General features: G+C 42.7%; 2 protein-coding genes across 3 annotated transcripts; one reads left to right on the top strand and one right to left on the bottom strand.

Annotated features, from left to right (window-relative positions):
* The first annotated feature begins 20,004 nt into the window (after positions 1–20,004).
* On the top strand, positions 20,005–31,308 carry LRRN4 (leucine rich repeat neuronal 4). Its single transcript, XM_068524754.1, has 4 exons — positions 20,005–20,887; positions 22,751–22,955; positions 28,372–28,509; positions 30,063–31,308. The coding sequence occupies exons 1-4, from the start codon at positions 20,005–20,007 to the stop codon at positions 31,306–31,308; spliced, it is 2,472 nt and encodes an 823-aa protein (XP_068380855.1).
* Positions 31,309–34,995: 3,687 nt separating this feature from the next.
* CRLS1 (cardiolipin synthase 1) lies at positions 34,996–62,186 on the bottom strand. 2 transcript variants are annotated; one of them, XM_068524517.1, is made up of 7 exons: positions 61,659–62,186; positions 58,351–58,488; positions 53,666–53,795; positions 40,735–40,820; positions 39,761–39,829; positions 38,059–38,150; positions 34,996–35,982 (listed from the first exon to the last, which is right to left on the bottom strand). In XM_068524517.1, the coding sequence occupies exons 1-7, from the start codon at positions 61,971–61,973 to the stop codon at positions 35,895–35,897; spliced, it is 918 nt and encodes a 305-aa protein (XP_068380618.1). In that variant the 5' UTR covers positions 61,974–62,186; the 3' UTR covers positions 34,996–35,894. The 2 variants fall into 2 exon arrangements, with proteins under 2 accessions (XP_068380618.1, XP_068380619.1); XM_068524518.1 differs by lacking the exon at positions 61,659–62,186 and adding an exon at positions 61,487–61,639.
* Positions 62,187–72,089: the final 9,903 nt, after the last annotated feature.

Here is a 72,089-nt window from a genome sequence, read left to right as displayed (position 1 = left end):
GAGGCTGAGTGAAATGTGTTTATTCTGCCTTTTCCGCCCTTTATAAATGGTCCTTTGAAACCGGTAAACATCAGGAGAACAAATGGGCAGTCAAACACTTTGCAAGCTGTTGAATAATCCATTGCTTAAAACCTAACAGAGTCCACTCTAGGCTAAAGCACTGTAAATGCAAATGCATTCGGGGGTAGGCAATGTGCATGGGCACAGTAAGTCAGCTATGAGACCACAGGGATTCGTGAGGCATGCCCAGCCTAGTATTCACGTATCTTTAAAATATGTGAATATATATCCAATATATCTGAGAACGTAATGCAGCCTATGGGCCAAGAGTTTTCAAGCCATGCTAGGGTTCAGCCAATTATAATTCAATCAATTTAGTTAAATACACACACACACAATTTTTACACATTTCAGTTAGAATTGTTTAGCTACAAGTGACAGAAAACCCAAAATAATAGTGGCTCAAAAACAAGAAAATGTTTTTCTCTTCCACCTAAAACTAAGGCAAGCCTAGGCCAAAAAGACATTATATACCATGTCAGGGACCCACATCCTTTTAGCTTTTTACTCTGCCATCTCGTGGTGTGAATTTGATGTCATCTTTAATGTGGCTGCTTTAGCTCCAGGCATTATGTCACATGGCTTCATTTAGCTACAAGGGAGATTGAAATATTTGGTCTTTATTCAAAGTAACATGAACTCAATTAAAAACCAGCGTTCTTTTTCTGATAAAGGTGAGAATAGTTGTTGGGAGATGAGGAGCTCCCTCTGCCATAAGCTCCTGTTACATGCTACACACTATGTCAGCTGCTAAGGAGAATCTATTGAACAGAGTTTATAATCTAGCAAGAGAGAGGCCTCTGAGCAAATAACTTTGTACTGCTGTATAACAGGTACTATTCTTGATATATAAAAAAGACATATGAGAAAAAGAGGAGAGAATAGTTTTGTTAGATCAGGAGCAAAGTAGGAAGGATTTCCCAGAGGAGGGGACATTTAGACTTGGCTTCGAAGGAAGAGTAAGAGTTTGCCAAGTGAGGAGACGGACGGGAATTAGGCCAAGCTTGCCAGAGTAGCCACTAGTAGAGAGAGCCACTGAATGTTCTTATACTTGCGGGGCCATAATCAGATTTGCATTTTAGAAACATAAGTCTGGCAGCTGATGGAGGATGGTGGTAGGAGGGCTACGTTGGAAGTTGGAGGGTCAGTTCAGAGGCTGCTGTGATAGACAAGTCAAAAGACACTGAGGACTGGAGCTAAGAGAGTGGAGAGAGAGATAGGAAACCTGAGAGCTATCTCAGAACTAAAATCAGCAGACTTTGCAACTGTGACCAACACTATTATTTACCCACCAACACAGTTTTACCTACCAACACAATTTTCCCTTCTTCCTTGCTAACAGAACTGGAATTTGGCTGAGGGAATGTGTCTAGCCCCAGGCATGGATCTTTATTGGTCTGGACCAATCTGCCCATCCTGTTCCACACTTCCCAGTTCCCTTTGCAGGTAGGGGTGTCCATGTGACCGGTTCTGACCAATGAAGCCTAAGGGAAAGTACACTGTGGAGATTTCTGGGAAAGCTTTTTCTATCCTGATAAAAGGGATATGCAGCTGGCTTCACCTTTCCCATTTTTCCTGCCTTGAATGTGGATATGTTGCCTGGAGGTACAGCAGCCCTCTTACAACCCAAAGGCAACAAGCCTGAGGATGAAAGGATCCCCTTTGATGGTGGAGCCTGAAAACAGAAGGAGTCCATGTCATCATGGGACAGCTGAAGGGACACCAACAGCTGCCTAATTCTGGACTTTTTGTTATGTGAGAAAAATAAACAAATGTGTTTAAGCCACTATTATGTAGGTTTTCTATAAATTTCAGCTGAATGTATCCCCAGCTGATTGTGGTGAACAGTAAACAAGTGAATTTGTAGAGTAATGGAGCAGAGGGTCGAGCTTTACCTACAGTTTCTAACTTGGCTAGTTGGGTGGATGGAAACCCAGTTGATAAATTAAATATAAAGGATACTGGAGACCAGAGCCTCCCATCAAGTCTCTTAGATAGCCTCAACCACCAGAGGGCAGACAGCAGAAGAAAAACTATAATCCTGCAGCCTGTGGAAGAAAAACCACATTCACAGAAAGATAGACAAGATGAAAAGGCAGAGGGCTATATACCAGACAAAGGAATAAGATAAAACCCCAGAAAAACAACTAAATGAAGTGAAGATAGGCAACCTTCCAGAAAAAGAATTCAGAATAATGATAGTAAAGATGATCCAGGACCTCGGAATAAGAATGGAGGCAAAGATCAAGAAGATGCAAGAAATATTTAACAAAGACCTAGAAGAATTAAAGAACAAACAAACAGAGATGAGCAATACAATAACTGAAATGAAAACTAAACTAGAAGGAATCAATAGCAGAATAACTGAGGCAGAAGAACGGGTAAGTGACCTGGAAGACAGAATGGTGGAATTCACTGCTGCGGAACAGACTAAAGAAAAAAGAATGAAAAGAAATGAAAACACCCTAAGAGACCTCTGGGACAACATTAAATGCAGCAACATTCGCATTATAGGGGTCCCAGAAGGAGAAGAGAGAGAGAAAGGACCAGAGAAAATATTTGAAGAGATTAGAGTCAAAAACTTCCCTAACATGGGAAAGGAAATAGCCACCCAAGTCCAGGAAGCACAGAGAGTCCCATACAGGATAAAACAAAGGAGAAACACACCGAGACACATAGTAATCAAGTTGGCAAAAATTAAAGACAAAGAAAAATTATTGAAAGCAGCAAGGGAAAAACAACAAATAACATACAAGGGAACTCCCATAAGGTTAACAGCAGATTTCTCAGCAGAAACTCTACAAGCCAGAAGGGAGTGGCATGATATACTTAAAGTGAAGAAAGGGAAGAACCTACAACCAAGATTACTCTACCTGGCAAGGATCTCATTTAGATTTGATGGAGAAATCAAAAGCTTTACAGACAAGCAAAAGCTAAGAGAATTCAGCACCACTGAACCAGCTCTACAACAAATGCTAAAGGAACTTCTCTAAGTGGGAAACACAAGAGAAGAAAAGGACCTACAAAAACAAACCCAAAACAATTAAGAAAATGGTCATAGGAACGTACATATCAATAATTACCTTAAACGTGAGTGGATTAAATGCTCCAACCAAAAGACAGGCTTGCTGAATGGATACAAAAACAAGACCCATATATATGCTGTCTACAAGAGACCCACTTCAGACCTAGGGACACATACAGACTGAAAGGGAGGGGATGGAAAAAGATATTCCATGCAAATGGAAATCAAAAGAAAGCTGGAGTAGCTATACTCATATCAGATAAAATAGACTTTAAGATAAAGAATGTTACAAGAGACAAGGAAGGACACTACATAATGATCAAGGGATCAATCCAAGAAGAAGATATAACAATTATAAATATATATGTACCCAACATAGGAGCACCTCAATACATAAGGCAACTGCTAACAGCTATAAAAGAGGAAATCAACAGTAACACAATAATAGTGTGGGACTTTAACACCTCACTTACACCAATGGACAGATCATCCAAAATGAAAATAAATAAGGAAACAGAAGCTTTAAATGACACAATAGACCAGAGAGATTTAATTGATATTTATAGGACATTCCATCCAAAAACAGCAGATTACACTGTCTTCTCAAGTGCACACAGAACATTCTCCAGGCTAGATCACATCTTGGGTCACAAATCGAGCCTCTGTAAATTTAAGAAAATTAAAATCATATCAAGCATCTTTTCTGACCACAACGCTATGGAATTAGAAATGAATAACAGGGAAAAAAACGTGAAAAGCACAAACACATGGAGGCTAAACAATACGTTACTAAATAACCAAGAGATCACTGAAGAAATCAAAAAGGAAATCAAAAAATACCTAGAGACAAATGACAATGAAAACACGATGATCCAAAACCTATGGGATGCAGCAAAAGCAGTTCTAAGAGGGACGTTTATAGCTGTACAAGCCTACCTAAAGAAACAAGAAAAATCTCAAAAAAACAATCTAACCTTACACCTAAAGGAGCTAGAGAAAGAAGAACAAACAAAACCCAAAGTTAGCAGAAGGAAAGAAATCATAAAGATCAGAGCAGAAATAAATGAAATAGAAACAAAGAAAACAATAGCAAAGATCAATAAAACTAAAAGCTGGTTCTTTGAGAAGATAAACAAAATTGATAAGCCATTAGCCAGACTCATGAAGAAAAAGAGGGAGAGGACTCAAATCAATAAAATTAGAAATGAAAAAGGAGAAGTTACAACAGACACCGAAGGAATAGAAAGCATCCTAAGAGACTACTACAAGCAACTCTATGCCAATAAAATGGACAACCTGGAAGAAATGGACAAATTCTTAGAAAGGTATAACCTTCCAAGACTGAACCGGGAAGAAACAGAAAATATGAACAGACCAATCACAAGTAATGAAATTGAAACTGTGATTAAAAATCTTCCAACAAACAAAAGTCCAGGACCAGATGGCTTCACAGGTGAATTCTATCAAACATTTAGAGAAGAGATAACACCCATCCTTCTCAAACTCTTCCAAAAAATTGCAGAGGAGAGAACACTCCCAAACTCATTCTATGAGGCCACCATCACCCTGATACCAAAACCAGACAAAGGTACTACAAAAAAAGAAAATTACAGTCCAATATCACTGATGAATATAGATGCGGAAATCCTCAACAAAATACTAGCAAACAGAATCCAACAACACATTAAAAGGATCATACACCACGATCAAGTGGGATTTATCCCAGGGATGCAAGGATTCTTCAATATAAGCAAATCAATCAATGTGATACACTATATTAACAAATTGAAGAAGAAAAACCATATGATCATCTCAATAGATGCAGAAAAAGCTTTTGACAAAATTCAACACCAATTTATGATAAAAACTCTCCAAAAAGTGGGCATAGAGGGAACCTACCTCAATATAATAAAGGCCATATATGACAAACCCACAGCAAACATCATTCTCAATAGTGAAAAACTGAAAGCATTTCCTCTAAGATCAGGAACGAGACAAGGATGTCCACTGTCACCACTATTATTCAACATAGTTTTGGAAGTCTTAGCCACAGCAATCAGAGAAGAAAAAGAAATAAAAGGAATACAAATTGGAAAAGAAGAAGTAAAACTGTCACTGTTTGCAGATGACATGATACTATACATAGAGAATCCTAAAAATGCCACCAGAAAACTACTAGAGCTAATCAATGAATTTGGTAAAGTTGAAGGATACCAAATTAATGCACAGAAATCTCTTGCAAAATTAATGTACAGAAATCTCTTGCATTCCTATACACTAATGATGAAAAATCTGAAAGAGAAATTATGGAAACACTCCCATTTATCACTGCAACAAAAAGAATAAAATACCTAGGAATAAACCTACCTAGGGAGACAAAAGACCTGTATGCAGAAAACTATAAGACACTGATGAAAGAAATTAAAGATGATGCCAACAGATGGAGAGATATACCATGTTCTTGGATTGGAAGAATCAATATTGTGAAAATGACTATACTACCCAAAGCAATCTACAGATTCCATGCGATCCCTATCAAATTACCAATGGCATTTTTTACAGAACTAGAACAAATCATCTTAAAATTTGTATGGAGACACAGAAGACCCTGAATAGCCAAAGCAGTCTTGAGGGAAAAAAACGGAGCTGGAGGAATCAGGCTCCCTGACTTCAGACTCTACTACAAAGCTACAGTAATCAAGACAATATGGTACTGGCACAAAAACAGAAACATAGATCAATGGAACAAGATAGAAAGCCCAGAGATAAACCCATGCACTTATGGTCAACTAATCTATGGCAAAGGAGGCAAGGATATACAGTGGAGAAAAGACAGTCTCTTCAATAAGTGGTGCTGGGAAAACTGGACAGCTACATGTAAAAGAATGAAATTAGAATACTCCCTAACACCATACACAAAAATAAACTCAGAATGGATTCGAGACCTAAATGTAAGACCAGACACTATAAAACTCTTAGAGGAAAACATAGGAAGAACACTCTCTGACATAAATCACAGCAAGATCTTTTTTGACCCACCTCCTAGAGTAATGAAATAAAAACAAAAATAAACAAATGGGACCTAATGAAACTTCAAAGCTTTTGCACAGCAAAGGAAACCATAAACAAGACGAAAAGACAACCCTCAGAATGGGAGAAAATATTTGCAAACGAATCAACGGACAAAGGATTAATCTCCAAAATATATAAACAGCTCATTCAGCTCAATATTAAAGAAACAAACACCCCAATCCAAAAATGGGCAGAAGACCTAAATAGACATTTCTCCAAAGAAGACATACAGGCGGCCACGAAGCACATGAAAAGATGCTCAACATCACTAATTATTAGAGAAATGCAAATTAAAACTACAATGAGGTATCACCTCACACCAATTAGAATGGGCATCATCAGAAAATCTACAAACAACAAATGCTGGAGAGGGTGTGAAGAAAAGGGAACCCTCTTGCACTGTTGGTGGGAATGTAAATTGATACAGCCACTATGGAGAACAATATGGAGGTTCCTTAAAAAACTAAAAATAGAATTACCATATGATCCAGCAATCCCCCTACTGGGCATATACCCAGAGAAAACTGTAATTCAAAAAGACACATGCACCCTAATGTTCATTGCAGCACTATTTACAATAGCCAGGTCATGGAAGCAACCTAAATGCCCATCGACAGACGAATGGATAAAGAAGTTGTGGTACATATATACAATGGGATATTACTCAGCCATAAGAAGGAACGAAATTGAGTCATTTGTTGAGACGTGGATGGATCTAGAGACTGTCATACGGAGTGAAGTAAGTCAGAAAGAGAAAAACAAATATCGTATATTCACGCATGTATGTGGAACCTAGAAAAATGGTACAGATGAGCCGGTTTGTAGGGCAGAAGTTGAGACACAGATGTAGAGAAGAAACGTATGGACACCAAGGGCGGAAAACCATGGTGGGGTGGGGATGGTGGTGTGCTGAATTGGGCGATTGGGATTGACATGTATACACTGATGTGTATAAAATGGATGACTGATTAAAAAAAAAAAAAAGAAGAAGTAGTAAGAGAGTTCATTTTTATTTTCTTCCCAACTTCAGGGAAAATTGTTTAATATTATTTAATATAAACCAAAAATAATGATGCTCACTGCAGGCTTTTGGTAGATATATATACTTTATCAGATGGAGGGGGTTCCCTTTTTTTTAACATCTTTATTGGTGTATAATTGCTTTACAATGGTGTGTTAGTTTCTGCTGTATAACAAAGTGAATCAGCTATACATAAACATATATCCCCATATCCCCTCCCTCTTGAGTCTCCCTCCCCCCTCCCTATCCCACCCCTCTAGGTGGACACAAAGCACTGAGCTGATCTCAGGGTTTGCCTTCTATTCCTAGTTTGCTAAGACTTTTTATTTTAGTGTCTTGGATTGAAATAAATGTTTATTCTGCATTTACTAAGATGATCATATAGATTTTCTTCCTTATTCTGTAATTGTGCTAAAGTACATTGATTTTCAAAAGTTCATACCAACTTGAATTACTGGAATACACTTTGTGATGTCATATCCTTATTGTATTTGAGTGCTGGTGTTTTGTTGAGAATTTTTGTGTCAGTGTTCATGAGATAGCTTGATCTGTAATTTTTCTTGTATTAGCTTTGTCAGGTTTTGCTATAAAGGTTACACTGGTATCATTAATGAATTCAGAAGTGTTCTTTTTCTATTTTCTAGAAAAGCTTGTGTGATATTGGCATTATTTCTTCCATACGTGTCTGGAAGAATTGAAGCCACTTGGAACTGTGATTTTCTGTGTGAAGATATTCAGATTTTTCTGTTTCCTGTTGTGTCAATTTTGGTAAATTGTGTTTTTTAGTATATTTTTCCATTTTATCTAAATTGAATAAAGTTTCTCATAAGATGAAAAAAAAAGGATACCGGAGGGAAAGGAGGCATAGATAATAATCAGTGGACATAGACAATGAGTTTGTTTTGGGTGAGTCTGATATCTCTATCATTCCTGACATGATGTAATTCTATGAAGTATGTGTGGACTTTGGCAAAGGTGCATCCTCAGAACTCCCCTTTGGAAATTCTCAGCAAACCCTCATTCACCTTACTTGGGATATCCTGGCTGTAGATGAATCTTCATTACTTTCATGGGGGATTCAGTTTTTGGAAATATTTAAAACTAAATAAGGTGAGTTATGAGATTGTGATAATTTTTTTTTATAAATTTATTTTATTTATTTATTTTTGGCTGTGTTGGGTCTTTGTTGCTGCGCACAGGCTTTTTCTAGTTGCATTGAGCGGGGGCTGCTTTTTGTTCTGGTGTGCGGGTTTCTCACTGCGGTGGCTTCTCTTGTTGCAGAGCACGGGCTCTATGCCCGCGGGCTTCAGTAGTTGTGGCTCGCAAGCGTAGTTGCTCTGCAGCATGTGGGATCTTCCTGGACCAGGGCTCGAACCCGTGTCTCCTGCATTGGCAGGCAGATTCTTAACCACTGCGCCACCAGGGAAGCCCCTAGAACGAGATTGTGATAAAATATTTTGGTGAATGCTCTAATAAATAAAAGTAATCCTGTTGATTGTTTTGTGCACGAATCATAAACTCCTTCTAAAAGCAATTCCAGAACAAGAATTACAAATGTATTTTCAACACTAAAAGCATCATTTGCAAAAGGATACCACCTACCAAGTAACTCTGCTCAAGACCAACTCTTGCCAGAGAGTTTTTTTAATTACTCTCAGGAGTTGATGATCCAAATATCCTCTCAAGTAAAACAGGCAGGTATTTTCCATGTCCTCAGTACTCCTAAAAAAAAGAAATGATCTCAGAGTTCTAATCCTGGGTTCTTTCTCAGACTTACTTTATGAAGTTACTCTAGTTCCTCCAAGCAATAAAGCTGAAATAACAGCACATACCCCCCATCTAAAGGAGTGTGGTGAGCAAGAATTGGTCGTCAACTTCCTAGAATTTGGAGCATCTCTCATATGTTCCACAAATACTTGGCATAATTAACAATCACCAATAAACTGATTTTGTTGTTAATATACACTTGAGGATTAATAATCATGTACTTATGATCTATATTCTTTTCAACAATAACAGAAAGCCATCACTGTTAAACTCTGCTTTTCAAACAAATACCTAATGTTCCTACTCTCTAAAATTACTATGACGTACACCTTCTTTTCTTCTTAACCCTCCTCAACATCTACCCTCAGCAGATGATGTGTAACGTAATTGCCTGCACATTATTGGGCACAGTGAAATCATCAGAGGGGAACAGCCTCATCTTTTCACTCTGCATCCGTCCTCACAATGTCCTTCCCTCCTGCCCCAGGGAGAATAGTGCTCAGTCTCCAGCCTTTGAGTATTGTCCCCTTGTGACCTCCGAAGGACTTGTTGATTCCTGAGGTTTTCTCTTCTCTCTTCCACATCATTCACCTCTTCCCATCCCATGGTGCATTCCCATCCAGCCTGCAAACATGTTCTGTATCTGTAGGAGTTTAAAACATAGCTGCAAATTCTCTGACTGTCCTCCCATCAAGAGGTGGGGGCTATGTCCCCTCCCTTAAATCTGGGTGGGCTTCTGGCTGGATTGACCAATAGAGTACAGCAGAAGTGATATTCTGTGATGCCTAAACATCAGTCATAAAAGGCCATGTAGCTTCTTTTTTGTCACAGGACACTTGGAGCCCTGAAACCACCATGCTAGAGACGCCACAAGAAGGCACTCCAGTTGACAGTCCCAGTGGAGCCCAGCCTTCCAGCCATGCTCACCAAGGTGCCAGACCTACGAGTGAAGCCATCTTGAACCCTTAAAACCAGCCCGTTCAACAGCTGAATACTATCAGTGACTCCAGTTGATGCAACGTGGAGCAAAAGAATCATCCAGCCAAGCTATCACCAAATTCCTGGCCAACAGAAATCATGGAAAAGAATATAATGACTATTGCTTTAAGCCACTAAGTTTTAGGGTACTTGTTAGGCAGCCATAGATAACTACAACAATATTTCCAACCTTAAAAAGTTTTGAACTCCACCTTATCCCATTTTTCTGCTCCTTCTCACAGCAAAATTTCTTCAAAGAGTTAAGAAGGCTAATACTACCCCGTTTCTCACGTCCTTAACTCCTCCTTCTCTGGCATCTGTCCCTTCGCCCTACCCCAAACTCTGCTCTCATCCAGGTCATAAGTGTCCTCCCCTTATTCGCTCTCTCAAAGCCTGGTTGGCTGTGCCCTCCTCACCGAAACTCTCATGATACAGAACTTTCCTGAGTTTTCTTCCCCCTCCCTTGCTGCTCCTTCTCAGCCAGATAGGCTGACTCCTCCTCCTCGGCTCTACCTGCAAATGTTGGCCCAGCCCCCTCCTTTTCTCTCTCCACACTTTCCCTGGGAAGCCTCAACCAAGCTATTGGCTTTAAGCACCATCTATGTGGTGACGCCTCCCAAGTGTAGCTCTCCAGCTCTGACCTCCCCCCAGAATTCCACAGTCTAGTTATTTACTCAACATCTCCTCTGGAAGTCCAGCAAACATCTCAAATTTATTATGGCCTGAACAGAGCCTGTGATTTTCCTACCCTGAATCTGTTGCTCTCTGAGACTTCTCTTTCCCAGTAAATGGCATCTCAATCCATCCAGTCCACAGGCCCAAAAGCCTAGGGATCATCCTTCATACCTTCTTTTCTCTCCTCCCTCATGTATTAGTTTCCTGTGGCTGCTATAACAATTGCCACAACCTCAGTGACTTAAAACAACACATAATATTATTCAGCCATAAAAAGAAATGAAAACTTGATAGATGTTACAACTCAATGGACCTTGAAAACATTATGCTTAGTGAAATAAGCCAGACATAGAAGGGTAAACATTATATGACTCCACTTATAGGAAGTATCTAGAATAGACAAATATAGAGACAGAAAGTAGAACAGAGGTTACCAGGAGTTGGGGATAGGGGAGAAGGAGGGGTTAGTATTTAATGGGTTCAGCGTTTTTATTGCAGATGATGAAAGTCTTTAAAGCAAAGATAATGGTAATAGTTACACAACATTGTGAATGAGTTCCATACCACTGGCTTGAACACTTAATGAATGGTTAAAATGTTAAATATTATGTTATGTATATTTTACCACAATAAAAACAACAACAGTAGCATAGACATGTATTCTGTTAAGAGATCTTGAGGTGAGAATTCTGAAATCAGGTTCACTGGGCTAGAATCAAAGTGTCAGCTGGACCACGCTCCCTCCAGAGGGTTTAGGGGAGACTCCACTTCCTTGTCTTTTCCAGCCTCTAAAGCTGCATTCCTCACTCCAGCAGTGGAGCATCCTCCTTCAGTCTCCACTTTGCCTTCTTTTTCTCTGCTGTAAAATCTCCCTCTGCCTCCCTCTTCTAAAGATACTTGTGATTACATCCAGATAATCCACGATAATCTCCCCATCTCAAGATCATCACCTTAATCACACATGCAAAGTTCCTTTTGCTATATAAAGTAGCATCTACAGGTCCCAGGGATTAAGACATGGATATCTTTGGGGGCCATTATTTAGCCTACCATACCTCACTTTCAATCCATTGACAAATTCTGTGGATTCTACTTTCAAAACATATTTCAAATGTGTATACTTGTCTCATCTTTTATTGTCATCACTCTCAAGCCAATATCATCACCTCCCCCTTGGACACATTCAACAGCCTCCTAATGTAACTCCCTAGCTTTGCTCTTGCCTACAATAGACATAGAAAAATAATGACCTTTTAACACACCAAGCAGGCCATGCACAACTTACTTGCAAGATAGCGTCCCAAAAAAAAAAAAGATAGCATCCCTGCCTCCGCCTCCCCTCCCCCACATTCCTCTAGACACAGAGATCTGCTTTCTGTGGCTCAAACACAGCAGGCCCTTCCTTGCAGGCTCTTCCCTGCTGTTCCCTGGGACATTATTCCCATGGCTCTTGGCATGACAGCTCCATCCCACCCTTGGGTCTCAGTTCAAATGAAGCAACCCCTCTTGATGACCATCTCCACTCTCTTCCCCAATTCCTTTACATCATATCAGCCTGCTTATTTCCTTTATAACTCTTACTGCAATCTGTAAGTCAGATTGTGAATTATTCATGTGTTTGCACGTTGTCTGTATTCCCCGACAGAATGAAAGCTCCTGAAAGAAGAAACTAAATCTGCTCCAGCATTTAGAACACTGGTTAGTGCAGAGCAGAAGCTCAGCGTGTTGAATTAATTAATTAATTAATTAATTAATTAATTAATTAGTGAGTGAATGAATAAATGAACAAACGAACTTGACACCATAATCAAGGCCTGTATCAACCCAAATAGACAAGGATATGCTGCAGTAACAAGCAACCTAAAACTACAAGGTTTATTTCTCACACTATATATGCCTGTGTTCAGCCTCAGGGGAGTTCTGGTCTTCCTAGGGACCAGGCTGATGGAGCAGCCACCATCCCAAATAGTGCCAATTGCAAGAGGGGAAGAGAGATCCCTGAAGGGTCTCATACAGCAATTAAATGCATTGCCTGGAAGTGGCACACACCGTTTCCTGTTACAACTCATTGGCTGGAACAAAACATGGAAACATGGTCCCACTCAACCACAAAGGGCCAGGAGCACAGTCTCACCAAGTGGCCAGAGGGAAAGAATCTGAAATATGCAGCAAATAGCACAAATGACGACCACAGGGCCTTTTACAAAATGGCCCAAGAAACCTTCCCATTCTCTCTCCCTCCACTCCTCCTCCATGGCTCCTGCAATCCTCCTGCCATATTGAGCTGACCCTTCCCTCAACACACCATCACTTGTCAAAACTCCATTTCTTTGTGCATAACTGGAACCTCTGCCTGGGATGCTCTTCAGAGGTTACCACTATTCTAACCTTTGATTAGTTTTTCCAATTCTTGAACTTCATATAAATGGAACCATATGGTATGTACCCTCGTGCCTGGTTTCTGTTGCTAAACACAGCATCAGTGAGCGTAATCTGTGGTGTCCAGCATGTCATACTTCATTCTTTTTTGTGGCTGTGTCATGACTATACCACTGTATGACTATACCATGATTTATGTATCTATTTTCCTATTTATAGCATTTGGGTTGTTTTCAATTTGGGGCTTTTGAATAAAGCTGTTATAAACATTCTTTTGGTGGATATATGCACTCATTTCTCTTGAGAAGAAACCCAAGAGTGCAATTGCTGGGTCACTAGGTAGATGTATGCTTGGCATTCATGGATCGATACTACAAGTTTTCCAAAGTAGTTGTACCACCTGACACTCTCATCTGCAGAGTATAAGAGTTCTAGCTGCTCCACATCTTCCCCAAAACATGGCACTGTCAATCTTTTTCATTTTGACCATTCTGGTGGATGCATATTAGTATCTTGCTGTGGTTTAAATTTGCATTTCCATGGTGAGTATTGACATTGAGCACATGCTTGTATGCCTATTGGATGGCATGCATTCCTTCATCCCACAAAATGTTATCAAACGTCCACATTGCATGTGCATGTGGCTATAGCAATGGGAATAAATAACATCCAAGCTCCATGAAATTCCAAATCATTGCCTTTTTTGTGCAAATCAAACACTGTTGATTTTGGAAGAATTTTATTCAACATATTAAAAATCTAAATAAATATACAGGCAAACCCTGACTGTTCTTCTATGTAAAATCCCAAATTAGGAAATATAACTGATCAGAAACAGAAGGGGAGGACACAGTTAATAGACACTTATTCATTCAGCAAATATTTCTTAAGCACATACTGTATGCAGGTACGGCCAGACCCTGGAAACAGCAGTTCATGGGCTAGACACGCCCTGGGGCTAACAGAGCTCACAGTTCAGCCCTTTGTAACGCGACAGTGAACTCACACTGTGCGGGATTGTTTTCTGTCTTCTGCCCCTTCTAGACTGGGAACTGCTTGAGGACGGGGTCCCTCTTTTATATACTGAGAACCTGGGGCAGGTGCTGGCATGTTCTGAGGATACATGTGCTCAATTGCTAAGCCTGAACCAATTCATTTACTTAAAAATATGAGACAGATAGAAGTTTAAGGATACATTGTACCCAATAAAATATTAGCACTGTTAGGATGCGAACCCAGTATCCTGTCCCAGTTTAAGGAAATTTTCACTTGTACGCTGCCTCTGGGCTGTGGTAAATTCGAGAATGTAGTTTATAAGAACTGCCTATATGCTATCTTATCCCACTTCCTACAGCCACATGCAGAATAAAGTGGCAGAGTCTGACTTTTCAGTTTTAATCTTTTCCACTACAGATTTTAACAAGACCCCATATGGTATGTATTTTTTTTTTATTTCTAAGCATCCTACAGATCCTCATGCTAAAATTTTACTGCCACTGAGTGACACCTCAATAGAAAAATAAATGAGTCTCAACCCGTTACTATTTCATTCCCTCAAGGTCACTTCCTCACAGGCAGATCGGCCACATCAGTGGAGCCCACTCAGATGTCTTGGGCCCCACCTCTGCCCGGAGACTTGACAGCCTGGTACCATCTCCTCCCACAATCACCCTCCCATTCCTCCAGCTTATCTCTGGTGTCAGAGAAGAATGAGCCTTCAAGTTTGTACATTCCAACTCCAGCACTTGGGGGAAGAACCCTCAGCACAGTCATCTGGCATCTGGACGGCAGGGCAGGGGAGCTGGCTGCCCAGGCACCTGTCATCTAGGCCAGGCCCCCTCACCCAACCCAGGCTGCCAGAACTGTGAACAGAGCCAGACAGGACCCCCTTGGAAAGCACAAATTCTGGGTCTCTGGGGCAGCCTGTATTAGGGGTATTTATTTCTGGGGTTCTGGGGGTGGCCTCAGGACAGCAGGTGTCAGAACCCCTAGAAACTCTGCCCAGTCACCTGATGAGTCAGGTGTGTTTAGTCATGGGAAACCATGGGGAAAGGCCCACAGTGCCAATGCCAGGGCAGGTGAGACCTGGCTGACTGTGCAAATGAGCCCAGAGCCCAGAACAGAGCAGTGAGAATTAGGTCACCTTTCCTTCTCACTGGACTATTCGGACACAACTACGTGACCCCAGACAAGCCAATTTCCCTCAGTGGCGCTCAGTTCTCTCCCTCTAAAATGGACAAGGAGGGGTGGAATCAGACAAGTTCTAAAGTCACATCTAAGGCCAAGGACCCATGACTCTGATTTTGATCTAAATCCAGAAAAGAACTGTGGCCAGGTGTCTAATTACTGGCTCATTGTTTTTCTCCTGCAGGCTATCGGTTTACTAACACTCTAACCTTGTGATCTTCTTCCAAGAGACCTTCCCCCCAAAGATCCATGGGAGTACTGGGAAAATGGATTGGAGACTTCTTTGTGACTCAGTTCTCTCCTTCCATTCCTACCCCCACCCGCACCCACCATGCCCATCTCAACCCTTACCTGAGCCCTTCTCAAGGCTGGGATGCTGGCAGACCTCGGATGCAAATCTCAGGCACTTGCATTTAATGTTTGCTGTTTTGCGTCCTGCCCTATCCACTCCTGGGCACCTCGGAGGACATTCTAACTCACCATGTACTCTTTTCCCATCCATTTGTTGAGTGTTTCTCCCAAGTGCCAGACTCTACTCTGAGCACCTGGGCTGCCGAAAAGAACAATGTGGCCCGTTCTCAGGAAGTTGTCTTAAATTAGGGAGGAGCGCATCAGTCCGAGTGACAGCAGTTAACCCCAGGTCAGCTGGGAGAGAACACCAAGTGAGGACCTGCCTGGGAGAAACCTTGAAGGTGCTACAGCAGGTGCCGCCAGTGCCCACCCATCCCCCTAGCCCTCCTTAGAGTTCTCAGGGCAAACCAGACGTGCCAGGCAGTTAGAGCCACAGGAAGAACCCTTGAGCCAGCAAGCAGCAGAGACTAGGGGGTAAATACCCCACCACCTGGCCACATGATGAAATAATCCCAAGGCGGCTGGCCACAGCCTCCCAGAGGATCCCAGGGGGACTGAGTGACCTGCTCATTAACACACCTGCAGTGCCTGCCCTTCCCGGTCTCACTTCCTTACTCCCTCTCCATGCTTCTTAGGATGGTCTCTGGAATAAACTACATGGAGTCATGTCTTTACATCAGGGCTGACTTTTGAGGGAAGCCACAGTAAGTCTGGAAGAGTGAGCTGGATTGGAGAGTAAGGTGGTCGGGGGGAGGGCACCCAGACAGAGGAGCCGCTTGGGAACAGTGCTGGAGGGCGGGACGAGGCATGGCATTCGGCGTGGGGCAGCATGTGGAGGACACACTTGACCCCAGGACTCTGTTGTGGGACCTTAGCACCCTTGTCCAAAGGGGACAAACACTTCAGTCATCTTTTCCAGATGTGTCTGGAAGAGGAGAAGCGGCTGGAGAAGACAGCCAGGGCTTTCCTGAGAGGTGCCTGGTGGCCCTGCCCAGCCATCTGCCTCAGTCAGTCCTGGGTCCACAGGGAACCAGGAAGTCAGCTCTGTTTCTTTGGAGAATGAGCTGCTCAGCTATGAAAGGAAATATCCCAACTGTCCTGGCTTCTTGAGTGATTTGGATCTCTCTAAATATTTGGGAGAGTTTCTTTTGTGCTTACAGGGATATTACAGTGTCAAATGCTGAGGCCTGTGGAAGGCACTAGAAAGCAGTGGGTAAGCCAGACAGACTAACTGGTAGTGTGCTCCAGAGCCTAGTCAGCCGCTGGGGGCCTCAGTTTCCTTACCTGTAGCATGGGAAAAATCGTACCTGGTGAGCATTCAGTAAGATAATGCATATGGCATTAGGCTCTGAGTATAGTAAGTGCTCAGTTTTGAAAGGTGGGAGGATGTTGGTGACAAGCAGAGTGCACCCCTGGGGCAAGGCCCACCTGCCACCTGGGTGAGATCACAAAGCAAACGCCACCGTGCAGGATCTGCCAACAGACTCCCCGGCTCAAAGGCCCACCTGGGCAGCTCCCCGAGAGTGTGTCTGCTTGGGTTGGGTATGACCAGAGCAACAGAGCAGTCCAAGGGCCGAGCTCAGACGTCGGGTCTGCCTGTGCAGGCCAGGCCCTTGCTGACACTGGTGAGCCAGCCAGCAAGCAGCGGGGACAAGAAGCTGGCTCAGAGGGCCTGGGGCTCTGGCAATGACACCGGCCAGGTGATGACCTCAGCCAGGGCCTGTCCAGACCTCTTACCCCGCTAGTGTACAGAGGAGCACACTGACATCGCTCTCTGGGGTCCTCTTTATAGGCCTCCATGTTTTCTTGTTTTTGGCCACGCCGTGCAGCACGCAGTATCTTAGTTCCCCAACCAGGGATCGAACCTCTGCCCTCTGCATTGGGAGCGCCGAGTCCTAACCACTGGACCGCCAGGGAGGTCCCTTTGTAGGTCTCCATGGAGAGCCACTTCCTCCTCAGAGTCTCAGTTCAAATGGGCATGTTTCAGTGGGTTCGGCTCCCTCTCATCCGGGCACCCTTGCCTGAACACCCCAAACCTCTGCTGGCCTCAGGCTGTCAGTCACCTCCAGGGCAGTTCCAGCTGTTACGCTCTGAGAGAAGCTGAGGCTTCAGTTGACCTGCTGGGTGCTCTTCTGCCCGTGAACCAAGTGAAGGCAGAGGTAAGGGCCTTACCTGAGGCCACCCACTGACCCCCCACATTGGTCCTCTCACCTTCCCACCTTTCCCTGACTCCTGCCTCCCACTTGACCTCCCTGTGTTTATGGCACAGAATTTCTACCTCTGTGGCCTGCACCTCAGGCTCCCTGGTAGCAAATGCACTGCCCCAAACAGGGCTGCACAGAACAGGCCTCTCCCCACCCCCATGTGGGGCTGATGAAGGTATACTTCTGAGCAGCAAGGCCCCGGGCTAGCAATTAGGCTGAAAGGATATTTTTGAGGCTTTGGGTGGAGAAGGCCTCAAAAGAGATCCCCGGGGATTTGCAATTAACCAATTAAACATGCCAATTCCCAGAGGTCCTGGAGTTCCTCAGATAAGAACTGACAAGAGGAAGGATGAAGTTTTGGTCTCAGAGGTCTGTGTAAACAATGCTGGGGATGATTAACCCCTGGCCTGGGGTGGGGGCGGGGGTGTGCAGATCAAAGGCCCTCAGATGAATGAACAGTCTTGGAATTCTGGGGGAGAAAGGCACCGACTGCTCTAAAAAATTTGCTCTAAGCAAAGCACATTTAGCATCCCCACGGTTTCAGGGAGACCTGGGGCTTTTGGTAACCAGGATTGATCACCCCAGCCACGGGGCAGGAATGATCTTTCTGCATTTCTGCCCTCTTTATTGATTCCCACCCCTGATGAGAGACAAACATCCATGCTGTCACTGAACTGAGTCCCAGAGAAACCAAACCCATCCTTCTTGGGGACTCCTGGATCCGGTCCATGCCTGCCCCCGCTCTCACATTCCTCTGAGGACCCCCCACTCCTGCCGCTTTTTCCTTCCTATAGACTGGAATACCTTCCTTTTTTGGGGAAGGGGGCTTCCTCCTCATACCAGCTCACCATTCAGCCTCCAACCATCCCAGGAAATGGGAACCACCTGGCAGGAGGATCGGATTCCTGGGAAGTGACAGGGCTGCCTCTGCCCCACTGCCCCCATTATCCCTCAGTGCTCACCCTGTCCCGGAAGAGTGGACTCCCTCCATCGCTCAGGCCCGGGAAAGGCGGCTGGCTGGCTGGCTTGCTGGCTGGCGAAAGGCCAGGTGAAGATGGGGGAGGGCTGGGGGGAGGTGCCATGCCCCGAAAGGGGCAGGGGCAGGCCCAGGAGACAGGCAGTGAGAGTACTGGCTGAAGACCACAATATCTCGGTAGGGAAGGAGGGGCTGCAGGGGCTGGGGTATCTGAGGATCCCTGGGTGGGTGGGGCCAGGGCCAGGGGCATCTGGGAAACAGACCTCCTTCTGAAATTCAAAGTTGAGCTGCTAAGCTACTGGCTCCTGGAATCTGTAAGACAAAACTGAAGACTGTAGACGGGCATCCAAGACTGCCACACTCTGAAAGGACAGCTTCCAGGTGAGTGTGACATATTGCTGGACACATGGACTCCTAGCCTCAGTTTCCAGGATCTTTCTCACTGCCTTGACACCCCAACTAGCAAGAGGGAGGCCCTTCCCCTGGAGCCAGGGTGGTTGCTCAGGAACTTGGCAGTCAGCAGAGAGAGCTGGAGCAGGACTACACACCTGCAAAAATGAGGGGATGTCAAGCAGTGACCTCAAGGTCAGGACCTAGTTGGAAGTAGCTCTGCGGCATCCACAGCAGCCCATGGCTGCCTGATCTATCCCTACCTGATCTCCCAGCTGCCCTGTGCAATCCTGGGTACTCCAGAAACTCCACATCTAGCAGCCCTCAGCTATCCCTTCTGGGCAGGGCTGACCTCAGGAGCCCTAGCTTTTGTTGGGACCAACATGGGATGAGGAAATGCTTGACTCCAGGTTCCCAAGCCCCACAGTGGTCTGTGGGCTCCTTTCTTCCCTGAAGGCAACCCTGAGTGCCCTCCCAAGAAAGAGATCCCAGAATTTAAAGTGTGACTTGCAAACTAGGTTACAGGCAAACTGGACTCACCTGTGGCTCCGCAGTTCTAAGGGGAAAAATTGGGGCAACTGAGTGTCGTTGGAACTAATAAAGTCTTCCTTAAGTCTCATGTTTATTATACCCCAGCAGAGCTTCCTCCCGACTGAGGCCATCCACTGGCGTGTTACTAATATACGTTTATGCAGCAGCGTCTGCACACCTGGGGAGAATTTGCGAAGAGAAAGGCCATGTTCCCTTCCCCCCAGAAACTCATGGGATGGGGACAAGCAAAGGGAGAAGGTTACTGGAAAGTTGAGGGACAGATAAGGGAGGCCTTCCTCAAGAGGTCACCTGTGGGTGGAAACCCTCGAGTGAATTAGAGGGAAAGGCAAAGCTAGGGGAAGGAAGGGCAGGAGGTGCCGCGGGGTACATGCGGGAGATGATGGGGCAAAGCAGGCAGAGGCCACGTCACCGCACATCTGGTGACGCGGGGGAACAGCCCTCGCCCTTCAGGGAACATCCAGGGCTGGGCTCTTCCTGGGGAAGAGGCGGCGGGGGGTGGCGGCGGCGCATTTGCCCCTTCGTTCGGCGTTTCCGATGCATTTTATGGGTTGGTCCGCTGTTCTGTCTCCAGCCAAGCGCCATGTGGTGGACTCCGTTGCTGCTGCTGCTGCTGCTGCTGCTGCTGTCGACGGCGCCGCGCCCGAGCCGGGCGGGGCCTCTCCAGAAGGCCCCAGTTTTCCAGCTCACTCACCAGGGCCCCTGGGGGAGCGGGGTCGGCAACGCCACGGTCTCGCCCTGCGAAGGGCTCCCCGCCGCGGGAGTCACGACCCTGACCCTCGCGAACCGCGGCCTAGAGCGCCTGCCGGGCTGCCTGCCGCGCGCGCTGCTTAGTCTCGACGGCAGCCACAACCTGCTGCGCGCCCTGAGCGCGCCCGAGCTCGGTCACCTGCCGCGGCTGCAGGTGCTGACGCTGCGCCACAACCGCGTCGCCGCGCTGCGCTGGGGCCCCGGCGCGCCCGCGGGACTGCACACGCTCGACCTCAGCTACAACCTGCTGGAAGCCCTGCCGCCGTGCTCCGGGCCCGTGCTGCCCGGCCTCCGAACGCTGGCGCTGGCCGGGAACCCGCTGCGGGCGCTGCAGACCGGAGCCTTCGCCTGCTTCCCCGCGCTGCGCCTGCTCAACCTGTCCTGCACCGCGCTGGGCCGCGGCGACCACGCTGGCATCGCCGACGCTGCCTTCACGGGGGCTGGTGGCGCGCCCCTGGCTGCGCTCGAGGTCCTGGATCTCAGCGGCACGTTCCTCCGGCGCGGTGAGTGCGGGCGCCGGGTGTCGAGCCCGAGTGGCCGGCGATCTGGGGAGAAAGGGCTGTGAACTTCCTCGAGGGGCGCTGCCCCGGGCGCCTGCTCACAAGACCACTCAAAAAGACCCGCCCCGAGATTCCCCGAGCCGAGGGCACCCTGTTCGAAGCGCCGCACCAGGCTTCACTCCTTGAGTCCCAAGAGGTGGGGACTATTATCTCCGTTCTGCATGTGAGGGAACCAGGGCACAGAGAAAGGGGAATGGCTGGCCCGCGGCCTCCCAGGTCATTAGCGGTGCCTCCACATCCGAACCCAAGCGTTCTGGGTCCAGAGCCCACACTTTTAGCCTCTCTGTTCTGCTCGCCAGCAGAGCTGGTCAATGCTTGTAAAATGGGGAGTGGATGCAGCGCTTTGGGGCTGATGAATGGACGAACTTGGTACCAAACATTTAGTTAACGTGAAGTACCTGATGCTCAGAGGATGCATTCATTGATTTCTATTCAGTTGGCTAAAACTCTTTCTGTGAATGTTGAATCCTTCAATAAGACACAGGCGGCAGGTGAGAATACCTGTTTTCCTGCACTTGGCATGTTCTGACTCTGATTCACAAGGTTGGTTTTATTTTTAAAAAACACTTCTCGTCTACACAGTAAGTCCCCTACATACGAAGGAGTTCTGTTCCTAGAACGTGCTCGTAAGTCCAATTTGTTGGTAAGCCCAACAAAGTCAGCCCAGGTACCCAACTAACACAATCAGCTATATAGTACTGTACTGTGATAGGTTTATAATACTTTTCACACAAATAATACATAAAAACAAACACAAAAAATAAAGAAAACATTTTTTAATCTTACAGTACACTACCTTGAAAAGTACAGTAGTACAGTACAATAGCTGGCATGCAGGGGCTGGCATCGAGTGAACAGGCAAGAAGAGTTACTGACTGGAGGAGGGAGAGGAGGTGGGAGATGGTAGAGCTGAAGGATCGTCAGCAATAGGAGACAGAGGGCAAGCTGCAATTTCATTCATGCCTGACGTTGATGGCACAGGTTCTGGTTCCTTGCTGCATTCAATTCTATCTACCCTCTTAAAAAAAAAATCCAGTGATGTCTGGGTATTAGCTCTTTTTTTCTTATCATAGATGACATGGTAGCACTGGATTGCATTCTGAACAGCTGCTGCAACCTTCATGTACTGTTCTACATTCCAGTCCTGTGCCTCAAAAACTAACAGTGCCTCCTCAAATAGAACTAACTTACATGATTGGACATGCGAATGCATGTTCGCATCTTTGAAAGTTCACAACTTGAATGTTCGTATGTAGGGGACTTACTGTAATCACCTGTTCCACCACCGACAAGAGAACAAAGAACAGGAAACAGGAGAAGGGGCACGTTCTCCATTTACTAGGAGAGCCACGAAATGAGGTTTCTGGGCCTCCTCCTGCCTCACTCCTCCTCTCCTCCTTCCTTACATTCCTCAAAGATTTCCCTTGCTTCTAGTAGCCATCAGAGTAAAGGCTGGGGTACTTCTGTGTGGGGTTTAACAAGAGGGTGGGGCAACAGTGGACTTGGAGACAGTGTCCTGGGGTCAAGCCCCACCCTGTCCCTTCCCCACTGTGTGGCCTTTCACCAGTCATTGTCCTCTGGGGCCTCAGCCACCTGGGGCTGGAAAAGGAAGAACTGGTCATCTCCGAGGGCCCTTCCAGCTGAAATGGCTCATGCTTCTGAGATTCCCAAAGCTGCCCACTGTACCCATGCTCTGCAATGACCTTCACCACTCACCTTGTCACTCTCATTGTTTCCTTGATCCCATGCCGGCCTCCTGGGTTTATGCCTTCCCAGGTAGTGGGCAGTTTCCCCTCTGTGTTTCAGTTCAGTCAGGATGGATCAGAGACCTGCCGAAGCTCACGTCCCTCTACCTAAGGAAGATGCCCAGGCTGAACGGCCTGGAGGGGGACATTTTCAAGGTGACCCCTGACCTGCAGCAGCTGGATTGTCAAGATTCGCCAGCACTTACCTCTGTCCATACACACATCTTTCAAGACACGCCTCTCCTACAGGTCCTTCATTTCCAGAAGTAAGTGTTCCTGAATCACGTGACTGATTTTTGCCCATTACACTAAGTTGAATAGGCATAACTATTTTATAGGATAAACCAGACCTTACTTTTCCTTCCACTGCTCCTTCAAGGCCTCGCTGGGGTCTTGTTCCTCCTCATCCTTCGGGTGATATGGTGGGCACATCCTAGAGAGTCCATCCAGCCTAAAAACCAAGCAAATCAGTCTTGTCCAGAATAATGTTAAAACTTCAAACTCTCATGCATGTTAACTTTCCTTTAAGCCCAGGATGAGAAACTTGCAGTGGGAAGAGGAGTTGAGGGCATCAGGGTCTTCTCTATTTCTCCATCCACCTGCTTCCCCATGTGTTTATGCAAGTCAGCAGCCCCTTCCAGGGCTTGAGCAGGTCCTACTTGCATTGGGACCTGGGGATGGTGCCGTCTGGCCCAGTGGATGTCCCAAGTGTCACTATATCCACCCTCCTTCCCAAGAGCAACTACTGTTCTGACTTCTAGCAGGAAGGGCAACATCCCTTTGAAGATGATCCCAGGCCACCTCCTTTCCTGTGGGCCCACAACTGGGCCCTGGGAAGCAAGCACTGTTGCCCCACCATCACTCTCAATGTAGCCACTTCTCTTTTTTCTCTGCTAGCTCCAGAGTACTCACTTTGGGGCTTATCACAAGGGAAAAGGACACAGAACATGCAGAGCACTTAGCTCAGTGCCTGGCACATTGTGTGTGCTCTATAACATTAGTTAAGATCATCATGGTGGTTGTGATGAAGGTGATATAATGATGACAGTGATGGTGGTAATGGTAACTCTGATGATGGTGATGATGGTGAACTGGTGATAGGATGGTAATGGTGATGACGATGGTAGCAGTGGTGATGATGTGGATGAGAGTGATATCATCTCTGGCTCAGACTCCTCTTTTGAGCTTCAGACTAATGCAGCATTATTTAAGGTTATCAGATATGGAACCAAACTGCCTGGGCTCAATCCTGACTCCACCCACCACTATGTGAGTTGGGGCAAGTTACCTAATGCTTCTGTGGCTCAGTTTCCTCATCTGTGAAATGGGGATAATGATCAAATCCTCCCCCATTGCATTGTTGTGAGAGGAAATGTTTTGATATGTGCCTAGAACAGTGCCTGGCACAGAACAGGAGGTTTGTATTATTACTACTGGACATCTCCACTGGATGTCTCATAGGTCTTTCAGGATCTAGCACACAGCTAGATACACGAGCCTGGAAATCATGGAAGGCCTGGGCTGGAGATCCCTAACTGAGGACCCTTAGCACAGAGATGGTGGAGGAGGCATCAGGTGATGACAGTGGATGCTGATGGGGATAGTGGTGAAGGCACCAGTAACAATGATGCTGTTGAGGGCGATGGTGGTGGTGATGATGACAGCATGGCCCTTGCTTTCAGGGAGTGCACAGTTCTGTAGGCAGCGGACATCTGCCAATTGTCATGATACGCTGGGATCAGTAGAGGTACACACCATGTACCGTGCTATAAGGCAAGTGGGGTTAACGATCAGCTCCAGCAGACTGGAAGAAGAACATAATTGATCCATACCTTCAACGGTGAGTCCAAACTCACCAGGTGGAAAAAGGCAACCTAGACCCCAAGAAAAGCAGGCATACCTGGGTCAGAAGTGGTGGCTGCTTCCTCTCATCCCTACGCTTCTCAGTTTGCTGCAATCTGACCACCCACTTCAGCTTCATGATTGAACGGGACCAGTGGCATTTCAGCTGCTACGTCCAGTGGACACTTCTCTATCCATTGAGCCCCTTGTTGAGTCTTTCCTCCCTCTTGACACTCTCTCCTTGTCCTCAGGATGTTGCCCTGGTGCTTCTCCATCCTTTCTGGATAGGCCTTCTTAAGGTCATTGGCTATTTCCACTTCTTATAACTTTTTTGCATGTCATTTCTCACCCTACATGCTTCCTCTAGCATTGTCCCCACCCCCTTGTCTGATGCCATAGGATTTGGCAAAATGTGGGGTGTTGGTGACATTCATTCTCAGTGCCAGATGGGAGTGGGTTGAAGAGTCAGTGCAGGTGTAGACGGATCTTAAGGTTGGCTCCCCGGTTACCAGGTCCAGCCTGGTCTCCATTCCCAATAGCTCCTGTGCCAGCCCTTCCTACCCGCCCTGCAGGGCAGCTTGAGGTCAAGTTCTCAACATTCCCTACCCCAATAACCAAGAGCCTTCTAATCAGTGACTCCACCTTCAGGGGCCCACATGTTAGTGCAGGAAGTCTCAAACGTTTCTGTGCCATGGACTCCTGTGGCAGTCTGTGAAGCCTATGGGCCTTTCTCAGAAGAATGTTCTGATATACATAAAGTAGGGTACGTACGTAGGATTCCAAAGAAACCAATTATAGTTAACAAAATATTTTTAAATGTGTGTTTTAGGAATATATGTGTGTGGGGTGTGCTTCTTTATTTAACACCGTAAATAACAAAATCCAGCAGCAGGTCCAATAACTTCCATAATTTTGATGATTATAAATGACAGAAAACTACTGAAAAGTGATATGGAAATATCTGTGATTTGTCGGTGATTCACCTGTGGTTTGCTGCCTTCTTTTGCCACTGTAGCAAATGGTTAATTTCAGTTAGAGGTTTGTGAAAGTAAAGAAGTAATATTCTCCATCCAAGTTCACAGACCCTGTCTCCAAGGACTTCAGGTTAAGAACCCTTGTAACCCAGTCACCATATTCAGCCAAGAGATCTGTCTAAATTGTAATCTGATTGAGTCTTAAGCCAAATGAAAACCTTTCCATGCTTTCCGTGGCTGGAGGGAAAGGTTTAACTCTCTGGCTGGCTCAGCCCAGGCCCCCACTGTACCCCGCTGTGCTCCAGCTGGGGGAGGAGCCACTCCCAGAAGTCTGGCAGCTCTCAAGCCTCTGAAGCTCATTAAATGCCCTCTCCCCTGCTGGACCCTCTTCCCTTCTTCTTAGCCTACCTTGCTTCTGGCTCTCCTTAGCTCACCCACAGCCTCCCCTGGGAGGCTGTCTGTGATAGATGCTGGTGGACGTGTGCATGCCCTGGCACAGCCAGCACCCTCTGAAGAGGGGATGGCACCCTCCTGGCTGCTCTGCCAACCCGGCATGCCCAACGCCATCCACAGTCCTCTCCGACAACGCTACATGCAGGAGGGAAACGCCTTTGGCAATATTTCAGCAAAAAAAAAGAGAAAAGGGATTGTTTAGAGGGCGAGGGGAAACTTCTTCCACACTAGGGCTTTGTCAGTTCAGATGCAGAGAACACCTAGGTGCCATCATGCGTCAGGACATGATGCAGGCTCTCCCTCAGCATGTGGATGGCAAATGCAGCTTGTCTTTATCATGTGCAGATTGCACTGGATGGCAGAAAGGGCTGTCAGATAAGGAAAAGACTCCTTTTCCTTATTTATAAAATGAGTGACATATTGGGAATTCCCTGGCGGTCCAGTGGTTAGGAGTTGGCGCTCTCACTGCCAGGACCCAGGTTCAATCCCTGGTCAGGGAACTAAGATCCCGCAAGCGCAGCCAAAAAAAAAAAGAGTGAAATATTATCTACCTCATGATCTGACATAATGATATCAATGAGATAATGTTACCTGAACCACTAAGCAATGTTACGTCCCCCAAAATATGGTAATCCTTTTCCTCTCCCCTTCAGGCAAAAAGAAAAATATTTCCTTTGAAAGATGAAGTGCTAAGTAAACTCCCATCCTAAGATTTCTACTCTATCTCTGTGAATCCTGCTAAAAGCGAGCATTTGCATATATATACACATAATGTGGGTACACCTTAAGTTTCAATATAAATGGCACACACATATATTCAGTGCTCCACAGGGGACAACTGTCAGGTGCCCACTGGCCAGGAGTGTTAGAGCAGATCTGGGTGGTGGGTCCTTCCTTGCCCAGAACATCTGCATCTCCCCCAGAGCAGGAGAAGGTGGATGTTTCCCAGGCAGATGGAGAAAAGCCAGCCTTTGATGGGAAGAGGCCTGTAGATAAAGTGTAACTCCTGTTGCTCATGATGCTCAGATTATAACTGAGAACATGTACAAGAGGCCAGGAGACTCCAGGAGTTGAGACAGTTGAGGCCAAACCCTCAGTGAGGCTCTGGGCAGAAAAAGCAGAAAACCAGGAGGGGGCCTGCCATTGCTAGGTGTGGTACATTGTTTGCAAAAATGGTCCTGGTAATTCCTCCCATCCCTGTAGACACACCCCTTTGCAATGTGACTTTGCAGCTCCTCCCATCAGGAAGTAGAGTCTGTTCTCCACCCCTTGAAGCTGGGCATGGCCATGTGACTTGTTTAGGCCAGAGGGACATTAGCAAAGGTGATATAAGCAGAGACTTGGAAGCAGATGAGCAAGCTGGGGCTCGCCTTCTCTTGCTGGTGGGGACTGGTCCAGCACCATGTGCGCAAGCCTCCTGGGTAATGAGAGACGCATGGAGAGAGGTCCCAGAAAACCCAGCTGAGGCTCCATATATGGGAGGCCATCCTAGATCTTTCGGGCCCAGCTGAGCTGGCCCAGACCATAAAAATCACTGAGTCAACCCACAGAATCATGAAAAAGAATAAATATTTATTATTTTAAGCTAAGTTAGCGAGAGCTAACTGATACACTTCAGTGAGGCATCTTCCAAAGGATTGGTGTTGAGTGCCATCAGCTGCAGTTCAACTGCAATAGTATACGTTCAAGAGTGTTCTCACTAATTAAGAATTTCTGCCATTTCTTGTGACTGGTCTATAATAACAATATCTTATTTTTTAAAAAATATCTTTTATTTTATTATTTATTTTGACTGTGTTGGGTCTTTGTTGCTGTGGGTGGGCTTTCTCTAGTTACGGCGAGCTGGGGCTGTTCTTCCTTGCAGTGCGTGGGCTTCTCATTGTGGTGGCTTCTCTTGTTGTGGAGCACGGGCTCTAGGCACGCGGGCTTCAGTAGTTGTGGCACATGGGCTCAGTAGTTGTGACTCCCGGGCTCTAGAGCGCAGGCTCAGTAGTTGTGGTGCACGGGCTTAGTTGCTCTGCGGCATGTGGGATCTTCCTGGACCAGGGCTCGAACCCGTGTCCCCTGCATTGGCAGGCGGATTCTTAACCACTGCGCCACCAGGGAAGTCCAACAATATCTTACTTTTGTGTAGAGATTTATATTTATAAACACTTTCATCATCACAGACTCTTTTTGATATAACCAGCAGGGAGGATTGTCTCCATTTGTTTTGAGGGGTGATACTGACGGGGTTAGGTTTGTATCCTTACAGATGAGAAAAAAAAAAAATCCAAGGTTATTAAGAGTTTGCTCAAAGCAATATCATCTAGCACCTAACAGAATGGATTTCCCATGACACCACCATGGCTCTCTGGGTATAGTTTTGACCTGATTGTAAAAGACTGACTTAATAGATTTTTGTGCATTCCAGCTGCAACTTGAGTTCCTTCCCTCCTTGGAACCTGCATTCCTCCCAGGTCCTGTCCATCAACCTCTTTGGCAACCCTCTCACTTGCAGCTGTGAGTTGTCCTGGCTCCTCATGGATGCAAAGAGGATTGTCCTAAGCAGGTAACACATTTACAAAGCAGATGACTGAGGCGTGAGGGCCTGCCCTCCAGAGCTGAAGTTCTCACAGCTCATATCTTGCTCATGTAACCATGCTGGACAGGTTGGCAGTGTTGGGTGGGGCGGCCGTTCCTCATATAGTCACACTCAAGAACCCAGGACATAGAGGCTCTAGTTCCCTCCCAGCCAGCCAGAGGGGCAGAGAGCATGGAGGACCCCTGACTCAGGAGGTTTTAATGGGCCAGGCCAGGAGGTGGAGCTCACCACCGTCACTCACATCCCATTGGCCAGGAGGTGGAGCTCACCACCGTCACTCACATCCCATTGGCCAGATGTCACTTAGCAGGCCACGCCTACTACAAGGGAGGCTGGGAAATGTAATCTAGCTGTGTGCCCGCTAGGGAAAGAAAGTGGGCGAAGTAAATAGCTAGCTTGTCTCTGCTAAAGCGGAGTTATCATTGCTCATTTTACAAACGAGCGAATTGGGGCCCAAGGAAGAGAGGTACTTGCTTAGCTTCACGTAGCCGCTGGGTGGAGGAGGCAGGATCTATACCGTCTTCCAAAAATGTGCTCTTAACCACTGGGCCCCACTGAGTCCCCAAAACGGAGCCTGGCCTATAAGTCCAGGGCCAGTGGGCTTATAGAGCTCTTGTGAGACAGGAGAAAAAGAATTCCTATGGAGACTTCGCATTGGCTGCTGGCTGGAAGAGTTGTTTTGCAGTGGGGAGCCATGCCCAGGCTGGCCACCAGGAGAGGATGCGGGCTGGGGACACCTCTGGTCTTGAGCACCCTCAAACCACCTCCACCAGCTAATCTGTTCTCCTTGCAGTTCACTTTGAGAGCCCTGTCCTGTGGGGTTCTTTTCTCACCTCTCACGCAAGCCTGGATATCAAGTGGGGCTCAGTCTGCCCCCCTGCCCCCTTCATGTTGCCTCTGGCACCCAGGCCCTTTGCAGTGAAGGGTCTTGCTCTGGTATAAATGAAAAGGTTGAGAGTACTTACTACTGTTGATTTTGGCTGTTACTTAACCTCTTTGTGCCTCTACCTCCTCATCTGTAAAATGGGGATAATAGTGCCTACCTCATGAGGTAGTGCAGACTAGATTGGTTTATACAGTAAAGTGTTAGCAATAGTCCCTAGCATGCAGCAAGCACTCAAAAAATGTTAGCTAGTATGAGTATTGTTACTAGTACTCACCACTAGGAAGCAGACAGGTGAGAATAAAATGGCAGACCACACTTAGAGCATCTGGACTGCCCTTCACCAGGCTCACCCTGGGTTTTGGCTCTGCGTTTAGTAGCCAGGCTATCTTGGGCAGTTAGTCCCTCTTTCTGAGTTCCCATTTTCTTCTCTGCACAATGGGAGTGATGAGGGGAGCCTCCTACACAGGTTGCCCTGATGGTCACTGGGGTGACCCATGTTGCATGTGTACCACGTGGTACCTGTCAGATGTGTCACAAGGCTTGGGAGAGGGATTATCTGCACTGAGGACTCAAAGCCCAGCACAGAAGCAGCCCTGATGCCAAATACCTTCTAACCAATTGGCCTCCCCTCTAGGGCAGCAGACACTGTGTGCACACCAGCAGCAGGATCCAGTGGCACCTTCTCAGCCCCTCTTTTGCTGTCCCAGCTGCCAAGTGTGTGCCATTCGGACCAAAACACCACCTTCCTTGATTCCAACCCACCCTCCTCAGTCTTCTCCACCCACACACCATCTACACAGGGTCCCTCCACCCTGCGGAGCACAGCCCCCTCTACCCAATCTGCGGGAGGCCGACAGAGTGTCACCAAGGTGCCCTCCCTCCCTGTGGATTCCCCCACACGAGCGGCGGGGCCGCGGTACAGCCTTGCCGAGGACGGGGCCGTTCCCTCCACTACTGTCTCTCCAGCAGGTTCCAGCAACTCTGGCAACCCACCTAGGGCTGCGAGCACAGCCGGGACAGAGCACCAAGAAGAACATGCTGCCCGGCTTGTCCTGGAACCTACTATCTCAGCTGCCTCCACCCCATGGGCCAGCAAACACCCGGGTCTCTCCCCTACCTCCCGGAACCCAGGGAGCACGCCTCAGCCCGCCCCGGGGACACGGGCCACCCCGCGGGCTCCCCACACGCCTCCTTCCGAGGGCGGGATTCCGGTCCTGCTGCTGGACGACTCCAGTGAGGAGGAGGAAGAGAGCGGGAAGGAGGAAGTGGGGGCGCCGGCCCGGGATGAGCCCTGCGATTACCACCCCTGCAGGCACCTCCAGACGCCGTGCGCAGAGCTGCAGCGGCGCTGGCGGTGCCGGTGCCCCGGCCTCAGCGGGGAAGACACCCTCCCGGACCCCCCCAAGCTGCAGGCGGTGGCCGAGACCACTGACACTTCGGCGCTAGTGCGCTGGTGCGCCCCCAACTCGGTGGTGCGCGCCTACCAGATTCGCTACGCGCCCGAGGGCCGGCCGGGGAACCAGTCGGTGGTGTGGGACGTCTGCGCCACCGCGCGCCAGCACGCCCTGCACGGGCTGTCGCCGGCCACCACCTATCGCGTGTGCGTCCTGGCGGCCAACGGCGCGGGCCTGAGCCGGCGCGGGGCGTGCGCCGCCTTCAGCACCGGGCGCAGCCCAGCGCTCGTCGCGGCCGGGCTGGGTGCCGCGGGCGGCCTGCTGCTCGTCAGCACCGCGCTGCTGGCCGCCGGCCTCTGCCGCCGGGGCCGGACGCCACGCTCCCCGAACCGCCGCACGCAGCTGCTGGCCTACCGCAACCCCGCCTTCGCCGCCGAACCCGCGCCGCCGGCCCCGGCCTCGCTCCCGCGGGCGCGCGATCGCTGAGCACCCGCCGCCTACGCGAGGAGAAGGCGGTACCCGGGTCCCGAACGGCCCGTCGGCCCCGAGCGTCTCTCCCTCGCGCGAGGCCCGGGCTCCTCGTGCACACGTGGCACTCCCCGCGCTGAGTTCCTCATCCCCGGGAACCTCTCTGCCTTCGCTTCCTGCTGCTTCTCTCTGTTCCCAGAAACGTGATGGTTCACGCTGCCGGGCATCCCTGTGTGTGGTTTTATTGGGGTTTTTCAGCAGTCAGTGCCCTTCAGCGTCCGGTAGAATAAATAGAATTGTGTGTGGAAGTAGGAAGAGAGAAAACAAATGGCGCAATGCGGCCGCTTTTCTCATATTGGAAACGACATCCTCAAGTCATTTCAGAGAAGTTCCTCATGGTCAAGCTCTGGCTAAGGGTCCTGTTATTCAAGGTAACGACTCCAGTGGATTCTCATCACCCCCTCCTCCCCACAGTGGAGTCTTAACCTGAGAACCGGTTATGTTCCCTCAGGCCTTGCAGGTTCATTAGTTCATTTCAGGGTACAGCAGCAAGTGTGCTTCTAGCTTTAAACTGCAGTCTTCCGGGAACATCTGTGAAACATGGGGAAGGCTGTCCTTTCAAACTCGGTTTTTGCTGCATTTCACCTAGGACCAGGTGGGCAAAGGATCTGTGAACTCCTTTTTTGAGGAAGCATAATAATTAATAAGCTCACTTTCAGGAAACTTTTTTCTTTTTTTTTAAGAGAGAGAAGAAATAAAAGGAAAACCTCAAGGCTCTGGCTAGAGGCCAAAGCATTTCTCTGCTCAGATTGCATCAAACAAACCTTTTTTGTATGATTCGTATCTGACTGTGGGCTATGTCTCACTACACCTTTTTTTTACTTCTATACAAACTTAGGGGGGGAAAGAGACTTTATTAAATTAAAATGGGGGTCATAGATCTAGATTTTAGTTTTCTACGTTAGCATTTATGTAAGTTTCCTGTGGCCACCGTAACAGGTTACCACAAACTGGGTGGCTTAAAACAACAGAAGTTTATTCTCCTACAGGTCAGGCCAGAAATCCGCAGTCAAGGTATTAGCAGGGTTGGTTCCTTCTGGAGACTGAGGGAGAACTATTCCATGCTGGCCCCCCTCCCCCCGCTGCCCCCACCCCTCCGCCCCAGTGTCTGGTGGAAGCCAGCAATCCTTGGGTTCCTGGGCTTACAGGCGCATCACTCTTATCCATGCCTCGTTGTCTTGTGACAGTCTCTGTGTCTCATGTGTCTAAACACCCACCCCCCCTTTTTCCATTCTTTTCTCCAGGCTTATTGAGATATAATTGACATATAACCTTGTTTAAGGTGTACAATGCAATGATTTGATACTCCTATATATATAGAAATAATTAAAATAAGGTTAGTGAACACGTCTGTCACCTCATACAATTATCTTGTGTGTGTATATGAGTGTATGTGTGGTGAGAACTTTTAAGATCTTAGCTACTTTCTAATAGTATGGTATTGTTAACTGTAGTCATCATGAACTTGTAACTGGAAGTTTGTACCATTTGACCACCTTCACCCATTTCTCAGCCCACCCCCCACCCTTAGGGACCACCAATCAACTCTGAGTTGGTTTTTTTAGATTTCACATATGAGATGATACTGAATATGTCTTTCTCTGTCTTTTTTCAGTTAGTATAATGCCCTCAGGGTCCCTCCATGTTGTTCCAAATTGCAAGATCTCTTTATTTTTTATGGTTGAATAATATTCTATTGTATATATATTTTTTCTTTATCCATTCATCCACTTGACACTTAGGTTGTTTCCATGCCTTGATTACTGTAAATAATGTGACAATGAACATGGAGGTGAAAATATCTCTTCAAGATAATGATCTTATCTCCTTTGGATATGTACCCAGAAGTCAAATTTCCATCTTCATATGACACTAGGCAGTGGCTTAAGGCTCACCCAAATCCAGTATGACCATCCTAACTTGATTACGTCTGCAAAGACTCTATATCCAAATAAGGTCACATTCACAGGTACTGGGGTTAGAACTTGAACAATATCTTTGAGGCACAATTCAACCCACAACAGCATTTACTTCTATTCCAAAAAAAAAAAAAAAAATCAAGTTTGATTCCCATGTATCTTTTGTTTCCATGACATGCTGCAGCACAAAAACCATGCTGCAGAAACTAAGCATATCCAAGTTTGACCTGAATAACTGTATTTCTAGGTGAAGTTTTGAAGAGGCTTCCCAAAATTCTGAGGTGGATCCCTAGTTTCATCACATATGTAACCAAGAGAAATAAGACTGATTTAAGATACCTACCAGCTCCAAATTTAAAATTGCAAGGCAAAAGTCCAAAATGTGACTAACATAAAAGCCCTCAGGCATGTAATTAAATTATCCCAATGCCTTTTTTAGCTTAATATCAAGATTGAGGGACCTTCCCTGGTGGTCCAGTGGTAAAGACTCCCAATGCAGGGGGCCCAGGTTCGATCCCTGGTCAGGGAACTATGATCCCACATACCGCAACTAAGCCCGCACACCGCAACTTCTGAGCCCGTGCGCCCTAGTTGCCTGTGTGCTGCAACTAGAGAAGCCTGCGAGCCGCATCTAGAGAGCCCGTGCACCGCAAGGAAGACCCAAAACAGACTTAATTAATTAATTTAAACAATATTCCTTAAAAAAAAAAGATTGAGTCTGTTATGTGCAGGCATCAAAATGAATCTGTCTTGCTTGGAGTCTGTATGCATGAATATACACTCAAACATACCTAATACAATTTCAATGTTTTATGGACCAGCAGAATCTATGTCTTATAGCAATTCAGTATCCAAAAACCTACAGGTTGAGGAGGAAAAAATCTATTAACCAGAACCAGATTAAGACTTTGATACTAAAGACACTATGGACCCAACCCATAAGTCACTCCAAATAGTATCAACACTAGACCATAAATAAGCATAACAAGACACAAAATTCTAATTTTTCCCCTACTTTATTTCAAGTTCTCCCTTTTTTAAACATCATTTTTGTGTGCTCATACTTTGCTAGTGCTGAGACATGGTCAATGTGTCTCTTGGGTGGTCCAGCAATGGGACTTCCACCTCGAGGCTCACTGCATCCCAGGCCATTATGAGACATTACAGGAGGTTCCCGAAAGGGAGAATGGCCAGCCTCACACCACCCTTCTCTCACCCCCTTCCACTGGATTCCTTAGCAGTGTCCCTGGCTGCAGGCTTCAGCATTTTCCAAGCCAAGGATGGCTCAGCAGCTAATCTGGGAACAAGGAAGCCAGGAACAGCAGGCAACAAGGGGCACACTGATCCAAGGATGCCACAACCAAGAGGCATGAATTTTGCTTATAACTTCTCATTTTAACACAGTTCAACAGGCTATGTTTAGATAATCTCACTGTATGAGTCCATGTTACACTTAGGTTAGACCTCAGGACAATGAGCAGCAACAGGCCTCCACTGTTAAGAGGAAGCAACCAGCACCAGCCACTTGTCTTCCTCTTCCCTCTCCCTGCATCGTCCATTCTCTTAAACATGACAGCGTAGCAAGAATAGGGCTTTTCAGTCAGATGATCCCAAACCAATTATTTTTACAATGTTAAGTGCAAGTGATATATCTGAATGGACTTTATGAATCAGAAAACTTCGCAACAGCAGACGACCGTGGAACACAGACAACCCAAACTGAAGGTCACTTTTTTCCGGCTCTTTTATTCCTTTAACATCTTAACAAAAGAAGATTCCCCAAAGCTTAAAAAAAACCTTTGAAAAATATAATTTCATATTATTTACATAACATATGAATACAGGTCCCAATATCATACAAACATTGTTAGAGATACAGTGGGAAGGCATGATGTAACTCACTGCCTCTTGGATGGCTAGGGTAACAGACATGTTTTCATTTTTCAACTACCTTTGTCACTTATTATCCTGATGCATAAACTATTAGGCACCTGAGAGGCTGGAAGACTTCTGAACATGAACTTCAGTACCTTCTATTTTGATCTTATTTATTATTTTCAAAATTTACTGCATTTTAAATCTCTTTACAAGTATACTTCATCCACAACTAAGCTACCTTTATAGTCATTATCCTAAACAATCAAATATTAACCACATGTACTGTTAATGTGTGCACAGATCTAAAAGTCAAACAAACAACTGTGCAGCCAAGTTGTACAGGATACATACTTAAACCCAGGAAATTCCCTAGTGCTTTGTGAGCAATCTAAATTCTATTAAAGTGACAACTCTTCAGTTTCCATGCTCTAGACTGTTTTTTGTTTTACAGATCAAAAAATGACTGACAATAATTGGAATAATTGCTACTTATAAATTAATCAAGAAACCTAAGATAAAAAAATTCTAAATTATAGTTTTATTTGTATTTAAAAATACATTGGAAATTCTGCATATGCCCATGATCAAGCTTATTTTCAATGCATATTACTTAAATTTTGATGACATGGTTTGTTCTGACAAGTCCTTTTTCAAGCTGAACACCAAAAAAGGAAACTCCTGTAGATTTCCACTGGCCCTGCCGCCGATAATATATATTGCTTCCTTGTTAATGATGATGGATGACTTTCATCTGCCTTTTATCACCTGAACAGTTTTCCGACCATAATGATAATAACTGTAAGCTGATGCAGCTGTGGTAAAAGCTGTAAGACACCTTTTATGGAAGGAAAGAAAGAAAATTTAGTCTAAACTCTAAAAAATGTTAACTATAAGAATCATAAAGAATACATTTAAAAGAGTTGTTTCAAAGTAAAAAAGCCTGTGTTGGTGTAACTTTTTTTTTTTAACAAGAATTTAAATATACTGCTTTTCTTTAAGACTTCATTTGAATCAGTAATGTCAAACAGAATTAATCTAGTTAATCAGTCTGAAAAAAATAATAATAGCAATTGTCATTTTTTACCCAGACATTATTCTAGGTAGTTTTATTTTCACAGCAAGCTCATCTTACAGAGGAAACAGTGCGCCAGAGAGCTTGCTCAGGGCCACAGAACTATGAGTCTGGCTTGGTTCCAACTCTAGAGCCCTTGTGCTCCTCCCACTGTTCCACGCTGCTTAGAGTGTTAGTTTTAGAAGCTATTTCTTACAGATCTTGGGAATTCTAATATCTGAGTCATTTTAAATAAAATTCAGCTTTCTTTACTGATATTTCCTTAAAATTAAGGAGAATTAGATTAATCAGATTCTCTTTGAAATGACACGAGTGACACTCAGGGCTTGCTGAGTGCTCGCAGCTAACACATTCCTTTCTGGTGCACGCATGTGCTTCTGTTTCCACCAGGTGAGGTGTAGGCTCATCAGGACTCTATCTGTTTGATCCCAAACCTGTTTATGCCAGTTTGATATCCTAAATTCACACATAATGAAACATACAGGTAGGAAGAGTCACTATTTCTGAGAACTAAGCTGGAGGCTTTGAAAAGGCTTGATATCATGGCGAGTTGCTAAAAATTACTGTCAAAGTAAGTAGACAATGTAATTGTTAAAATACTAGAGAAAATGGTAAAAATCTAGAAAGTTTCTATACTCTACTTCATAAATGTCTTACATTCTTATATCACTTTAAAAGAAGCAGAGGGCTTCCCTGATGGCGCAGTGGTTGAGAGTCTGCCTGCCAATGCAGGGGACACGGGTTCGAGCCCTGGTCTGGGAAGATCCCACATGCCGCGGAGCAACTAAGCCCGTGCGCCACAACTACTGAGCCTGCACGTCTGGAGCCTGTGCTCCGCAACAAGAAACGCCACGATAGTGAGAGGCCCGTGCACCGCGATGAAGAGTGGCCCCCGCTTGCCGCAACTAGAGAAAGCCCTCGCACAGAAACGAAGACCCAACACAGCCAAAAATAAATAAATAAATAAATAAATAAATAAACCCAAAGTTTAAAAAAAAAAAAAAAAAAGAAGCAGAACATGAAAATCACAGAGGTTGTATTATGGATGTAGTTTTTTGCAAGAAAGAAAAAAATCCCACTGATGAGCCTATAATCAAAGAAAAGGCATTGGGCCTTTATCAGAAGACGTAGGATGAATCAGAATGAATGTATGATTATATATTTTAGAAAATAAAATGTCTAGCGTGTGTATCATTTTTAAAGCTTTTTAGCTTAACTGACTTTAGTTAACCAACTATTTTCTGGCTCAGACTGCATCAAGCAAAGTTTTAATTATCGAGTTAAAAGTAGAGTAAAAATACAGTGCTTTAGTATCAGTGTGGCATAAAGTATGAATGTGACACATTTTCAAGGCTATACATAACCTTAATAAAATAAAACTCAAACTCCTTTCTCCAAGTTTCTCTCCCACTCTGCCCCCTTCACTAGGCTGGGTGCACTTTCCCCTTATCCACTCTCCTGCATGTCTGACTTTGCTCAGGGTCTGTCCTTCACCAGAATGGCCTCCCCTCAGTCTCTCTCCACCTAGACCTCATGGCTCAAATGCCACTGCTTCCCTGAAGCTTTCCCTCTTCTTCCTACCTGGAAGTATTTTTCTCTCCTCCAAAACCCCAACACATTATCTGTACCTCTCATCCCTTCTAACTTGCATGAAACCCCCTATAACTTCTATATCCTATACTTGATAGTAAGCTTCTTAAAAATGGTATCAATCAAAAAATATAGCCCACAGCTTTACCCAGTGCTTAATAAACATGATTAAGAACAAAGTAATTCTAGGATTGTCACAATAAGCCATTTTGTTGACATTCTCAGAGAGTAATTCTAAGTTTAGCTTACCACAGGATCTGAAGATAAATGCTGTCAGCATAATTGAAAACCGGAGCTGCCAAAGAAGCTGCCACCAAGATTAACTGGACTGCTGTGTTAACCTAAAAAAAAGAAGTCATAAATGAACAGTGCCAACCCAATCATGTTTCAAGTTCACGAGAGAAAGGCATACCCATCACAGTGTAACACAACAGACCCTCAGCATGCTTGATGTTGTAATATCCCTGCCAAAGAAGCTGGCATTCACACAAAAGGCTAAACTTCACTAACGGGCTCATCTGTCTCCACAGCTGCCCTATATAGTGAGGAGAAGGGCAACTATCAGAAAACACCACTATCTTGAATTTCCATAGCAATTCAATAATGTTGCAAAGTTCTTTGCCTTTTTCTCAGTTGCCTATTAAAACAGCCCTGTGAATATGGAAATAATGAAGCTACTCTTCACAGGTAAAAAGGTAATGAGTTAAGTGACTTGCCAGCAGTCATAGCAGGTTACAGATCCAAACCCAGAACCCAGATTTCCTAGTACTTCATTCAATACTCCTTTCACTTGCCTACCACCTGTCAAACCTATGAGGTTAGAAAATTGAAATGCACTAATCTCCATGAGAGAGGCTCTCAGTTCGGAAATGAGTAGGTTTCCCTACCCTAAAAGACTGCGTGGTGGAGAAAAGGAAGACAACAGAACCACTGGAGACTTCCTCTACTCACTGAGAGAAGCATTCTGGGGAAGCGGGTGATGTATGAATCCGTGGGTGATGTGTCTAGAGAAGCACCTATGTTCTCTCATCCATTCTGCAGCCAAATTACAAGGATTCTACTCCATTTTAAAAATAATAAAAATTGTCTGGAGAACTCCCTGCAAGCCCAAGCAATTGAGGCATTTGTCCCTGGTACCTCTTTAAGCCACCTTCTGTACAGTGCTATACTCCAATTACTGTACTTGATAGTTATGTAAGTCACAAAAATAAATAGGTAAAATAAATAGATAGATAAATAAATAAATAACGCATATTTGTAGGTAAAAATTCACCCTAGGGAGTCTCTGGTTTAAGAGTAATCATCCCTCCGTCCCAAAGATGATCGACATCCCTAACCTGTTAAACCTCTGTCACAAGGCATGGAGCAAAAGAATAATTACAGCAAACTTACCAAGGCTACTAGTAAAACAAATGTGCCTTCAGAGGCATTAATAGTGTCCTCTCTGTGTGCAAAGACTGGCATACAGTTATTACCCTGAAGAGGGCTCAGGAAAACAGATGGACAACTAGGAGTAGGAGTTGCTTATTAGTGAATAAAACTTTCTCCTATCCCTTTCCATGTTAACAATCGATCTTGCAAATGAAAGGACCTTGTTATATGGTGTTTTCACTACAGGGAGGGGTGGGTAGTGAAACCAGAAAGGAATCTTCATACTCTGTGTCAATATGCAATTACATTTCCACTTTCTCCACCTCCCCTAAGTGGTGGCCCTAATACCTCATTTGGAGACTTAAATTCTTACACCACCAACACAAAACACAACATATATACTAAAGATCCAGAAAGCCTGGAGGACAAAAGAACTGGGTTAATGACCCCACTCTCTATTCTCTATGGTCAATGCATTAAAATGTGTCTCATTTTCAGCTGCTCCAGACTGAGGTTTATAGTCATCATAATAAAAATCCACAAGGGTTTTTAACTTAAAAGGATATTGTGTGTCTCTTACCTTGCTGATGAAGGTTGGTTTTAACCTAGCAGTGGCATAGCAAGGATTGAAATACTTAGAAAGTGTTCTCTGGCAGAGGACAAAAAAAAAATAAAGTTTATTCATCATTCAAGTTTAAAATAAATATTTTGTTATTATATGTAACAGTTACTGAGTGTATAACACATGCCTGGCTTTATGCTAGATAAACCCTTTTATCTCCATCTTCTTTTATTATACTAAATGAGCAACATCTACATTCTTCATAAATCACCCACAGTTTACTGAAAACATATTTTTTAATTTATAGATTTCTCAATTTCTATAAATTTCTAACACAATAAGTATTATAAAGTCTGCTTGACTACGTCTTTCTACTAAATAGACTCAACAAATCTCCCTCATCACTATTTTCTTTATAGGCTAAAAAGAACTAAAATGAATAAAATACTGCCATTTTCACTGGACTGGGAATCAAAAGATGAGGTTATGTTCGTGAGGTGGTTATAAGCTATGCTATGCTTATGTGCTCAAATATTTGTAGAACCAATGAACAAATGTGCAAACAGACCACTCCATGCTCATAAAACTGTGATTTTAAAAACCAGTTCTACATAATCCATACTAGAAGCTAAATTAGACAGGGAAGGGTGCTTACTTATACAAAACACTCCTAACAGAGTTTACTGCTAGGGATGGGGCTAGCTGGCCTGAGTTTTATGGACTATCAACTAAAACAATTTTGACTTATAACAAAAACATCCTTTTAAAAAAACTGATTATTCATATGTTCACTGAACAGCTACCATAATGGATGATTCAAATAGCAAGATGACAGTTATGTCTGTTTTCTTTAAATTCCTAGTAAATGGATTGAATACATAATTATCATAAATTATTCCCATAAAGTGAAACTCAGTACACAATACTGATTTTTTTCTTTTGCCTTAAGTTACAAGTAATACTAAAAGAACATTTTTTTCAAACAAACTCACCGGTGTTGGAAGAGTTCGATATCTGACATAAAAAACAGCAGCAATCAACATTACATCTCTTGAAATTATCATATAAGTAAGTGGAACTGAAAATCAAATATAAAATAATTTTGATTGGGATTTTGAAAATTATTAAGACATTATACATACAATGAAGCCTTACCATAAACTGGTGCTTCACCTAAGCAAAAATTTTAAAATAAACACTTATTGATGCCTGTTTAGGGTCCTTACAGTGAACCACTGATTTTTATATTTTTTTAACCTGCCTTCAAAACAAGGTGAAAGACAGACTATGGCTTTTAAAGTCACATTTCAGAATGTTGATCCTCTCACCCCTTTCTGTATTTGTTTTTTCCTTGCATACGTTTTAAAATTGCAGTTATCAGTGTCAGCTCTACTCAGCCCTATTTCCTTTGTTACTTCCCAGCTTTGTAAATTTAGAAAAAAGATCACCAAGCTCACTATAATTACATGGAATGAGATGGTAAAAAGGTTGGAAAGGATGCCGGGACTCAAGGCATTCTTTTTTCTTTTTTTTAAAAAATAAATTTATTTATTTATTTTTGGCTGCGTTGGGTCTTCGTTGCTCACGCAGGCTTTCTCTAGTTGCGGCGAGCGGGGGCTACTCTTTGTTGTGGTGCACAGGCTTCTCATTGCGGTGGTTTCTCTTGTTGCGGAGCACGGGCTCTAGGCACGTGGGCTTCAGTAGTTGTGGCACGTGGGCTCAGTAGTTGTGGCTCACTGGCTCTAGAGCACAGGCTCAGTAGTTGTGGCACATGGGCTTAGTTGCTCCGTGGCACGTGGGACCTTCTGGGACCTTCTGGGACCAGGGCTCAAACCCGTGTCCCCTGCATTGGCAGGTGGATTCTTAACCACTGTGCCACCAGGGAAGTCCCAACTCAAGCCCTTCTGACTTTCAATAACTCTTGACTGCTTGCTTCTGCATTCTAGATTATTTTATGAACAGTAAAATTTGCTATGTGTACCACTTGTGGAGAACCAAAATATCTTCATTTTTGCCCGGCCAGTTCCTATCCAGGCAATTGCTATTTTTTCTTCTGCTCATTCATTCAATGAATTCTAGTTAAACATGAATTCAACTTGTTGATAGTTTTCTCATTATTCCTAAGATCCTACAGGATGGTCCCAGTGCCAGCAGAAGGACATTTTAAATGGATACCCAAGGAACTCCTGCTCCCTTGTCGAATGAATGGGAGGGCAGAGATCTTGTTTCATTTTACATCCTTCCACGTTGAAGGAAGTTTTAACCATGAATATATGTCATGTTATTAGAAAAAAATATTTTTTTAAAAAGGAAAAAATCTCAAGGCTAACAGTTCAAATTGTTTCAATTGCTAAAATAAAAGAATCATGCACATCCCTTCCATAATACTTTCAAACAGCTCTTTGTGAATTACTTTTAAGGCTATACTTAGGGTCCTCTATTGGTTCAGAAACTTATGAAAAATCTCACTAATTAATTACAGATTTAAAATTTAAATCTCTGCTGGTTGTGGCTGTGATGTAAGTGTTGATCCTTGGCCTAGTACTCAATGACAAGACGATTCCAAAGAGAAAATGTTTATCCACTCAAGTCATGGCATTTGGAGCATAAAGAAGACTCGGCTGTATGAACCAAGTAACAAAACAAGGCAGTCATGATTTTTAGGAGGATTTTTGTGCCTGTAAACCAAACTTTTCTATAGTAATAATCAGCTGGCAAAATCAAATAACAATCAGATTTTATTTATTTTTAAAATGCAGCAAACTCATGTGAATTATATACAGTAAACACAACATTAGAGGAAAATAAACACCTGTTATTATAGTTCATCACCACAGGGGAAAAAGAATATAATTTAATTCTAAATAAGGTTTCTGCAGAAGAACAGAGGAGGCAATTCAATACACTGCAAAGCCTTGGGCTCTAGTTCTGTTAACTACTAAAATTACCATTTATTGGGCATCTGGCACCATTTAAGTATTTTATACATATTATGTCATTTAATCTACATATCAACTCCATGATATGTGAACCATCATTACCCCATTTTACAAATATTGAAAACAAGCCTCAGGCAGATTATAAAACCTGGCCAAGGTCACCAGTTAGTCAGCAGTACTGCAGAATGCATCTCTGGGCTCAGTTTACCATCTGTTAACAGTCTGGGGGAAGATAGGACTGTTTACAAAATCCAGTGTTCCCCAAACTGACTACTCATCACAGAATCACCTCGTGAAAGCTTCATAAAAGCAAAGATGAATGCTCCCTGGGGGTTCACAAGCACAGCCAGACTGGGACCAGGCTGCACCGGGTGATCTCTAAGGCCTCTGCCAACTGAGAGCACGTATACATACAGGCTCTTACTGTGATTTGGGGGGCAATTTTGTCCAGTTCCCTGGCTTTTGAATCTTCTAACTGTTCCTGCCTTCTCTCCCGGCCTTCCTTTCCCTTTTCTTCCAGGGCTAAAGCAGCTTTCCTTTGTCTATTAGAGTATGATAGTGTGTTAGGGAGGTGTAAAATGTGTCAGGGAGTGCTCCAAGGTTTTCCTCTCTATTTGCTAACTCTGTCTGAAATACAGTTTCTGCAACAAAGAAGTACATCATGGGCAAATTTATTAGTGTTAAAGGGAAATAAAGTCAAGTCACTTTTATACAGTAGAAGTGATCACTATCAATAGCATACATTATTGCATTGAAAATAATAAAGTTAACACACAGCCATAGTCATTTGTTTATGTATTTTCTATGGCTGTTTTCACACTACAAGAGCAGACTTGAGTAGTTACAACAAAGACCACATGGCCCATAAAGTCGGAAATATTTACCATTCTGGCCTTTACAGAAAAAGTCTGCCAACCCTTGTTCTACATGTTAATCTCTAAACCAGGACCTCTGCAATCTCTAAGGAGCAAATGGAGAGCTCTTACCTACAGAATAGACCTAAAGGTACTGAGAATTAAGGGCCATGCCTGGTCTCTCACTGCCTGTTCGCCCTAGAGGGTAGTATACCACCCAACAAATTCCACCAATGCCCAGGGAGCACCCAGTTAAACATTTATGAAGTAAGCAGCCAAGGATCACCAGACATTTTAGCAAAGTCTCCATCATGAAAGAGAGACCAAAACAAACAGAAAAAAAAAAAAAAAAAGAAGAAGAAAAGAAATAGATACAATATAGGGGCTTAAAACCACCCCCCCCACACACACACACGCAAAAACAGATAGACAGAAGATGTCCTGAAATGATGATACTCACCTATGAAGTAAGAAAAAGACATTTTAAAAATTTTATTTATTTATTTATTTATTTATTTATTTATTTATTTATTTATTTATTGGCTGTGTTGGGTTGTCGCTGCTGTGCGCGGGCTTTCTCTAGTTGCGGCGAGCGGGGGCTACTCTTCGTTGCGGTGCACGGGCTTCTCATTGCAGTGGATTCCCTTGTTGTGGAGCATGGGCTCTAGGCGCACAGGCTTCAGTAGTTGTGGCACGTGGGCTCAGCAGTTGTGGCTTGCGGGCTCTTGAGCACAGGCTCAGTAGTTGTGGCGCACGGGCTTAGTTGCTCCGCGGCATGTGGGATCTTCCTGGGCCAGGGCTCGAACCCGTGTCCCTTGCACTGGCGGGCAGATTCTTAACCACTGCGCCACCAGGGAAGCCCCTTTGTTTTGTTTTTAAAGAACATACAGAACAAGAGCTCTTTATTTCCTCTTGGAAACGAAAAATGATAGCAATAAAAATGTCAATCGAGGGACTTCCTTGGCAGTCCAGTGGTTAAGATTCCACGCTTCCACTACAGGGATTGAGGGTTCAATCCCTGGTCGGGGAACTAAGATCCCACATGCCACGCAGTACAGCCAAAAAACAATTTTTTAAATTAAATAAATTAATTAATTAAAATGTCAGTAGAAGGGGTAAATGACAAAGTTGGGGAAATCTCCCAGAAAGAGAACAAAAAGAGTTTCCAGTAAGAAAAGAACCTAGGGAAAAATGTTTAGAACTGAAGGATAAGTTTTCAGACGGAAGGGGCCTTCTTAGTACCCAGCACAATGGAAGAAAGACTTACTACAAACTCTAGTAGGATCTAGAACATATACCATTGTAAAATTTCAGACCTATAGGTAAATAAAAAGATCCTCAGGTTCAGCTCCATTAATATCTGAGCAGGTAATAATTCTCCTGCTAAGACAATTAAAGAAGAACGTTAAACAAAAAAATCTTGAAAGTGAAAAGCTTGTAAGATGCTAAGAAAGTATCAGAATGAGAACTCAGGAAAATAAGCCTAGGCACTCAAAGCCACTCAAAGCCACTGTCCCTGACCCTAGGGAAGTAAGCCACAAAGCTGAATAGGGGTTTTGGCAGCCTTAAAGGGCGGGGGAACAGTAGTCAAAGCCCAGAGCCCTCAGGTTGGGCAGTGACAAACCACCTCCTAGCTTTAAGCTGGGATATGAACAACTATTCCCACAGGGTTGGGAGAGGAGATGGCCCTAAGCAAACTAAGCCTTAAAAAAGAATGTCTTATCATCTGGCCATCTAGGTGGTCCCAGACTGTTAGCATGCCTAGATACCTGGCAGAACTGAACAAAAAATCTCCTCTGGAGAGTGATTCCATCATCCTACACATCAAGATATTCCTCCAAATTATTTTTTTAAATATTAGTACAGTGTCTAAACAGTCAAAAATAACCAAAGACATAAGATACCATGAGTAAGAATCAATAGAAACAGACACATGAAAGAGACCCTCAAAAGATATTTCAGAATTATCAGTGTTTATAAAACAACTAAAGCTTACTATGTTCAAAGGGATATAAAAATCAAGATTGAAAATTTCAGCAGGGAACTGCAAACTATAAAAGATGATTTACTAAGTTTGAAGGATAAAATAGAGATTTTATAACTAAAAAATATAATAGAAGACTTAAATGAATTTGGCACAGCTGAAGAGAGAATCAGTGAAATGAAAGAGCAAGCTTCATTAGTAATCACCTAGAATGGAGTGCAGAAAGATAAAATGAGGTATCATGCAGAAAAGAGGCTGAGACACTTTAAGGATACAGTGAAATCTAACACAGGTATACTGCAGTCCCAAAAGAAGGAGAAACACAGACAACAATACCTGAAGATTGTGGCTCAGAATTTTCTAGAACTGATTAAAGATATCAATCCACAGATTAAAAAGCCCAACAAATCACGAGCAGGATAAATAAAAAAGAAAATCACATCAAATATTGTGAAACTATGGAAAACCAGAGAGAAAGAGGAAATCTTAAAAGCAGACAGAGTAAAAGTACCTTTGAAAAAGAAATGGGTTAACAATTTCTTATTACCAACAATGGAAGTGAGTAGACAATTGCATGGTTCTTTAAATGTACTGAAAGAAAATAACTACCAGCCCAGAATTCTATACCCAACAAAAATATCCTTCAAGAATAAAAGCAAAATCAGACAGAGAAAGACAAATACTGCGTGATATCACTTATATGTAGAATCTAAAAAAAAAAAAAAGGGAAATAGAAAGAGGTTGGTAAAAAGACACAAACTTTCAATTTTAAGATGAAAAAAAAGATGAATAAGGTCTGAGGATCTAATGTATAACACACTGACTAGTTGGTAACACTGTACTGTATAATTAAAATCTGCTAAGAGAGTAGAATTTAAATGTCCTCACACACACACAAAAAAAGAATAAAGACAAAATAAAAATATTTTCAGAGAAACAAAGAAAAGAATGTACCACCAGTAGACCTCTATTAATAGAATTTCTAAAGATATACTTTAGAGAAAAGGAAAATGATTCCAGGTGGAAGGTCTGAAATACACCAAACATAAACCAGAAAAAAGTATGAAGATACATCTAAATGAACACTGACTTAATAAACAATATCATGTGGGTTGAATACATATATAAAATTAAAGTATGAGAATAACCTAAATTGAGAAAGGAATAAATGGAGTTAAAGTATTCTAAGGCCCTTCCAGTGTCCAGAAGGCGTATAGGCATCCCTCGGTATCCATGGGGGGCTGGTCTGAGGATCCACCCTGCTTCCCCCCAACATATACCAAAATCCACAAATGCTCAAGTCCCTTATATAAAATGGTGTAGTATTTGCATATAACCAATGCACACCCTCCCATATTCTTTAAGTCATCTCTATATTACTTAATATCTAATACAATGTAAATACTCTCAGTTTCCAGTTGGCAGCAAAGTTTGGTTGGACTTTCTAGATTTTTTCCCCCCATCTGAGGTTGGTTGAATCCGTGGATGTAGAACCCACAGATACAGAAGGCCAAATGTATAGATTTGTTAACATTAAACTTTGATAAAGATGAATTATAATTTTGAGACTAGCTAAACGTTAACAGAGTGTAAAACTTTCCAATTGGTACAGGAAAACAGTGATAATAATAGAATATAGACAAAAGTAGAATAGAACATACAGGCCAAATAAAACACAAAATAAAATGGAAGACTGCTACACAAATATTAGTAATCATAGTAAATGGATTAAATGTTCCAGTTGAAAGATAAAATATTTTTAGACTGGATAAAGTAAAGAAAAACCATCTATCTATATGTTATTTATAAGGAATATCTAAAGTATAAAGATGTGGACAAGTTGAAAGTAAAAGATTGATTTATCATGTAAACACTGACCAAAAGTAAGCTAGTGTAGCTATAGTAACAGTCAACAAAAGAGACTTCAAGGCAGGGACTTCCCTGGCGGTCCAATGGTTTAAGACTCCACCTTTCCACTGCAGGGGGCACAGGTTCAATCCCTGGTCAGGGAACTAAGATCTCACATGCCACATGGTGTGGTCAAAAAAAAAAGAGAGAGAGAGAGAGAGAGAGACTTCAAGGCAAAAATCATTTCTAAAGATATAGAGGGTCACTTCAAAATAAAACATTCAATTCACCAAGAAGACATAACAATTCTACTTTATACGCACTTATTAATAGCATGACTTCAAAAGACATGAAGCAAAACTCAGAGCTAAAAAGAAAAAATAATGGAAAATTGGACACAGCAGGAAACTTTACTCTCTCAGTAACTGACAGAAAAGCAGACCAAATGTAAAAAATAAGTCCGTAAAGAAGGAGATTTAGCCACCAAGATTAAAAACTTGACCAAGGACTTCCCTGGTAGCACAGTAGTTAAGAATCTGCCTGCCAATGTAGGGGACACAGGTTCAATCCCTGGTCCAGGAAGGTCCCACATGCCGTGGAGCAACTAAGCCTGTGTGCCACAACTACTGAGCCTGCATGCCACAACTACTGAAGCCCGCATGCCTAGAGCCCATGCTCTACAACAAGAGAAGCTACCGCAATGAGAAACCCATGCACCACAACGAAGAGTAGCCCCTGCTCGCCGCAACTAGAGAAAGGCTGCGTGCAGCAACGAAGACCCAACACAGCCCAAGATAAAGAAATAAATTTATTTACTTAAAAAAAAAAAATTGACCAAATGGACATATGTAGAACATCATACCCAATGACTGCAGAATACACATTCATTTGAAAAATGCATAAAATGTTTATAAAATTTGACTGTATACTGGGCTGAAGGGCTAAAATCACAGAGCATGGTCTCTGAACACAAGGTAATTATGCTTGAAATCAATAACAAAAAGATACCTAGAAAATCCCACAAATTAAGAAATAAATGTTTATTAACACCATAGGCCAAAGAAATATCATAATGGAAATAGATTACTTTGAACTCAATAATGACAAGAACACTAATACCAACATATGAGATACAGTGAAAGGGACACTTAGAGGAAATATATAGCCTTAAATGCAAACTTTAAAAAAGAAAAGCTGAGGGAATTCCCTGGTGGTCCAGTAGTTACAACTTCGTGCTTCCACTGCAGGGGGCTCAGGTTCAATCCCTGGTTGAAGAACTAAGATCCCACAACGGCACAGCCAAAAAAACAAAAAAACAAAAAAAAAAAGGAAAGAGTTAAACATTCATCTACAGCTGCGTTGTTCAATACAATAGCCATGAGCAACATGTAAAGATAAAGCACTTGAAATGTGGCTAGTCTGAAGTGAGAGGTGCTGTAAATGCAAACAGCACACTGGCTTTTGAAGACAGAGTATGAAAAAAAATCTCATTAATGATTTTTTATTGATTATATAATGAAATGACAATATTTTCCATCTAGTGGGTTAAATAAAATACTATTAAAATGGGGGGTGGGCTGGCACAGGCAGCAGTGCATGAACAGAGCACTCAGTCTCCACTGTAGCAGAAGTGCAAGCACACACACACACACACACTTCACCTGTTTCTTCTCACTTTGAACATAACTACTAGAAAAATTTAAATTAGATCTATGGTTCCCATTATATTTCTACTAGACAGGACTGATCTATAGAATTTAGAAAAAGAGCAGAGAATAACCAAAGGAGGAGACAGAAATAAAAGAGCAAGATTTAATGAAGTAGTAAACATATCAGAGAAGTTTGACAAAGTTCAAAGTTGGTTCTTTGAAAAGATTCATAAAACAGACAAACCTCTGGCAAGACAAGTCAAAGAAAAAAAGGGACAAATAACTAATAATTAGGATGAAAAGGGGGGCATAGCTACATAGCCTACAGACATCAAAAAGTTAATGTGGATACTATAAATAGCTTATGGTAAATTTTTTTTTAATGTAGCTGAAATGGACAAGTTCCTAGAAAAACATCACAACTCACAAAACAGACAAAAGATGAACCAGAAAAACTGAATCACCCTGTAACCACTTTTTTAAAAAATGAATCAACTATTTTAAAACTTTTTCCCAAAGAAAACTCCAGGCTTCAATGGCTTCAACAAGTTCTACCAACATTCCAAGAAGGAATAATTGCAATCTCACACAAACATCTCCCAAGAATGGGGTGTGGGGCGGGGGAGTACACTCCCTAAATTCATTTTATGAGATTATTATAAACTTGGTATTAAAACCTAACAAAGGTAGGGGACTTCCTTGGTGGTCCAGTGGCTAAGACTCCACGCTCCCAATGCAGGGGGCCTGGGTTCGATCCCTAGTCAGGGAACTAGATTCCACATGCCGCAACTAAGAATTCCCATGCCACAACTAAAGATCCCGCATGCTGCAACTAAGACCCAGCGCAGACAAATAAATAAATATTAAAAAAAAAAAAAAAAAAAACCTAACAAGGGTATTTGTAGAAAAGAATTCCAGGCCAATCTTGTGAATCTAGATGTGAAATCTTCAACAAAATATTAGTAAACCAAATACAGCAATATCTTCATAATATATCATGACCAAGTTAGATTTGTAACAGAAATGTCATCAGGTTGATTTAACTGAGAAAATCAATAACGTAATTCACCACACATTAAGCTTAAAGGGAAAAAATATGACTATCATAATACATGAAGAAAAAAATTTTCATAAAATTCAATATCCAATGTAAAAAAACTTCTGAACAAACTGCCAGTAGAAGTGAACTTCTTTAACCTGAAAAAGGGGTATCTACAAAACCCTACAGGAAATGTCATATTTAATACTGAAAGACTGAAAGCTTTCCTTCTTAGACTGGAAATAAGAAACAGATACCACTCCTACTCAACACTGCACTGTGCACTATAGTGAGGCAAATTTTTAAAAAGGTAAAAGGATTGGAGAAGAAGAAACACACTGTCATTAATTATAGATAATACATAATCAAGGATACAGAAAATCCAAGAGAATAAAGAGTTCAGCAAGTTTTGCTAGACACAAAAATCACTGTTAGAGATGGAACTGATTTCATCCTATCAACATCAGCTATTACAAAATGAAATATTAAAAAAGCTACCATTTACAAAAGCATCAAGAACTATCAGTCACCTAGGAATAAATCTAATAAAAAATTACTTATTACCTCTCTAGAGAAAACTGTAACATTTTAACATTTTAACAGACCTAAATAGAGTAAATACAACATGTATATGGACTGGAAGACAATACTGTAAAAATACCAATTCTTCCAAATAAATCTGTAAATTCAGTGCAATCCCAATAAAATCCCAACAGGTTTTTCTGGGGAACTTGAAAGCTGATTCTAAAATTCACACACAAATGAAAACAGGTAAGAATATCAAGGTGGAAGAACATGCTCTATCATATATCAAGACTTTTGGGGGACTTCCCTGGTGGCTCAGTGGTTAAGAATCTGCCTGCCAATGCAGGGGACACGGGTTTGAGCCCTGGTCCGGGAAGAGCCCACATGCGGCTGAACAACTAAGCCCGTGCACCACAACTACTGAGCCTGCACTCTAGAGCCCACGAGCCACAACTAATGAGCCTACGTGCCACAACTACTGAAGCCCGTGCACCTAGAGCCTGTGCTCTGCAACAAGTGAAACCACTGCAACGAGAAGCCTGCGCACCACAACGAAGAGTAGCCCCCGCTCACCGCAACTAGAGAAAGCCCGCGCACAGCAACAAAGACCCAACGCAGCCAAAAATAAATAAATAAATAATAAATTTTTTTTAAAAAAAGACTTTTAGCAAAGTAATAATAATTAGGGACGGTACTGGTGCAAAGATAGACAAATCAATGGGGAATAAACTAGACAACCCAGAAATGGACCCATGTATATATGCACATGGCAGTGAGTCTGGAAAGTATAGACTTTTCAATAAAAAGTGCTGGGATAATTGGGTATCCCAAGAAGCAGTTAGAAAATTAATTTTTAAGAGAGAGAATTTTTTTAAACCATCAACTAGGAATTATGCAAAGAAATCTTAAAAGCTTTCTAATACAAAACATAATCACACGTAAAGGAAAAGGTATCAGAATGGCATGAGACTTCTCAACAGCAAGATGGAATCTGTTAATCTATAATCAGGGTCTTTAAAATTCTGAGTGAAAACAACCTGCAATTGAAAATTATGCCCCATTCAAGTATGGAGGGTAGAACAAATACATTTTAGATGTCTGTAGAATAAAGACATTGTACACCTCTAAAAACCTGGCTGCCAGGCTGCATCCTAGCATAGGAAACAACTGGAGATTCTACTCCACCAAAAGGAGGACCATAACAAGGAAGCCATGGGAGCCTGGAAAAACAAACCCAACACAGAAGAGAGAAAATGGAAGTTCCCAGAATGATAATGAAGGGAAGTTTCAGTTCCAAAAGCGACCTACATCAATTGTATCAACAATATCCATAATACCAAAACCTGAAAACAATTTCTGTGTTCAACAGGGAAATACCTGGGCTGGCCAACCTTTGTAAAAACAATACAACAAAATACAAAGTAACTGTGAAAAATGGGAAGCATGAAAATACACATACACACACACACACACTAATTTTAATTGTGAATGTTAACAGAATGCTCCTTAGGATCTTTTTTCCTACAAATTATATATATTACTTATAGCATACCCCTGCCCCTTCAATACCCCCAACCATACACACACCATAATTCTGACTTTCAAAGTAGCACATAAACAGGAGTCTAATTCATTTTTAAATTTGGTATGTGGATTTAAAAGCCTAAAAGTAGGGACTTCCCTGGTGGCGCAGTGGTTAAGAATCCGCTTGCCAATGCAGGGGACACGGGTTCAAGCCCTGATCCGGGAAGATCCCACATGCCGTGGAGCAACTAAGCCCGTACGCCATAACTACTGAGCCTGCGCTCTAGAGCCCGTGCCCCACAGCTAGAGAAGCCACCGCAATGAGAAGCCCGCACACCGCAACGAAGAGTAGCCCCCGCTCCACTCAACTAGAGGAAGCCCGCGCACAGCAACGAAGACCCAACGCAGCCAAAAATAAAAATAAATAAATAAATTTATTTTTTTTAAAAAGCCTAAAGGTAGAGGAGAAAAAGAACCTCTAGATTGGGAGACTATACTAGACTGAAACGCCACTAAACTTCTTCCTATCAAATGTCAGTAATAACATGGTGTTGAAGGACCAAGTGGCAGCTTCTTTGTTCTCAGGTTCTAACTCTTGGAAATAAACAGTTTAATCTGAACCAAAGGATTAAAAACTGAGAAACACAGCTGAAGTAGAAAATGAACAACCAAAAAAGCACATACAAAATACAAAAGATCATAAAATTTTGTTACAAAGAGTATTCAGGGGCTTCCCTGGTGGTGCAGTGGTTGAGAATCCGCCTGCCAATGCAGGGGACACGGGTTCGAGCCCTGGTCCGGGAAGATCCCACATGCCGTGGAGCAACTAAGCCCATGTACCACAACTACTGAGCCTGCACTCTAGAGCCCACGAGCCACAACTACTGAAGCCTGTGCACCTAGAGCCTGTGCTCGGCAACAAGAGAAGCCACCGCAATGAGAAGCCCGCACACCACAACGAAGAGTAGCCCCCGCTCACCAACAACTAGAGAAAGCCCGTGCACAGCAACGAAGACCCAACGTGGCCAAAAATAAATTAATTAATTAATTAAAAAAAAAAGTATTCAGACAATGTACAAACTACGTGTATAATTTAAAATTGCGTAATACCATCTAAGTAATAATAATAACAATGTGAAATTTTATAGACATCTTTAGGATTTCAGAGCTCTCACTTATTAAATTGTACTTAATAAATAATAACTTAGGAAAACTTTAAATTGCTTTCAAAAGCTAGGCACTAAGAAAATCATAGTTTCAAAAGATTCTAAGATAATATGAATTAGCTCAATTTTTTTGAAATATTTGCTCAATTTTAATTTTACAAATTTTACTAAGAAAACAATGCATTCTATAGTATATACAAGGTCATAAATTCTGAAGTAAAACAAATAGCTTGGCAAGCAAAACAGTTCAATAGTTTAAATTTAGGGAAACACTTTAAAGTTGAAAACATATTTTTGGAACAAAAATTATTTGTCTCTCAATCAAGAGAAATCCTAAGCTGATAAATGTGATTCTTCCCTGTACTATTCAAAAGTACGCATGATGGCGTTCTTACCTGGAATAAGATCTGCATAGGTCAAGCTAACATATAAGATACTGATAAGTATTTTATCAGCAAGTGGATCAAGAGCACTTCCCAAAGCTGACTTTTGACTGGCCCAGTTTCGAGCAATAAATCCATCCAACTGAAAATAGAAGTTTTTTTTTTTAATAAATGTCATAATAGGTACAGAGTAGATATCTTGAAGGTTAAGAGATACCAGAGTAACAGCTATACTTGCATAAAATGTAGATAACACCTCTTCTGTCTCTTACCCCCAAACCTTCTGTTTTACTGGTATACATTTAGCTTTTAAATTACCAACTGGTCAGAAAATGATTTCACTTTTCTACAGAAAAAAATTTTCACTTTTCTTTCTCAAGGCCTTCAGCTATTTTGCAATGTTTCACAATGCCCCTTTGTGGGATGAACCCAGACACAAATTTAGAGATGTAAAGAACCCAAATAAAACTCAAAGAAAGCAGGACTGACAGAGCATGGACTAGGCACTCCACCCCAACCCACCCCTCCCATCCCCCGCCCCTTGAGCGCTGGGCTAGTTCACTACAGCCAAAATAGCTGCTTTTACTTGCAAGGACTACCGTTTAACTTCGAGATTTTCTAACTTCCATTCCTACCTACTTTTCTATAATATGACCCAACTCCCTATGTTTTAGCTGTTATTATTTTTATTTTATTCTCTTTTAACTGTTATTATCAATATTTTTTATCTAGTGCCACTGTTAATTCCATGTCTGACTATATTGCATGACCTGTATTTGAATACAAAACTCAGTCCTCTGTACCTGGCCTACTTAAAATTTTTGATATGAAAATTACTTATTCACTACTCTTGGAAACAAATTATATTTTAAAGCAGAGGTCGTACTTGGGTTACCAGGGGGCCAAAGAGGCCTGCAGGCTGGTTTTGTTTGACCTGCCCAGTGATTTTTTAAATATAAATTAGTTGCCAATATTTAAATATTCAAAGTCTTAACTCAAAAAATCCAGATCTCCAGGCTCACTTGAGAAATGGGAAGATCTGGCCACCCTGGGGCCACAAAATTGACTGAAACCAAGTACTGCCTATTTTCATTAAACGAGGCAGATATTTTCTGGTTTTCCAAGTCCCTACCCTGGCTTTTACTCATTTTATTTAACTTCAAACTTCAACAAATATTTGAATTTTCCAGTCCTAGTTCCAAGGAAAAAGATCAAATTAATCTAGACATAATTTAACATGGTACATTTTAAAGGATAAATAAGTCCTCCATATCTCAAGTATTCCAATGACTTAGAGCAGTCGTACAGGACAATGGTTAAGAACTTACTCTTCGCAGCAGAGCATAAGTGGTTCAAGCACTGGCTCTCCCACTCACTTAACTGTGTGACTCTGGGCAAGTTATTTGGCCTAAGCCTCAGTTTCCTCATCTGTAAAACAGAGATAGTGCTACCTACCTCGAAGGGTGGGTTGTCTCAGTACATAATGTGATTAATACTTGTTTAGCACTCAGAGCTTAGTAAATCCTCAAAAAAGCAGTTACTAGCTATTACTACCTCAACTGAAAAAATCTATTTTCTTAAGTATACTATAGGTAACACTAACAGAAAGTGCCTAGAACTGGGAGTTGGGGCCTTGGAAGATTCAGGTGTCAGTTTCTGATCTCAGGGAACTTAACCTCCCATTTTTTCACCATCATCACCCTCTTGTCTTCATTGTTCCTCTACCCACATTGGATTCCAAGGTCATCAACATCATCTCTTCTTTGTAAACCTCTTTAACTCCCTACTCCACTCTCCCTCAACCCTGCTTAAATACAACTATCATGTACTCCAGGCCTGCACCCAAGCAGCTGAACACTGATCAACAAAAACACATAAATGGGCTGATTGATCTCTCTTTTTCATGACCACAAATCTCCTGTGGGCACTCAATACTGCCTGCAAACCTACATCTGCTTACTGTGTTTACCTTCTCTATTCACAGTCTGCTCATCCCTCCCAAAGCCTCTCTCTCTAGCTCATGACCATGTCTATATTTGCTCAAAAACAGAAACAGATTGTCAGCCCTCCCTCGTATTCCCACCTCCAAATCCACCACCTACTAGCGTCCATGCACATTCTCTCTGCGTTCCCTGATCCCAGGCCCTCTTACCTTGAGTTTTCCCCACCTCCCCTGCATCATCAATCTCTCTCTTCCTACCCAGTCATTTAATTAATTAATTAACAATAAAAATTTCCCCAGTATGTATCTCTTTATAAACTACCCCTCCTTGACTATCTCTCTATTCCCCTATGAAGCAAAACTTCCTCAGTGTGACATCTATTGTCATCACCACCTCATGTATGCTCGCCAGCCCATTCTGACTGCCCCACCCTCTAGAGATTGTACTCATAAAAGTCACCAATGAATTCTACATTCTTAGCTTACTTGACTTCAACACAATTGAAACACTTTCTTCACTTAACATCTGGGACACCTTACTGCCCAATTTTCTGTCTTTCTCACCAGCTATTCCTTCTCAGTGTCCTTTATTGGCTCCTTCTCCATTGCTCCATTTATTGTTCTTTTCTCTGACCTCTTCTCTTCTTTTACCACAGCCTAGATGATTTCATCCAGATTTGACAATCTATATGATGATAACTCTTAAATCTATCTCTAACCATGATTGCCTCCAACTCCAAACTACTGTATTCAACTACCCAATGTTACCTCTATCTGAACAGGCATAACAACTCTTTTCCCACAAACCCTGTCCTACCCTGAGTGTTGACCATCACAGAAAATGTAAACCTCCATGCATCTGCTTGTTGAAAAGGAAAAAAAAAAATAACAGCCTAGCACTCCTATTTAATTCCTTTCTCTCACCCCACATATCCAATCCACTAACATATCAACTCTATCTTCAAAACATATTTCCCAACCCACTTCCCTAGATTACTATCAGCCTCATAACCAGCCTCTCTGCTTCTATCTTGCATTCCTGTAATCCATTTCCCATATACAACATTCCCCTACTTAAACCCTCCATGAGTCCAGCCATCTGCCCAGCAGCCATTCTAGAGGCATCAAAACCTACATGAAGTAAATGTAATATGGTGCCAGTTAACTCAGGTTTCCATACACATTGTCTTAGTTATTTAGAAAAGTATAAATGAGGCCTCTCCCATTCGATGAATATTGCAATCTCATGTGGCAACTAAAAAAACCTACAAACCAAAAAAGAGCAAATCCAGTAACTGAAAAAGATCTTGCCTATTACGAAAAAAAAAATTCCATTATCAATATAATGGCCTTTGACAGACTTGGAGACCATATTAATAAGTGGAGGGCTTCAGGCTTCACAGACAAAAGCAGGGACAAAAGAAGAGATTGTGAGAATGAGAAGTTGTGACAAACAGGAGCTAAACTCGGGAAAAAGAGGTGGTAACCACTTCAAGAAACTGTATTTGATGCATATTTGGAAATGCCACATAACAATGCAAATGCCCTCATTTATTTATCCTGCAGAAGCTTCAGCTAATTCTGTATTGCTCAACAATGCTACTGGGCAGGTGGAATTTTGTTTCTATGAACCTCAAAGGGAATAGCTGATGTTACAAAGAAAGATGCTACGTGATTTTTATTAACAGAAAATTAGTTTCTCTTTATTCTCACTGAATACTGAGCAAAGCTTTTCAAACATACATCAGTTTAAAGAGGCACCAAATTATTATTGCCTATCTGGGTGCTCACTTGGATCTCAGACCAGCCTTGTACAAGAATATACAATTTATATATACAATGTCTATTTCTACATGCTTTTGTCCTAATTTAAAATCTTTCCTCTACCTTTTCCCCACTTCCTTCAATTGTGTTTTTGCAGGACATGTAGTTTTACAAGCCATTTCAAATCTTTTATGCAACAGGGTGGGTGATAAATGCAAATAATGTCATACATGATGATGACTGGCCAGTCCACAAAAGCCTATATAACACATAGTGAGGCTTTCTGTTAGAAAATTATTTTCCAAGTTCTAATTAGAGATAACCTGAATAAATCTTTCCCTTCCTATAAACTGACACAGTGGTGTCAAGGTGCTCTTTTCTCCTTGGTCCATCTGCTGGGAGAGTGGAAGAAGGAAGGATGTCTAATGCCCACCCAGGGCAGGGTCTTCTGGAAGGTGGTCAGAGGGGTGTAGAGAAGGAATCAAGGACCAAATCTGTGGGGTGCCTATGGCCTCCTGCCAGCATAAACCTGAGCAGAGATCTGGCCTCTGCAAGCTCCCTGGTCACAACTGGCCCACTGTTTCCCTCTCCACCAGTAAAACCAACTGTTGTTGCAGATCAGATATTTCTCTCTACTATATAAGTAGAAAAAAAGTCTCACAGCTTCTCTCCTTTATTTCTATCCCTAAAGCAAGTACTTGGCCCTTTGAGAATTTCTAAGGTTTTTTCTTTTATGAAAAAGTTAAAAACCAAGAGTAAAAAGCTCCCTCTCCCATGCCTCCCTACAACCTCCACTTCCTTCCTTAGATCATATAAAGAATAACAGAGTCCCACAAAGATGTTAAAGACAAGCCTTTCACAAAGTACTAGGTGAAATTCATCTTGAGCATTTCCTTCCAAAGAAAAGCAGACTGAGGCTGTGCTATTTGTGTAGTAGAGACCCTGGGATTTAGAAGGGGAGCAAAACAGGGGGAGTGCCGGTACAACTTACCAAATCAGTTAGCCCAGCTAAAGCAAAAACTCCTAGTGCAATATTAAAATCTTCTTCAATAATCAAATAGCCCAAAACCGGGGCCAAGCCAATTCTCGTCATTGACAACATATTTGGGATTGTCCATGGGTTTTCATACTGAAACATAAAGACAACAAAATTTAAATACTATAAATTCATACTTTAAATAACTATATACATTGGAAAAATACACTCCATCAACTTAAAGGTTAGAAGCTACATAAACCTTAAAATTAGTACTTTCAGTTTTAAAATCCATTCTGTTCTTTTTACACACATCTAAAACTGTTAAGAATGCAGAAGATGAAGATATGTCATATACCCAAACACAGACTAAAATGTTGGCTGTATATAGAGTAGGTTTTCTCACTAAAGAGAGAAGGAAGAAACATGTATTATCTATCATATAAGTCAAGCCTTTAATGTATTACTTCACCATCAGAATTCAAAACTAAAAACATACTGCTTTTAAAAGTGAAAATTCAACATTGTAAATCAACTATATTAAATAAAAATTTTTTTAAAAAAAGAATTACTTTCCCATTATACAAAATTAAAAAAAAGATCTTCAGGAAGATCTTATACTTCAAGTAGACAAACGGTCTAGAAAGTGTCAGAAAAAAGCCAAATTGTCAACCATGGGCATTTTGGCTAAAAAACATTTATTGCAAATAACCTCTCCTCACTCCTCTACACATACCCATCAAAAGAATGCTAAATGCCATATACAGTGTTGGAGATACGAATGAAGAGGAAAAAAACATTTAATTCCATAACCTCATCACTAAACTGGAGAACTGCTAGAAGAAAATGGAACAAGGAAAAGGGATTGAGATACTTAGGAAATAAAAGAGGTTTTGTAAATTTGTTTAAAATAGCCACAGAAATGTTAAGATCCCCAACCAGAAGCTGAGGGCTTTCACAGCTCCCCTGTGGGGGGCTTTATGATTCCTTGAAACTTCATTTGGAGCCAAGGTGTTTGAAGTTGGCACCAACAAAAGGGCACCTCGGCAGCTGCTCTGAAAACCATTCCTTCCTTGCCAAAGTCTGTTTCATGAGAGGGTATTTCAACTTTAAAAAGCCTCAGCCTAGTGGAACTACGATACACTGCACAAAAAAGGGTACAGAAATAATACAGAGAAAATGTCATTCCCTAAAGGCTGGATTTTTTTTCTCCACTGAGTCAAGACTGCCAGCTCTACCCCATGGGACTACTATCTCCTCACAAGATAACCCTACTTAACCTCTTTATCAATCAGTAACCTATTTGCCTGAACCTTAATTTTGATTTTTTTAAAAAGTAACAATTTCGGGCTTCCCTGGTGGCGCAGTGGTTGAGAATCTGCCTGCCAATGCAGGGGACACGGGTTCGAGCCCTGGTCTGGGAAGATCCCACATGCCGCGGAGCAACTAGGCCCGTGAGCCACAACTACTGAGCCTGCGCGTCTGGAGCCTGTGCTCCGCAACAAGAGAGGCCGCGACAGTGAGAGGCCCGCGCACTGTGATGAAGAGTGGCCCCCGCTCGCCGCAACTAGAGAAAGCCCTCGCACAGAAACGAAGACCCAACACAGCCAAAAATAAATATAAAAATAAATTTAAAAAAAAATAAATAAAAAGAAAACTAATTATTGTTCAGTCAAGGCACTTGCCTTCTTAAAAAAAAAAAAAAAGTAACAATTTCCTCTTCTAAATACCTCTTTTAAAATACCTTCAACCATTCTGTAAGAAAAGCCAGTTCTCTAAAGATACTAAGTTTGTGTTTATAAACAGAACCCAGCAAGAAATGTTCACCTCAGTTTGGAGGAATAATGGGGTTATTGGGGCCCAGTGGCAAAATACTGTCACTAAAGCTACAGAAAAATTCAAATTCTCCAGGAAACAATCACCAAACAAGCAGCACTCCAAACCTCTACTCAAGGACCTTCTGTTGAACTAATCCACATTATATTAATTAAATGGAATCATTCTTGGAACATATTCCAAATTCTAGTTCAAAGGTCCAAGTGTTTCAGAGTCCAGAGAAAAAAGATAAGTCTGTTGACCATACTGTGATACAGAGTAAGTCAAATACTGATCCAGCATTACAGTGGCTCACTAAGGGGGGTGGGGAGGTACAGTTCCTGATTGACAAAAAGGAAAAACAAAGCAAAAGGTCAGAATACAGAGGCCCAAAATTAAACTCAGAGAGGCCCATGGGGAAAAATTAAAGACACAGCTGTAAACAGCCAGATCATTTCATTTGGTGAATTAATAAACCAGACTGAATGTTCTCGGAACAATGAAAGGGATTCCTTTTAGCTCCACATAAAATATTTCAGTTAAAATAAAATACCTCAATTTCTAATCATTAAATTCGTAAACGTTTCTAAGTTAAAATTAAGAGAGCTAATCTCAGATTACCCAACCAGATAACCTGTGGCATACTCGACCAACTACTGCCGTTCTGGGAAGGACTTCAGCCAGGATATGGCAACCTCAAAGCATCCAGCATTCATTCAAACCCCAACATGCTCTAGCTATTAATGTAGCTGAGACCCCTGCCAGGATGTGGCCACCCCAACCCATGCTGTACAACTGATGAAAGCAGCACAGGGGCCCACTGAAGACATAACAATTGAAGATGTAATAATTGCATGAGTCTTGCTACATGACATCAAAAGCTCTCCCACACTCATGCTCTCATGTCTTCTGTTTGGTCAGTATTTCAACAGGTAAGCAGACAAATATTTTCCTCCGTTACCTCAGGAAGAGAGGTTTAATCTTTTTCTATAATTAGAGATTAAAGGATCTTTTAATTACTATTTAAATTACTTAGTTATCCTTCATCCTACAATATGTAAAGTTACCAAAGGTCAAATGATAGTTAACCAAACCTGCACAAGCAAACAAAAGGGCCTGTATATCTTTCTGAAGACGCCCAGAGACTTGCCCTAAACATTGGGGACTCGCTTCAGAAAATTTAAAATGGGCTTTTAATAAGACAAGTGAAGGCTATTTTTACCAATGCAGTATCCAGAGGCGCGTCCAGCTACCGGTGCGGATAGAGGGGAAGAAGAGGGTTCTAACTTGACCACCGAGACAGAAGGAGGACGCGGCTGGTACCCCTGACACTCACCCCGACCGAATGATCTGCCCATAACTTCTCTTCGGGGAACGCTGTAAAAGTTCTGAAACGGAAGCATCGGACCTCACCGGCCACGGCTCTTTATTTGCGTCCGGGACCGAGCCCCACCGGAGCAGTCGACCCCGACCCAGAGTCGCCCCTCCGCCTCCTCCTCGGTACGTACCAGGCTGGCGGCGCTCGCCGGGCCCCACGGGCCCCACCGGCCGCCCCGGGCCTCGGTGGCGGCGTCCTTTTCCGCTGCGGGCCCGGGGGCTGCCTTCCCCGCGCCCGAGCAGTGGGCCCGCGGGCTGGACCCAGGCAGCCGCAGGCCGAGCGCAGCCGGGCGCAGCCACCAGCGCTCCGCCAGGCAGCCCAGGCAGCAGGGCACTGGCGGCAGCAAGGCCCCGCGGGCGCGCCCCTTGCCCGGCCGCGCTCCGGGCGCCCACACGGCTACGCGCAAGGCACCCCACGAGGCGCGCGCCACCCGCGAGGCCAGCATGGCCCTGCGGGCGAGCTGCGGGGACGCAGGCGGCGAGAGCTCAGCAGCCCGGGGCACCGGCGAGTCGCTTCCCCACCGAAGCCCCGTAATATCCGAGAACCTCGACAGCCTCCATACTGGTTCTCAAGCCTCAACACGTTCGGTTATACCAGTGGCCTGGGCCGCCAAGAACAGACGCCGTCGCGACGCTTTTGCGACACCGTCGCCGCTGACCTTCCCAGCGCCGGCGGCGGCGGCGGCGGCGGCGGCGGCGGCGGCGGCGGCGGCGGCGGCGGCGGCGGCGGCGGGAGTCACGTGCCGTTAGGCCCAGTGGGCTGCCGGGTAGCGGTCCGGCGCGGCGCCGCAGTCCGCTCACAGGCGGGACCCGGGCTCCGTGGGGAGGCGAGGAGAGGAACGTGCAGGGTACGACTACTGCGCGGCGGCTGTGGCCGAGAGAGAGCGGGAGACATCTCGCGCCCCGGCCGGAAACCCGAGGTGTGCGCGGCTCTGGGCACACTCGCAAGAGTTTTACATATTGCTAAAATGTCTGATACAGAGGAAGTACTTAATACTAGCTCTCTGTTCTTTTCCCTCTTTTGAGCGTTGCATATGCCCAAAAATATGGGTGTTAGAAAATGTCAGTAATAGCAATTACTGATCGTTTACCTGAAAAAAGTGTTTACTGTAGCCAGGCTAGAGTGCATCATCCCGTTTAATCTTCCCAGCAACTCTAGGATGGGTTCCATTAGTATCTTACTTTTACAGATAAGGAAATTTAGGCTTAGAGAGGTTAAGAAAGGTGCTTATTAGAGGAATATCCAAAATAAGAATCAGCTTATCGTTAATTAACTGACAAATTGTATACATTAATTATTAATATAGAAGTTATAAATTATATTGATTATTCCTATATTGTTATTAATATTTATTAATATTGCAATGTTACAGACCTGTTTTCTTGTAGAGTCTATGTCAGAGTGAATTTGAATGGTTCTTGTGGCCTCTGCACCATCCCCCTCAGCCGTGTCTGTGATGACAGACCCACATTGAAGTTGATCTTAAACTTAGTTCAGGTAGCTTAGGAAAGACCAATTGAATTTGAACGTCATTGTAGAGCTGAGTATTTATCAAAAGAAATCTTCAACTTCTTACACACATATTGAGATGCTGATATTGAGAGAAAAATTAAAGTGTAGTAGCAATGTAAAAAGGATAATTTTAAAAAACAATGATATTGGAATCAAATACCTACAACTGATACATAGACTTTCTGGATAATCCTGTCAAGGGGGAATGGGCAGTATTTCAGTCTCTTATCCCTTCCACTCAGGGAACTGCGTTTACTCACTCTTTCCGTTTACTCACTCTTGCCACCTTCTCCTAATTTAGGACACTTTCTCATTGTCTCTTGGGATTTTTTCTTCTCTGTGCTCCATAAGCTGTCAATCCTGCTGCATCTGCCTCTAATAGTTGCTATGAGGGCATGATCTTACTTGCTTTTCTCTTCATGTTTTTTTCATTTCTTGCTCTGATAGTTTTTATTTCTATTCCTTTTGGTATTTACCTAATCTTGTTTTTCTAAATTCTAGTTTAATGTGCAATTATTTATTCAACTTATGTACTATCAATTTATGGTAATCTAGTTTTATCCAGGACCATCAAGAATGATACCATCAAGAATAACACCTGAGGGCTTCCCTGATGGCGCAGTGGTTAAGAATCCGCCTGCCAATGCAGGAGACACGGGTTCGAGCCCTGGTCCGGGAAGATCCCACATGCCGTGGAGCAACTAAGCCCGTGCGCCACAACTACTGAGCCTGCACTCTAGAGCCCACGAGCCACAACTACTGAGCCCACGCTCCACAACTACTGAAGCCTGTGCGCCTAGAGCGCGTGCTCCGCAACAAAAGAAGCCACCGCAATGAGAAGCCTGCGCACCACAACGAAGAGTAGCTCCCGCTCGCCACAACTAGAGAAAGCCCGCGCGCAGCAAGGAAGACCCGACGCAGCCAATACATACATACATATATACATAAATAAATAAAAAATTAAAAAAAAAAAAAAAAGAATAACACCTGAGCTCTTCACTTAGTTGCTTTATTGTTTGGAGATAGCCTTTTGGCTCATAGGCAAAAAATAGTCACAGAAATTAAACCATGAAATATCATTTATGGTTTTCTGTTTAAAATACAATTTTAGTCGTATGTATTTTTTGTATATTTCTGTGTATGGAATTACATTATACTAAATTGTAAGTTTTTAAAATAAAACTTTTGCCTGTTGTCTGTGTAGTGATTTCATTACTTTCTTCTGTTTCTCACTTCAATATAAAATTAGAGAAAAAATTAACCCCCAATTAAAACAAAACTCACACTTTAAATATAGTAAACTAGGAAATGGGGAGGTGTTGGTTAAAGGGTACAAATTTCCAGTTATAAGTTCTGGGGCACTAATATACAGCATGGTGACTATAGTTAACAGTACTGTATTATATACTTCAAAGTTGCTCAGAGAGTAGAGCTTAAATATCCTCACCACATACACACATACACAAATAATTATGTGTGGTGATGGAGGTGTTAACTAACCTTACTGTGGTAAACAATTCCCAATATATACATATATCAAATCATCATATTAAATTTACACAATGTTATATGTCAATTATATCTCAATAAAGCTGGAAAATGTTTAATAAAATAAAATATAGGAAACATATATATGTATATATGTGTAATATAGAAAGTCAGCTTTACTACGGACTACTGATATTACTACTAAGTCTTTATAAAGTAGGGCAGTTAAGTGTCTGGCATTTTGGCCTAAAGGTCAATGACAGCTCAATACATAGAACTAAAAAGTAACAGTGCTTCCAACAAACCATTTCCTTAACATTTTAAGACAGGAGAACATGCAGCTATCAGTCTTTGATCTCATTTTGTAGAACATGACAGGTGTCAACAAATGAACAGATTAATCTGGGATGAAGCGTGGAGAAAATGCAGAAACCCAGTGAAACAACAATCCCAGATATAAGCTGTTAGGATACACATAATAAATAGTAGTGAAGCATATTTGCTAACATATTCAGCTTAGGGGAGGGCAGGGGGCAGAGGAAACCTAAAAATTCTACAGTTAGTATTTGATTTATAATAAGTTAATTCCCTGTTTCATAAATTGTATAAGTTAATTTCTATCCAATAAGATTAACTAAATAGGTGGGCAGCTCATATGTCTGAGGGATTGGGAATCTCTGTCACTGGACTTCTTCCCAAAATTAGGAAAAAATAATTGGAAAAGTAAGCCTGTAACAAGAATCCAAGTAAGTATCCATATATAAGCCCTAAGTCTCTTGCTTGAAATTAATTCCAATTTGTATCTCTTCACCCTTTTTATTAGAATTATTTTTTTTAAAAACTAGTCAGGTGTCTTATCCCAACTTCTGTAGTCAATCATGTAAATTCTAACAGAACAAAAGAACAGGAAAAGAGAAAGGATTGTAAATAATTAACCTTGAATAATTAGCCAGTTGACAGTGTGCTTAAGTTACTTCTTGGAAAGCATAAATGCTAACAACAATAGCTACTAATATCTACGGTGCAGTCACAGCGGAGCTGTGGAGCTATAGCATGTATGGCTTTTTTATTTAAATAAATTTATTTACTTATTTATTTATTTTTGGCTGCGTTGGGTCTCCGTTGCTGCGCGTGGGCTTTCTGTAGTTGCGGTGAGCGGGCCTCTCATTGCAGTGGCCTCTCCTGTTGCGGAGCACGGGCTCCAGGCACACGCGCCTCACCAGCTGTGGCATGCGGGCTCAGTAGTTGTGGCTCACAGGCTCCAGAGCACAGGCTCAGCAGTTGTGGAACACAGCCCGTGGCAGTTGTGGCACACAGTTGCTCCACGACATGTGGGATCTTCCCGGACCAGGGCTCGAACCCGTGTCCCCTGCACTGGCAGGCGGATTCCCAACCACTGGGCCACCAGGGAAGCCCAGCCCCTGTGTGTGGGCTTCTTATCTTTTGATTGATCCTTTGCCGAGGAAGTTGTGAAAATAAAAATGTTGCCCCTAGAGGGTAGTATTGTCTCGCCACTCAGGCTTTCCTTGGTTAGCTGCAAAGCGGTGCAGGTCGGGCTGTGCTGAATATAGGCACGTCTTACCTCTGCTAAAGATTTCTGGATCCTGGTTTTAGGCTTTTGAAAATTCTGCAACCCACTCATTCTTTCCCACTTGTCACTTCTATTTGAAGCATAAGCTTTTTGAAAAGAAAACTATCCCAAATCTATTCATTAATATTTTCTGTCTGTTAATAGTCTATTGATAAACGTAGAGATATGTTTACCCTCTTCTTATATTAGACATACAATAAGGTATATTGTTTGTTACTTATATTAAGTTGTTCGATCTGGGACACAATAAACTTGAACCACTTTCTGTTTCCTGGGACCAGAAGAAAATAATTATAGTGCAAAGAAAATAGCTCTGCAAGTGGATGGGTCTTATATAAATAATAATTGGAAGTTAAAGCCAAATCAGGAAAATGAAATTATTTCTCTCCTCAGGAATCAAAGAGAGTTAAGTTTTGTAGGAGTGAGCTGTAATCACTCATCCTAACCCCAAAGGTATTTTGAATACCTAGTAACACAAATAAGGTACAGGTTTAAACCATTGTAATAACTACATGAACTAACAGTCTAAACAGGTAAACTCTATAATTTAGATTGCTCTTTAAATTATTAAGAGATCTAAACTAAATTCTTTTTTTGTCAATTTCTAGTGCCAGCCTTTGATTATTCCTTTCTGAGAAAGTATTGATGCTACTAGAATATGTGAACAAGTCTTTAGCTAAGAGTTTATAAAAACTCATATAAATGGTTCATTTCTTGTAGGAAGCTTCAAAGGAAGTAAAAACAGTCACATAGGCAGGCATTATCTACAAACAAGGAAGTGAAAGAGTTGGTTTTAATACTTTTGTCCTATTTTCCCTTAGTAATAAAAAGAAAATTTTTTTTTGGCCGCGCCGCACAGCTTGTGGGATCTTAGTTCCCTGACCAGGGATTGAACCTGGTCCCACAGAGGTGAAAGCACCGAGTCCTAATCACTGGACCACCAGGGAATTCCCAGTAGTAAAATATTTTTAAAGTAACAGCAGGATTTTTAACATTATTTAGCATATGACTTGCTTTATTTTTGTTCCATTTCTCCTTGTCAAAAATTTAAGAATCTTGTTTTCTATAGCTTAGACCTATTTTTTTTTTAATAGCTACTTTATTTATTTATTTATTTATTTATTTATAGCTGTGTTGGGTCTTCGTTTCGTGCGAGGGCTTTCTCTAGTTGCGGCAAGCGGGGGCCACTCTTCATCGTGGTGCGGGGGCCACTCTTCATCGCGGTGCGCGGGCCTCTCACTATCGCGGCCCCTCCCGTTGCGGGGCACAGGCTCCAGACGCGCAGGCTCAGCAGTTGTGGCTCACACCCAGTTGCTCCGCGGCATGTGGGATCTTCCCAGACCAGGGCTCGAACCCGTGTTCCCTGCATTAGCAGGCAGATTCTCAACCACTGCGCCACCAGGGTAGCCCGAGAGACCTATTTTAATGTTATCATCTAACTATCCAATCCATTTCAGGACAAGTGACTGAATTTGAAAGATGATAAACACCTCCACACACCCCTCCCCAATGGAAAAAATTTAAACCAATACTGTGGATTCTTTCAGTGGTTTACTTCTGAGAGAAACCTTCAACTGTGAGCACAAGATAATTTTTTTCCTCCACAGAATACTCAGCACTTTAGTTAATTTTAAAGGGGTTATATAATATCTGCAAATTGAATACAAATTTGAGAATTTTGTTTTTTAAAGTGTTTTTGAATGTGGTAAATATTCTTCAGCTACTGATTTCCTATACATACCCCATATTCCTTGAAAACTTAACAGTTAGTTAGTTCTCATATTTTTAGAAACCATGTCTCCACACAACTCAGCATTAATTTTTTTTTTTTCTTTTGGCTGTGCTGCGCAGCTTGCAGGAGCTTAATTCCCTGACCAGGGATCGAACCCTGGGCTCTGGCAGTGAAAGCACCAAGTCCTAACCACTGGATCACCAGGGAATTCCCAGCATTAATTTTTTTTTTCAGTTAAATCAGGTTGTTTAATAACTTTAATTCTGGAGCACGTGTTCATATCTAGGAAAAGGTGGTATAGGGCTGAGCGGCTCAGTACTAGTAGAAAAAACAGTTGTGTTTCTTGGCAAAATTTGAGTTAAACTATGACTCTTCTTATATTTTGAGCAAAATACAGGGCTAGATCCCTTTTGAAATATTTTTCAGTCTTTACCCACTCACTAAAACTGAGATTTTTACCCAGTAAAACTGGCTGTTACCAAAGTATATCAACTTGTATACAAATCAGCCACAGTTTGGAATAGGTTTTCTGATACTAAAACCACCCTCTGATATTTGGCTACCTCCACCTCTTCTATTTTTGTCAATTCCAAGCCCATTTCCCAGGAAGCAAATTAAACTAAACATATTATTTCCTTTCCTCCACAATTAGAAAATTCTTCTATACCACTCACGTTTAGATTCTAGGGAATCTACATGTCTCTGTTCTCAGAGAGCTTACATTGCAAGCTGTCTGGACTCCAGCTCCTAAAAGATCAAAAGCATCTTCCATGGAATGTTTTGCAGACTTCCTATATAATCCAATGAAAGCTATAAAAAATAAGCAATACAAATTTTGGTAAAATTTCAAGGGATTTCTATAGCCCAGGAGACCCACTCACCAACCCCATGGTCATAACCATTGTGGGCAATGCTCACTCACACCTCTGTGTTCAGAGCTCAGGGGGTATTATGGGCTCTTTGCCATGTTCACATCTTGTGCTTGTTCTCTATGGCCCCTAATTTAACATAATAAGCAGAGAAGAAAAGGGGATAACACCTCAGCTTTTAAAGGTGTCAACCTAGCAACCAAGAAATTTCAGTGCCTCACTCTTCTCTATTCACCACCTTGGTGAAGGAGTGGGTCCTTCATCCCAGACCCTTCACTGAGAACCTCTCATAGTCCAGATGCTGTTTGGGTAACCTCTGATGATACAGAAACTATAGCAAAAAAGGCATCTTTCTTACTGTCTCACAGTGAAGGTGTCAATAACAAAACATGAAAAACTTCCACAACTGAAATGTTAGCTTACAGTCTTTTTCACTGAGAGCTTCTCCAAACATTCAGTGAGTAGGAGACAACAAAATGCATGACTTGCCTCTTTTTCTTTTTTACAGCTGGTTTTCAGTGTCATGACTAGGTATCAGCTCCTTTTGTGAGAATACTGTTTATACGATGTTGTATCACTGTCCTATTGCTATTGCAACACCTTACCACAAACTTAGTGCCTTAACACAAATTTATTATGTTACAGGTCTGAAGGTCAGAAGTCTAACACGGATCTCACTGGGCTAAAATCAAGGTGTTGACAGGGCTGTGGTCCTTTCTAGAGGCTCTGGGTAGCATCTGTTTCCTTGCCTGTCCCAGATTCTAGAGGCCACCCACATTCCTTGCCTGATGCCCCTCTTCCTCCATCTAAAAAGCCACCAGGGTTGCATCTCTTTGTGCCTTTTCTCCATAGTCACATCTTCCTCTGACTGACTCCATCTGCCTCCTTCTTCTACTTTTAAATTCCTTCTGATTATGTTGAGCCTACCTAAATAATTCAGAATAATCAATCTCCCAATTTTAAGACCAGCTGATTAACAATCTTAATTTTTTTTTGGGGGTGTGGAAGTATGTTTAATATGTACAATCTTTTTTAAGCACCTTAAGTTTTCTTGAATAGATCTACAAAATTATCTTTATCAAAGACTGAGAATACATTTGTAAAAATGAGTTCTAGCCCAGATGGAGTCACTGGTGAATTCTACCAAACATTTAAGGAAGAAATCATACAAATTCTCTAAAATATCTTTAAGAAGATAGAAGCACAGGGAATATTTCCTAACTCATTCTATGAGATCAGCATTACCCTAACACAAAGAAACAGACAAAAAATACTGCAAGGAAAGAAAACTGCAAACCAATATCTCTCATGAATATAGATACAAAACTTCTCAACAAAATTTTTTTTAAAACAAATCCATAAAACTATAAAAAATATACACCACAACCAAGAGGAATTTATCCCAGTTATGCAAGGCATACTCAACATTTGAAAACCAATTAAAGTTATTCATCACATCAACAGGCTAAAGAAGAAAATCAAATGATCATATCAATAGATGCAGAAAAACATGTGACAAAATTCAACACCTATTCATGATTGAAAACTCCCAGTAAAACAGGAATAGAGGGGAACCTCCTCAAATTTGATAAATTTTAAAATAAAACTATAGCTACTGTCTACTTAACAGGAAGAAACTAGAAGCTCTCCTGCTAAGATCAGTAACAGGGCAAGGATGTCTCCTCTCATCATTCCTTTTCAACATCATATAGGAAGTCTTAAATAAATATAGTCAACTGATCTTCGGCAAAGGGGGAAATGCAGTACCATGGAACAAAGATGATCTATATCATGCTGGAACAACTCTTTTCTTCGTCTTATGTGCCATCCATATTTTTATCATCCATCCAGGTACTGCAATTCTTAGGCTATCACCAGGTTATAGCTAAAGAGTGATGTTAGCACTCTGCATGTTGAAAGTTGTCATCAAAGAGCATAAGGTGTTGTTGGTCTGGGTAGGTTGAGGCAGAGCCTGATTAAGAAAGAGTCCTTTTCATTTCCTGTTCTCCCAGGTACCAAGCTGATCCTCTCACAATCATTCTACACTGAATCAGGCTTTTTCAAATGCCAGTCTGATCATCTCATTCTTCAGGTGCAAATATTTCAATGACATCTTATTGTTCCCTGAGAGAGGAGTCCAGCCAAGTGAACGAATATTCGGCCTCTTATTTATTCAGTTGTTTCTCTTCTCCCATTGCCTCTTTAAGTGTAAGCAAACTACTTACAGAAGCATTTCAGCCTGCATTGTTTAATTGTCTATTACTCAGCTGTGGCCTCACCAGGTACTTAACTTACTTATGAATAATAATGACTGGGATATTGTTCTAAAATGCAGCTGGAGGAGGTCATGGAGAGGACATAAGGGCTGGTTGCACGGAGAGGTGGGCCCAGGCAATTCCGCGACTCCACCATCGGGCTAGCATAGGCGCCTTCCCACATCCAACAATCTTAATTTTCCTTTGCCGTATAACCTAACATATTCACAGATTTTGGGGACTAGGATGTGGATGTCATGGAGGGGGGATGACATTTTTTCTGCCAAATTTGTGAATACAGTGCTTCTCAGGACTGAGAAGGAGAGCCATTTTCAATACTTTAGATAATAGACCATCTTTGAGAAAGAAGTTTTCAGGCTATCCAGTGTTTTCAATATATCTAGAAGAGGTCTGTTGAAATTATTATTCGTATATGGAGGTAAGGCTAAGGTTCTCTAGCCTTAATGAATTATTCAGTGACTTTGCAAGTCTGTGTATTAAGAATAGTTTCAATTTAAATGTCAAAATCTCACTCAATTTTTTTAACCTTTTCATTTATTTTTATGTCTATCTTATCAAGTTATATATATATATAGTTTTATATATATATATATATATATATATATATACACACGGTAACTAATTCCATTGTGTAGAAAAGCTGATGATGAAAATAAATATGTACACTCTACCTTTCTACCCCTAGGCCCACGCTCCAGAGCAAACCTGGTATAGCTTTTTTTTAGTTCTTCTGATAGTGACCTCTATAACTTCAAATAAAGCTAGTATGTAGTTTTTGTGAATTAATATTGCCTCATAACTTTTTAAGTATATAGTAGGTGAGCTGGGTAGAGTGCTTTGGATAAAGGTATATCAGTGAGGATTTAGTTACGGGAAATGCAAACCATTCTTGGCACATTAAAAAGAAGGATTGTAAAACAGAGATGATTGTAATATTGTTGGAAGGGCTGGAGGAGTGGGCTGCATGCTGGGTCTCCAGGGCTGACTCCCAGAAAAACACTACAGGTCTGGCTTGCCAGGGGAGCTTCTACCCCCACAACAAGAAAGATGGAGAATTGGGGCCTGCCAACGTCACACAACTGCCTCTTAACAA

The sequence above is a fragment of the Eschrichtius robustus genome, chromosome 16, assembly GCF_028021215.1.
Source record: "Eschrichtius robustus isolate mEscRob2 chromosome 16, mEscRob2.pri, whole genome shotgun sequence".
Classification (NCBI taxonomy): Eukaryota; Metazoa; Chordata; class Mammalia; order Artiodactyla; family Eschrichtiidae; genus Eschrichtius; species Eschrichtius robustus.
This window is presented reverse-complemented; position numbering and strand designations above follow the sequence as displayed.

Bases quoted from the DNA above. Each gene is read 5' to 3' on its own strand.
- LRRN4 (XM_068524754.1), top strand. From the start codon at position 20,005: ATGCGGGAGATGATGGGGCAAAGCAGGCAGAGGCCACGTCACCGCACA. The intron at 22,956-28,371 runs GTAAGTGTTCCT...TGTGCATTCCAG, and splicing joins CAGGTCCTTCATTTCCAGAA to CTGCAACTTGAGTTCCTTCC. The intron at 28,510-30,062 runs GTAACACATTTA...CCTCCCCTCTAG, and splicing joins AAGAGGATTGTCCTAAGCAG to GGCAGCAGACACTGTGTGCA.
- CRLS1 (XM_068524517.1), bottom strand. From the start codon at position 61,973: ATGCTGGCCTCGCGGGTGGCGCGCGCCTCGTGGGGTGCCTTGCGCGTA. The intron at 39,830-40,734 runs GTGAGTTTGTTT...GTCCTCTGCCAG, and splicing joins ATCGAACTCTTCCAACACCG to AGAACACTTTCTAAGTATTT. The intron at 38,151-39,760 runs GTAAGAGACACA...TCTTTTTTTTAG, and splicing joins AACCAACCTTCATCAGCAAG to GTTAACACAGCAGTCCAGTT.